This window comes from Palaemon carinicauda, chromosome 29 (genome assembly GCF_036898095.1).
Source record: "Palaemon carinicauda isolate YSFRI2023 chromosome 29, ASM3689809v2, whole genome shotgun sequence".
In the NCBI taxonomy this organism is placed as follows: Eukaryota; Metazoa; Arthropoda; class Malacostraca; order Decapoda; family Palaemonidae; genus Palaemon; species Palaemon carinicauda.
The window spans coordinates 67,720,103-67,778,591 of NC_090753.1; the positions used below are offsets into that span (position 1 = coordinate 67,720,103).

The window sequence follows — 58,489 nt, forward strand, 5'->3', positions numbered from 1 at the left end:
AGGAGATTATGAAAAGTGAAATGTCACTTTCTCTAATAAGAAAAATATTTAATCAGATGGCCCTACCAGTAGTAACTTATGCATCACAAACTTGGAGCCTTACCAAAGCCTTAGTACATAATAAAGCCAGTTATAACTCAAAGAGCTTTGGAAAGAATAATGATGGGAATTACACTAAGAGAGAGAAAAAGAGCAACATGCATACGACACTAAACTAAAGTAGAGGATATCCTTCCAAAAGGCAAGAACAAGAAATGGACATACTCATAGGTAGGACGTAAAATGAGAATGACAGATAATAGATGGACATTAAGAATAACAGAATGGGTGAACGTAAAATGAGAATGACAGATAATAGATGGACATTAAGAATAACAGAATGGGTGAATAGAAATTGAAAAAGAAGCAAGGGAAGGAAGAGATTAATGAACTAAGTAAGTTTGCGGGTGTGGACAAGCATAGAAAGACCACAAACAGATGTAAGTACGACATGCCTGAGGCCTTTGTTCTGCAGTGGATTAGTAACAGCTGATGATAAAGATGATGATATTACTCGTGTTTTAAAGCCTAGTTTTGGGTATTTTTCTGTATGTACAGTTCAGTAATACCTATTTACGTCGGTTAAGCATACGTCACTTCTGACTTCATGTCAGTCACCCTTAAATACTTAATACAAAAATTAGACTTGTTATGGCATTTTACATATTTTACGTCGTTCTCAAAGTTGAAACATGACAACAAAATTTCTATCTTTCTTCTCAATCAAAGCATGACGATAAAAATAAATTTCTTTTATTCTATTGGTGAAATTAACCCTTTTACCCCCAGGCTCTTTGGAAATTTCCAACCCTTAACTCCCAGGGGGTTATTTTTTTTTCCCAGCACATTTTGCAGTTTATTCTTTTTAAATTGCTCTAACAGCCTTAATTTTTGTCATAGAGAGGTCAGGTTGGTCTCATTCTCTTGGAAAATGCCTGAATTTTTTCAAAAAAATTATCAAAAATATGCAAAAAAAAAAATTTAAATAGCAGTTTTTTGCAAGGACGTACCGGTACGTCCATGGGGGTAAAGAGATGGGTTTTGTGAAACGTACCAGTACGTCCTTTGGGGGTAAAAGGGTTAATAAATACATCTACATTCATTAAGAAAGCATTAGTGGTATACATACCATAAACAGAAAATTTTATAATTACCCTGTAAGTATGAAGGAAAACACACAACATCTGACAACCCTTTTATATCATATCGAAGGTGTATAGTGTAGTATTGTACAAGTTCTATCATGTAACGTTATCCTTAGCAAAGCGCTATTGCCTTTCTTGCTTTGTGAAGTTGAACAATTATTTGTTTTAATTGTTGTTAAAACAATAGGATGTTATTTTGCCAATGTTAAAGAGAGAACAATGTTAAGTAAAATAATTCATTCAAAATCAAAAAAAGGATTAGAATATTATAAAAAAGGAAGAAAGTCTACCACTGGCAGAATGCACTAATTTTTTACAAGTTTGTTATGGGTAGTACATAAGCGTGGAGCTTATCCTTTTGTAACGTGGCAATCTTTGCATATTTTACCATCTCACAAAAAAGTTAAAGCTATAGATTCTAAGACGTATGTGATTACAATGAGAGATAAATTGGACATTATAGACACGAAAGGGGTAACAAGATGATAAACATTGTGTATGCTGTAAGCCTAGCTCAGAGAATGGAGTCCACCATCATTCCCTTAAAACAGGATTGTCCAATAAGCGGCTGAAAAGGCTCTTTCCTTGTGGTGGCTGATGTGGTAATGTCCCTCACTGGTGAACGTTAGACTGAAGTAGTCAAACTTGTTAGTCCCTTTGGTTGCTGCAACCTCATACCTTGTTAACTTAGGATGGGGGTTTTAGAGGAGCCAATGGCTACATAGTCATCAGCAGCCATTGCCTGCCCCTCCTTGGTCCTAGCTTGGGTGCAGATCATATGTATATAAGGTCAGTCTCTAAGGTATTGTCCTGCTCCATAGGGCAATGTCACTGGCCCTTGCCTCTGCCATTCATGAGCAGCCTTTAAACCTTTAAACTTCAACTATCAACATGAAGAGAGGCATAATCTACAATGGAATAGAATGCTTACGATCCCTTCCAATACAACCAAAGACGCATTAACTAATTGCATAAACTAATTCTTACAAGACAAATGCATTTTCAAGAAAAACCGAAGTCTTTGTTTGAAGACATAAAAATCCTACAAGTAAAAAGAACACTCTAGTTTTAGTGAGTTACAAATAGTTTATTGGTACAAGAAGTACTTTAACCCTTTTACCCACAGGCTATTTGGAAATTTCCAACCCTTAACCCCCAGGGGGTTATTTTTTCCCCAGCACATTTTGCAGTGTTTTTTTTTAAATTGGTCTAACAGCCTTAATTTTTGTCATAGAGAGGTCAGGTTGGTCTCATTCTCTTGGAAAATGCCTGAATTTTCTAAAAAAAAATTATAAAAAATATGAAAAAAAAAAAATTATGGCATTTTTTTGCAAGGACGTACCGGTCTGTCCATGGGGGTAAAGGGATGGGTTTTGTGAAACGTACCAGTACATCCTTTGGGGGTAAAAGGGTTAATTTGCACGATATTAAACTTCCAGTAGTTTCGGTTACTGATACCATTGCTACCAAGGAATTTCCCTAAACTTTGAAATCATCAATGAACATGAAAATCACCAGGAAATCATTTTCAATGTTGATGAGAAGGGATTAACTTGGGAGAATGCATGATTTTTCATTTATTTCTAAGAAAGAGAAATCTATGCCAGGGTAAAAGGTTTTCAAAAAAATGACTAACATTAAAGTTAGGGGGTAATGATACTATGATCATCATTATTACTTGCTAAGTTACAACCCTAGTTGGAAAAGTAGGATACTATAAGCCTAGGGGCTCCAAAAGGGAAAATAGTCCAGTAAGGAAAGGATAAAAGGAAAATAAAATATTTTAAGGAGTAACAACATTAAAATAAATATCTCCTATATGTGCTCGAGTGTACCCTAAAGCAAGAGAACTTTAACCCAAGACTGGAAGACCATGGTACAGAGGCTATGGCACTACCAAAGACGAGATGAATGTTTTTATTTTGGAGTATCCTTCTCCTAGCAGTACCAGCTGAAATCGGTTGAGTCCCTGATTAGGCTGAAGGAACATAAAGAGTAGAGGTCCCCTTTTTGTTTTGTTTCATTGTTGGTGTCGGCTACCCCCAAAATTGGGGGAAGTGCCTTGGTATATGGATGGATCCTTCTCCTAGAAGAGCTGCTTACCATAGATAGAGAGTCTCTTCTAACCTTACCAAGAGGAAAGAGGCCACTGAAACAACTACAGTGCAGTAACCCCTTGAGTGAAGAAGAATTGTTTGGTAATATGTTGTCAGGTGTATGAGGACAGAGGAACATATAAAGAATAGGCCAGCTTATTTAGTGTGCGTGTGTTGGCAAAGGGAAAATGAAACGTAACCAGAGAGAAGGATCCAATGCATTACTTTCTGGCCAGTCAAAAGACCCCATAACTCTCTAGCGGTAGGGGTGATTTAAAGCTAAAGCCTTTGGCCCTCATGAACAACTGAAGTCCACACTTCCTGTAATTTGGATGGTTAATCTAAAGGCATGGATCACAATAACCATTTTTGAAGAAGGATTTAATAATGGCCGTTAGATGCCAGGTCATGTTAATCCTTTTACCCCCAAAAGGACGTACTGGTACGTTTCACAAAACTCATCCCTTTACCCCCATGGACGTATCGGTACGTCCTTGCAAAAGAATGCTATAAAAAAATTTTTTTTTCATATTTTTGATAATTTTTTGAGAAAATTCATGCATTTTCCAAGAGAATGAGACCAACCTGACCTCTCTATGACAAAAATTAAGGCTGTTAGAGCAATTTAAAAAAAATATACTACAGAATGTGCTGGGGAAAAACTAACCCCTTGGGGGTTAAGGGTTGGAAATTTACAAAGAGCCTCGGGGTAAAAGGGTTAATCCTTGACAATGACCCCAGATATGACATGCATCTGAACAACACGATCCTGAATGTAAAAGTTGTTTTCTTGCGACCAAGGATTGTGGTGGCCGATGTGGTAACGTCCCTGACTGATGAACGCCAGACTGGAGTTCGAGTCCCGCACAAACTCGTTAGTTTCTTTGGTCGCTGCAACCTCACCACCCTTGTGAGCTAAGGATGGGGGGTTTGGGGGAGCCAATAGGTCTATCTGCTGAGACATTAGCAGCCATTGCCTGACACTCCTTGGTCCTAGCTTGGGTGGAAAGGGGGCTTGGGCACTGATCATATGTATATATGGTCCATCTCTCGATAGGGCAATGCCACTTTCCGTTGCCTCTGCCACTTTCCGTTGCCTCTGCCATTCATGAGCGGCCATTAAACCTTTAAACAGCACATCTCTTAAAAAAATCCACGGGCAAAGGTATCATAGCGATGCCTTACACTATGCTGTTGATGTTAATTTGGCAAATGACACAATAAATATTCAGGATTTTTTGAGGGGATAAAATATTTACCAAGCTGCGCTAAACAAAAGTATTTTTCGGGGTGAAGTTATTCAATTAGCAATAAACAATGTTTGGAAAATGCTAAACCCTAAGTTCACGCATGATCTTTAAAGGCTTTGAAGCCTTTAAGAGGCCATACAGAGGAATTTGGTAGCACTTAGTAATGAACTTAAAGATGGAGTTGGAAGAGGAAGATTTTGGAGAATTGATCCACACTTACAAGCAACCACTGAAAAACAAAGATTTGGAGTTGAGAGGAGGAACAGAAAATTAAAGAATGATTCCCTGATCCAGAACCAAGGCATTTCAAACTCCTAGAAATGCAGTTGTTTTTTTACCATTCATTCAAGTGTTTGTCAATCTTTGAGCCCCAGGATCCTTCAGCCAAACATTATGCAAAAATTACTAATGGTGTTAACCCTTTTACCCCCAGGCTCTTTGGAAATTTCCAACCCTTAACCCCCAAGGGGTTATTTTATCCCCAGCACATTTTGCAGCATATTTTCTTTTAATTGCTCTAACAGCCTTAATTTTTGTCATAGAGAGGTCAGGTTGGTCTCATTCTCTTGGAAAATGCCTGAATTTTCTAAAAAAAAATATCAAAAATATGAAAAAATAAATTTTTATAGCATTTTTTTGCATGGACGTACCGGTACATCCATGGGGGTAAAGGGATGGCTTTTGTGAGACGTACCAGTACGTCCTTTGGGGGTAAAAGGGTTAAAGACTTATTCCTGACTCAGGATAATTTTCAGCGACAAAAGAAGGATCCCCTTCAGCTTACATCGGTTCTAAGTTAGGGTTAAAATAAAAAGAAAGGCTATCAAATCATCTTAACCCTTTTACCCCCAAAAGGACGTACTGGTACGTCCTTGCAAAAAAAATGCTATAAAAAATTTTGTGTGCATATTTTTGATAAATTTTTGAGAAAATTCAGGCATTTTCCAAGAGAATGAGACCAACCTGACCTCTCTATGACAAAAATTAAGGCTATTAGAGCAATTTAAAAAAATATATATATATACTGCAAAATGTTCTGGGAAAAAAAATAACCCCCTGGGGGTTAAGGGTTGGAAATTTCCAAATAGCCTGGGGGTAAAAGGGTTAACACTGAAGAACCGCTGCCATTGACGCTATGTTTTGGGGAAAAAAATAGTAACAAAATTTACAGTTCCATCTTCGCCATCAACCATGTCATCTTAACGTCCTCCAACAACTAATTCCTCGCTTCCAAATCCACCTTCTTCTGTATACAGTAAGGAGAGAGTACAGTTTCAAGGTACAGTGACTATTATAGTGTTAATATTATCATTACTGTCTCTGTTACAAAACTATATATTTCATTTTATTCAAATTCTATACATACAGTACTGTATGATACTGCACTCCACATGGAGGCTTATATAAGTAGGAATATGATGCCTCTTAAATTTACTCCCTGAATCAGATCATACTCGTTTAACAAAATCACAAATTATTAGTAATTTGTATTTTTCCTAACATACCTCGAAACACTTTCATAAGAGTTACCTGGAACCTCCTCTCAACCGACCAGAGTTTTGTGTAATTTACCCTACTCCCATTTTCTATAATGATAGGCCTAGCGGAGATTTCCTAGATCTCATCAGAAAGACAACACCTCCTCTAGAGCTAACACTGGTGAATTCATAGCTTCCAGTTCATCTCCAGATAATTTGAAGAGGATGGAGAGGTTCCTATGTCTCAACCCAATTTACAGGAATCCAGAAAATTAATTCTTTCTTTAAGGTTGTTGCGTCATGAATTTAAACATGTCACCTGTCACAATTCAACTTGTATATCTGCCTATAGACCCATGTACAGAAGGTCGTCATATCCATCTCCTCCTACGCCTATTGACGCAAAGGGCCTCCATTAGATTTCGCCAGTCGTCTCTATCTTGAGCTTTTAATTCAATACTTCTCCATTCATCATCATTTCTACTTCGCGCTTCATAGTCCTCAGTCATGTAGGCTTGAGTCTTCCAACCCTTCTAGTGCCTTGTGGAGTCCAGCTGCCATCATCATCATCATCATCATCTCCTCCTACGCCTATTGACGCAAAGGGCCTCGATTAGATTTCGCCAGTCGTCTCTATCTTGAGCTTTTAATTCAATACTTCTCCATTCATCATCATTTCTACTTCGCGCTTCTTAGTCCTCAGTATGTAGGCTTGAGTCTTCCAACCCTTCTAGTGCCTTGTGGAGTCCAGCTGCCATCATCATCATCATCATCATCTCCTCCTACGCCTATTGACGCAAAGGGCCTCGATTAGATTTCGCCAGTCGTCTCTATCTTGAGCTTTTAATTCAATACTTCTCCATTCATCATCATTTCTACTTCGCGCTTCTTAGTCCTCAGTCATGTAGGCTTGAGTCTTCCAACCCTTCTAGTGCCTTGTGGAGTCCAGCTGCCATCATCATCATCATCATCATCTCCTCCTACGCCTATTGACGCAAAGGGCCTCGATTAGATTTCGCCAGTCGTCGCTATCTTGAGCTTTTAATTCAATACTTCTCCATTCATCATCATTTCTACTTCGCGCTTCTTAGTCCTCAGTCATGTAGGCTTGAGTCTTCCAACCCTTCTAGTGCCTTGTGGAGTCCAGCTGCCATCATCATCATCATCATCATCTCCTCCTACGCCTATTGACGCAAAGGGCCTCGATTAGATTTCGCCAGTCGTCTCTATCTTGAGCTTTTAATTCAATACTTCTCCATTCATCATAAGGAGTAAAAAAAGAATTCTTCCTCAAGTCTGGATTTGTCATGAGTGAAGCAGCTTAAAGCCACACCTATTATTAGGTTATGTTTATGGCTAGTCTGCTTGTAAGTAATATGACAAAAAGTTACAAGTGAATATCCATCAAAAATCTTACTCAAAGAGTGGAATGTGTGACTGGCAACAAATGATAAGAATTTGGGATGGATCGGGAAGTAGATTTTGATTAATGTGGGAAGAGGAGGAGGGGGGAAAAACTCAGCCTTACTTCTAATGTTTAAGAATTAAAGAACCCGGAAATCTAGGTCATATCGCTACTGATTGTGGACCCCTATTTAAGGCCAGTTCTGAGAGACCAGACCAAGACTGGACCCCTATAGGCCTTCTCCTTTATTTAAGATAGGCAAAGGCTAGGAGAAGGAAAACTCCAAAATCAAACCAAACAAGACCCCAACGGCGGAGCTTCCCAGCGCCAGCAGAAGAGGGCAATGCCTGTCGGGCAGGCAACAAGGCGGGCCTTGACATAACAAGAACCCGGCAGCCCGATGCAACCAACATCAGAGAAGCCGCCTGTCTCATATGTCTTCAGCCGCGGTGAAAACGGTGTGGGCCAAGTGTGTGTGCGTGGCTGTTGCAAAGCCACGACCACCCAAAACAATATACCTAGCTACTGGCATTCTGTCGTTTCCTCCACCCTTCTTCATCTCTTTCTCAGGAGGCTGATGGCTAACGACAGAACCCAATACTCGGAAATGAGTGGGCGCCGACGACCGACCGACCGATTTAATGACTACAGAGTTTTGCAGTTGGGAGAGGTATGAATTTTCATTTTTACCTAATAATAAACAATAGAACCTAAAGTTAAGATGCAATTCTTAATGGAGTTACGTTTGAGGAAGAATAAATCCATAATTTCTAGTCCTTAACCCTTTTACCCCCAGGCTATTTGGAAATTTCCAACCCTTAACCCCCAGGGGTTATTTTTTTCCAAGCACATTTTGCAGTATATTTTTTTAAATTGCTCTAACAGCCTTAATTTTCATCATAGAGAGGTCAGGTTGGTCTCATTCTCTTGGAAAATGCCTGAAGTTTCTCAAAAAATTATAAAAAATATGCAAAAAAAATTTAAATAGCAGTTTTTTGCAAGGACGTACCGGTACGTCCATGGGGGTAAAAGGGATGAGTTTTGTGAAACGTACCAGTACGTCCTTTGGTGGTAAAAGGATTAATACCAATCAAAAAATAATTATAAAACGTTTTAGTATTCTGAATCATTCCTATAAATGTGAACTAGAAATTTCCATTTTCTTGAGCAAACCTCTTAGGTTTTAGCATTGCCAACATATCTCCTTATTACATCAACATAAAAATAACATGCTATACTATAATACCAATAGGAAAAATTCCTATTTTTATAATAAAGCAATATACACCAAAGTATTATGAAACACACCTTCTGGAGAAGCAATATAAGAACTAGAACGTTAAACAACTCATCTAGTGAAACAAATATCATTGACCACTATTCTACTTGGTTCAAGTACCAATACATAATTTGTACCCCATTACACCAGACCAGAAGACAAAAGAAGCATACATGAAATAAGAAAAGTATAGATGATTCAGAGGTGGATGGAGAACGCTGGCCAGAAACAACGACCCACATAAAAGTGGGAAAAGATGCAGACAAAAAGAAGAAGAAGGAGAAGAAGAAGGAGGAGGAGGAGGAGAAGAAGAAGAAGAAGAAGAAGGAGAAGGAGGCGAAGAAGAAGAAGAAGAAGATGATTCAGAGCGAGTCTAAAGGAGTACTAGAGGTGCTCCTAATAGGACACAAAAATACCTCGGGGTTAAATCAAAGGCAATAGATTAATAGCATAGTATGTACTTACCATCTCATCCACATCACATCCTTACACAGCAGAGGAGTTTCCAACAAAATATCGAGAATCAAACTTACCTAAAAGAAAACAAACCAAATTAATAAACTGATCTACCCTACTGTAATGAGTTTTTATTTATCACATATAGTAAAATCATAGCCTAGCAATCAAAATAATTTTTACATGTCACCTTAAAATAATATTCTGTACAATATTAAATACATAACACGCTATATAGAAATAGATAGAAATAGCAGCTAAAAAAATACAAATGTCAGGATATCAGCAACATTTACTCTCACTATTACCTTGTTGAGAGAATGGAAAATGGCTGTCTGCTAAAGAAGGTGATGAATGCAAGAGTTGATGGGAGAAGTACAAGAGGAAGGCCAAGGTTTGGGTGGATGGATGGTGTGAAGAAAGCTCTGGGTGATAGGAGGATAGATGTGAGAGAGGCAAGAGAGCGTGCTGAAAATAGGAATGAATGGCGAGCGATTGTGACGCAGTTCCGGTAGGCCCTGCTGCTTCCTCCGGTGCCTTAGATGACCGCAGAGGTAGCAGCAGTAGGGGACTCAGCAGTATGAAGCTTCATCTGTGGTGGAAATGTGGGAGGTTGGGCTGTGGCACCCTAGCAGTACCAGCTGAACTCGGCTGAGTCCCTGGTTAGGCTGGAGGAACTTAGAGAGTAGAGGTCCCCTTTTTTGTTTTGTTTCTTGTTGATGTCGGCTAACCCCCAAAATTGGGGGAAGTGCCATGGTATATGTATGTATGATTACCTTGCGATAAATAGTGACATTCAACACTACACAACCAGGATCATAATGGATGTTCTCAGGAGCTACTGTATAGCAATATCCAGAGCTCACTCCTCTAGGGATTCACTGATATATCATAAGGGAGGACATTCTAACCCTCCTTAGACTTGTCAAGAACACCTTCACCTGAGGTTTTCCCTGCACCGTGTCTACCCTTAACTGGTACCCAAATTCAAAAGCTTCATCTCAGACACTACTCACTGGCCTACCAGGTCTTTACAGAACCTGGAGTGCTCTTAAACCAAGAACACCAGGTTTGGTCAATTGCAAGACAACGTCCTCCCGGTGGGATTCTCTGAGGAAGAACCTGCGGAAAATTTTCCAAGGAGTTACTGTATTGTAATATCCAAAGCTAACTCCTCTAGGAATTCATTGTTATATCCTAGGGGAGGACATTCTAACCCTCCTTAGACTTGTCAAGAACACTTTCACCTGAGGTTTTCCCTGCACCGTCTACCCTTAACTGATACCCAAATTCAAAAGCTTCATCTCAGACACTACTCACTGGCCTACCAGGTCTTTACAGACCCCGGAGTGCTCTTAAACCAAGAACACCAGGTTTGGTTAATTGCAAGACAACGTCCTCCCGGTGGGATTCTCTGAGGAAGAACCTGCGGAAAATTTTCCAAGGAGTTACTATATTGTAATATCCAAAGCTAACTCCTCTAGGAATTCATTGTTATATCATAGGGGAGGACATTCTAACCCTCCTTAGACTTATCAAAAACACCTTCTCCTGAGGTTTTCCCAGCACTGTCTACCCTTAAGTGATACCCAAACTCAAAAGCTTCATCTCAGACACTACTCACTGGCCTATCAGGTCTTTACAAACCCCGGAGTGCTCTTGGAACACTTATCCTTAAACCAAGAACATCAGGTTTGTTTAATTGCAAGACAACGTCCTCCCAGTGGGATTCTCTGAGGACGAACCAGCAGAAAATCTTCAAAGTCTTCGAGATGAACCTTCTTTTGCCAAGGTATTGAACTTTGTATGTGGATTATCTAATATCACTGTGTCACCAATTGAAATAGGCTTCAGTTGCTGAACTTCACAGGGATGATAAGGAATCCTCAACCAAGAATATGATCGTTTCATGGCCACATCCATCTCAAGTATTCAATGGTGCACAGCCAATGTTATTCACCAACAAAAAATACATACATACATACATATACCAAGGCACTTCCCCCAATTTTGGGGGGTAGCTGACATCAACAAATGAAACAAAAACAAAAAAGGGGACCTCTACTCTCTACGTTCCTCCAAGCCTAACAAGGGACTCAACCGAGTTCACCTGGTGCTGCAAGGGTGCCACAGCAAACCCTTCCCCGTTATCTGCCACAGATGAAGCTTCATAATGCTGAATCCCCTACTGCTGCTACCTTCGCGGTCATCTAAGGCATCGGAGGACAAAAAATAAACAAACAAAATATTTGCCATATACTTAACATTGCGATTATTTATAAAGTACTGCTGCGTACTTGTACTTTGATGTACTTTATCCAAAAATGTTACAGATTTATCCTTGGGTCATAAACAACATGACTACCAAGTTTGGTCTAAATCAGTACGGTAGTTTTTGTGTAAAGTTACTCACTAACAATGAAAGAAATAAGATAACAAATAGATATAACAGACAGGGGTGAATACATACCAGGAAAAGGCCATTAAGAACTACAGCCAACCCTTTGGGTGCTACTGATTTGTTCTTCATGAACAACATAATTGAACAGCAACTGCCCCATGTGTGTTATTATTATTACTATTAAATGCTAAGCTACAACCCTAGTTAGAAAAGCAGGATGCTATAAACCCAGGGGCCCCAATGGGGAAAATAGCCCAATGAGAAAAGGAAACAAGGAAAAATAAAATATTTCAAGAACAGTAACATTAAAATAAATATTTCTTATGCAAACTATAAAAACTTTTATCAAAACAAGAGGAAGAGAAATTAGATAGAATAGTGTGCCTGAGTGTACCCTCAAGCAAGAGAACTCTAACTCAAGACAGTGGAAGACCATGGCACAGAGGCTATGGCACTACCCAAGACTAGAGAACAATGGTTTGATTTTGGAGTGTCCTTCTCCTAGAATGTATTTCAGGATATTCATGGTTCCTCCTCCCATGGCTCAATAATTCCACCACCTCTAGTGAGATAAATTTGATATACTAATCAGGATTTTTCTCTTAACTAGCAGGAGTGGACTTTTGATGATGTGAGCACCTTTTTAGAGGAAGTAGGATGCCACTTGGAAGATAACCAATGAGTCTTGCCTTTGGGTAGGACTTCTATTCCCCACATCTGATTAACCCTCTACCACATGACTAACATCATGCTAAAGAGGAAGAAGCTTATAAACTCCGCCCTGGCCTCCTCTTAACCCTTTAACCCCAGGCTATTTGGAAATTTCCAACCCTTAACCCCCAGGGGGTTATTTTTTTCCCAGCACATTTTGCAGTAAATTTTTTTTAAATTGCTCAGCTTCAATTTTTGTCATGGAGAGGTCAGGTTGGTCTCATTCTCTTGGAATATGCCTGAATTTTCTAAAAATATTATAAAAAATATGAAAAAAAAATTTTTTATAGCATTTTTTTGCAAGGACGTACCGGTACGTCCATGGGGGTAAAGGGATGGCTTTTATGAAACGTACCAGTACGTCCTTTGGGGGTGAAAGGGTTAAATGTAAACCTGATTGTGTTCTGCATTTCTGATCACCTGTAACCTATCTTTTCCAAGTTGTTGGTCAAGTTAAGAGAGAACTTAGGGCCCGGCCAGACCAAGCGCGGCTAGCGGCGAGGTTAGCGGCAAGAGGTTCCAGCTGATAATTGAAACCTTAGGTATCTTAAGTAGATGGCCAGATAGGAGTCGCGAGGCTTCCTGTCTGGCCACCTACATAAGATACCTATGGTTTCAATTATCAGCTGGAACCTCTTGCCGCTAACCTCGCCGCTAGCCGCGCTTGGTCTGGCCGAGCCCTTAAACAAGTGCTACTAGAGGAGCACTAATATAGAAATGGCCTGTGTTTTCATCACTGCATACTTCCTTGGTATTCATGGCTATCCAGAAGCAGCTGCCATTCTGACTACAATCCTCTACGCCTTAACCCTTTTACCCCCATGGACGTACTGGTACGTCCTTGAAAAAACTGCTATTTACAATTTTCTTTTTTTTTTTTTATAATTTCTTGAGAAATTTCAGGCATTTTCCAAGAGAATGAGACCAACCTGACCTCTCTATGACGAAAATTAAGGCTTTTAGAGCATTTTGAAAAATATATACTGCAAAATGTGCTTGAATAAAAAATAACTCCTGGGAGTTAAGGGTTGGAAACTTCCAAATAGCCCTGGGGGTAAAAGGGTTAATGGCCAAGATCAGCCACCCTTACTGAATAGTGCATTAGAACTACTAGCTACCACATGAGGAGTTAGGCTACGGTATGAAACATGGCAAATTAGTCTGAAAAAATTGTGTAAACTGAAGACTTGTTAACCCTTTTATCTCCAAAGGACGTACTGGTACGTTTCACAAAACCCATCCCTTTACCCCCATGGATGTACCGGTACGTCCTTGCAAGAAAATGCTATGAAAATTTTTTTTGCATATTTTTGATAATTTTTTGAGAAAATTCAGGCCTTTTCCAAGAGAATAAGACCAACCTGACCTCTCTATGACAAAAATTATGGCTGTTAGAGCAATTTAAAAAATATATACTGCAAAATGTGCTGGGAAAAAAATAACCCCCTGGGGGTTAGGGGTTGGAAATTTCCAAATAGCCTAGGGGTAAAAGGGTTAATTTGCTTTAATCAAAGACTTGTTGTTTGTGTTCTGCACTTCCGCTAAAGAAGCCAATGTTGTAAAAGCTTTATAAGCTCACGACTATCAAAACTAAACTCGTTAGGACCGTAACGAAGTCAAAGGCTGGAGTAGCATTATCATCACCACTCCCTTTAGAATCAACTAGCGTAGTCTTCTTTGATTTTCCATTTAAACTAAAGTGAGATTTCTTTCACGCTTTTAACTTCAATCTGATCAGCAATCGTCAAACATACCTCCATAAAAGGAACAGTGAGGACTTTGCAATGTTCAAAATGAATCTCTAAATGAAAATATTGTACAAAACACAAGACACACAAAATGTGGATCATTATCACCTAAAAATAATTCCTTTGCATAACTACACAGGAAATAATCAAATCTGAGATCAAATATCTTTAACCCTTTTACCCCCGGGGTATTTGGAAATTTCCAACCCTTAACCCCCAGGGGGTTATTTTTTTCCCAGCACATTTTGCAGTATATATTTTTTAAATTGATCTAACAGCCTTAATTTTTGTCATAGAGAGGTCAGGTTGGTCTCATTCTCTTGGAAAATGCCTGAATTTTCTCAAAAAAAATTATCAAAAAATATGAAAAACAAATGTTTATAGCATTTTTTTTGCAAGGACGTACCGGTACGTCCATGGGGGTAAAGGGATGGCTTTTGTGAAACGTACCAGTACGTCCTTTGGGGGTAAAAGGGTTAAACCACTAAAATAAATACGTAAGAAAAAACCCTGACAATTTGGAATGCACATCAATGCTGTTCCAAGTTGATGATGACGAGACATGCGCAGCAAGTTATTGTCAGTAGATGCTGTTAGTCTCATTGTTTTCGAGAGGCATTTGTATATTAGAAGTAAAGAAAACGGGCATTTTTTTCATTTTTAAGGGGTAACGTTTATATAACCAAACTTCCGGAGATTAAAGCAATATGAACGTCAATGGAGGTTCATGGAAATCAAATGTCAGGATGCCCGAAAACCTCAAATCAATCAATCAATCAATCATAGAAATCAAAATGCATCAAAATAATGTTTGACTATCTTATTAATTTTTGGCATCGTCATTCAATTAGTTCATTATGCATGTTGCATAAGATTTTTCATAACTCTGACCATCCTTTACATTCAGATCTCCCTGGACAATTCTATCCTGTTCGTAATACTAGGCAGGCAGTTAATTCTAATAGCCAGGCCTTCTCCCTCATGAGGCTCAATACTACACAGTATTCTAGAAGTTTTATTCCAGCTGTTACCAAGTTGTGGAATGATCTTCCTAATCGGGTAGTTGAAACAGTAGAACTTCAAAAGTTCAAAGTTGGAGCAAATGCTTCTATGTTGACCAGGCTGACATGAGTCTTTTTATAGTTGATATATGACATATCTGTTTTTGACGTTATCAATAGTTTATATATGACATATCTATTTTGACATTGTTACTGTTTTTAGAATGATCTATTGTTAATTTGTTCTCATCATCTATTTATTTCCTTATATCCTTTCCTCACTGGGCTTTTTTCCCTATTGGAGCCCTTGGGATTATAGCATCTTGCTTTTCCAACTAGGGTTGTAGCATGGCTAGTAATAATAATAATAATAATAATATTCTCCATTATTTTAATTAGGAGATTGGATCAAGGTCTTATACATCAAATACCCATGAATCAAATGTGTGAAATCAACTTGAAGACCATATATGACTTCAATGTGGTCATGTTCATTTTGAAATGAACACAAAATTCCAGACCTACTTTAATCCTTTCTAATTTATTAACCCTTTTACCCCCAAAGGACGTACTGGTACGTTTCACAAAACTCATCCCTTTACCCCCATGGACGTACTGGTACGTCCTTGCAAAAAAATGCTATTTAAATTTTTTTTCATAATTTTGATAATTTTTGGGGGAAAATTCAGGCATTTTCCAAGAGAATGAGACCAACCTGACCTCTCTATGATGAAAATTAAGGCTGTTAGAGCCATTTTAAAAAAATATACTGCAAAATGTGCTTGAAAAAAAATAACCCCTGGGGGTTAGGGGCTGGAAAGTTCCAAATAGCCTGGGGGTAAAAGGGTTAAGGAAGGTTCCTTATTGAACAACACCTGCCTATTATCGCAGGTCGTTGATTTTAGAGATGGCGACAAATCACCTACAAGAACAGGTATGTTTGATCTAGTCAAATTGCAACTTCAGCAATTCTATAAAAATGGTTTTGACATTGGAAAAACCTGATTTTGGGTGGTGCTGTGTGGGCTCCAGCTGATCTATACAACCTTTTAAACCTATTGACTATTACAAAACACCTACTTTTGTTGTGGCGATGACTAGAATACAATGAATGTTGTAAGTTTGAGGCAAAAATATAGTGGTCAAATTTTCTAACTTCACTCGATAGATGATATGTTACGTTGCTGACTGACAAAGGAGAAACAACTATGGACTTAGGACTCTTTCATGAGGAATAAAATATGGAATGTCTTAATACAGTAGTACAATACAGTATCCTAAGTAGTTTATGAATAGAATTAATTGGCCTTAATGTCACTGTTATGTCTTTCAATTCTGCATATCACCATAGGTCTTTTGGATGTCCATCCATATCCATATACCAAAGGCACTTCCTCCAATTTTGGGGGGTACCCGACATCAACAAGAAACAAAACAAAAAAGGGGACCTCTACTCTCTACGTTCCTCCAGCCTAACCAGGGACTCAGCCGAGTTCAGCTGGTACTGCTAGGGTGCCACAGCCCAACCTCCCACATTTCCACCACAGATGAAGCTTCATACTGCTGAGTCCCCTACTGCTGCTACCTCCGCGGTCATCTAAGGCACCGGAGGAAGCAGCAGGGCCTACCGGATGTACAAAATTAAATTTCAATAGCTTTTTGCTTCCATTCAAATCCTTATCCCATGTGATATTTTTAATGAAAGAGTGGGTCACGTGCATATATTGATTTTTATACAGCCCAGAATAGGTTGAAATTATTAAAATAATATGTTTCAATTACCCTGTTGATATTGTACATATGATTTTTTTCCCATCGCTTTCCATTGAAAACCTATTAATGATATGCGTTTTTAGTGGTGGACAAATGGGCTCTATCAACCACTGCTACCCATTAATTCAATACCTTGTACAGCTATTAAAATATCAGTCTGTCTGTTCCTCACAAAACATTGTTCAACAATCAGTCTATCTGTTCCTCACAAAACATTGTTCAACAATCAGTCTATCTGTTCCTCACAAAACATTGTTCAACAACAGTCTGTTCTTCACAAAACACTGTTCAACAATCAGTCTATCTGTTCCTCACAAAACATTGTTCAACAATCAGTCTATCTGTTCCTCACAAAACATTGTTCAACAATCAGTCTATCTGTTCCTCACAGAACATTATTGAACAATCAGTCTATCTGCTCCTCACAGAACATTATTCAACAATCAGTCTATCTGTTCCTCACAAAACATTGTTCAACAATCAGTCTGTCTGTTCTTCACAAAACATTGTTCAACAATCAGTCTATCTGTTCCTCACAGAACATTATTCAACAATCCGTCTATCTGTTCCTCCCAAAACATTGTTCAACAATCAGTCTATCTGTTATTCAAAAAACATTGTTCAACAATCAGTCTACCTGTTCCTCACAAACATTGTTCAACAATCAGTCAGTTCCTCACAAAACATTGTAAATAAATCAGTCTGTCTGTTCCTCGCAACATATATAAATATCTAGTAAAAAAAATAGGAATTTTGACTCGACCATCTAATAATAATAATAGTTATTTATCCTCAATAAAATCAAGCTACGCTTTACCTGAATAATCCGTTATGTCAGGGAGGTCATGACTATCGTTGTCTTCGCTCATGTAGCCAGGGGGTGGGGACTCAGTGGGGAGGAAAGAAGTCTGGGTGTCGATCGAGGGCGCGACCGAACTCAACGAGGTGGAGTCGCTTATGCTGTCTGCCGTGAGGTCGGCCAAGGAACCCAAGTCCTCGGCTGAGCCCGGATCAGATCCTGATCCGGCTACTCCCCCGGTGCTGCTGTTGCTGCTGCTGCTGCTTCCACGGGGAACTAAGATGGCAGGTAGAGCTGAAAAAAAGAATACAAAAAGGGGCTTAAGGATGGCTTGAAGCAGTAGAGGTTAGAGAAAAGGAACATATATACCCTTTACATATACTAAAATAACTATTACGACTTATTCATTTCATCCCATAACGGGGAACTAAGATAGCAGGTAGAGTTGAAAAGAATACAAAAAGGGGCTTAAGGATGGCTTGAAGCAGTAGAGGTTAGAGAAAAGGAACATATACATATACTAAAATAGCTATTACGACTTATTCACTCCATAACATAACATTACCAAATAAATATAAAATTAGATCGGTAAATATCACATATATATGGGATATAAGAGGAATATATATACCCTTTACACATGCTAAAATAACTATTACGACTTATTCACTTCGTCTCATAACATTCCCAAATAAATATAAGATTAGCTCACTAAATATAACATATATATGAGATATAAGAGGAACATATATACCCTATGCATATACAGTACTAAAATAGCTATTACGACTTATTCATTTCGTCCCATAACATTCCCAAATAAATATAAGATTAGCTCACTAAATATAACATATATATAAGATATAAGAGGAACATATATACCGTATGCATATACAGTACTAAAATAACTATTACGACTTATTCATTTCATCACAACATCGCCAAATAAATATAAAATTAGCTCGGTAAATATCACATATATTATGTGATATGGAAGGAACATACTGTATACATATATTAAAATAACTATTACGACTTATTCATTTCATCACAACATCGCCAAATAAATATAAAATTAGTTCGGTAAATATCACATATATTATGTGATATGGAAGGAACATACATACCGTATACATATATTAAAATAACTATTACGACTTATTCACCCCATCACATAACATTACCAAATAAATAAAAATTAGCTCTGTAAATATCACTTATATTATGTGATATAGAAGGAACATACATACCGTATACATATATCAAAATAACTGTTACGACTTATTCACCCCATCACATAACATTGCCAATATAAAATGACCTCAGTAAATATCCTATATATTACGGCCCCTTACCTCAATGGGTGAGGGGTTAATGGCGCTGATGCTTCAGATTCGTCCTTCTCTTATCAAAGAACAGAAGTTTAGTTTACCCTTATAAGTTTAAATCCAGAAGGTTAAAATCACCAGCTACACAGCCAATTGCACTTACTGCAAAGCACCTACAATGTTTACAATGCTTCCAGAAGGGCTGTATATTCTTGAGTGAAGGACAACCCCATGTAAAGGAGGAACTCCAAAATTTCCCTTAGAAAAGGCTTTTCATCATATACTCCATATATTCATATTATTATTATTTGCTAAGCTACAACCCTAGTTGGAAAAGCCGGATGCTATAAGCCCAGGAGCTCCAACCGGGAAAATAGCCCAGTGAGGAAAGGGAACAAGGAAAAATAAAATATTTTAAGAGCAACAACATCAAAATAAATATCACTTTATAAACTATAAAAACTTTAACAAAACAAGAGGAAGAGAAATAAGATATAAGATAGAACAGTGCCCCCAAGTGTACCCTCAAGCAAGAGAACTCTAACCCAAGACAGTGGAAGATCATGGTACAGAGGCTATGGCACTACCCAAGATTAGAGAACAATGGTCTGATTTTGGAGTTTCGGGAGAATGGCAATTTCAAGGCCAACCTAATGTTATTGCACTTTTATTATAAATCTTTTATCATATATTATAATCTCCATAATGACATTTATACTAAAAGCTCTTTTATCATTAGTTACCACTTGCAAGTGTAAATGTGTTCGTTTGTTCATTAAGATCTGCGATGAAATGAAAACAAACCATTTTCTGTTTTAGGCGGCATTTTTTGGAAAAACACAATTTAAAACTGCTCTTATTTAATTTGTTTTCAATTTCTAAGGATAAAATAAGTAAGACAACATAAATAACATTACTGTTGCATGACCAATACTCGGTAAGATCTCTGTTGCTGCAAAAGCAAACCTATACACAGATGTGTAAATGCGTTGGTTTGTTCGTTATGATCGGCGATGGAATGTAAACAAAGTAATGGTCTCAGTTTTAGGTGGCATGTTTAACAAAAGCATGATATAAATCGCCTTTATTTAATGTATTTTAGATTTCTAAGTACACAACAAAAGGCTAGGAGGAACGTAGAGAGGAGAGGTCCCCTTTTCTGTTTCATTTGTTTGATGTCGGCTACCCCCCAAAATTGGGGGAAGTGCCTTGGTATCGTCGTCGTTGGCGCCCACCCGTGTCCGAGTATTGGGTTCTGTTGTTAGCCATCAGCCTCCTATCTATGGAGAAAGAGATGAAGAAGGGTGGAGGAAACGACAGAATGCCAGTAGCTGGGTATATTGTTTTGGGTGGTCGTGGCTTTGCAACGGCCACGCACACACACTTGGCCTACACCGTTTTCACCGCGGCTCAAGACACAGAGACAGGCGGCTTTTCCGATGTTGGTTGCATCGGGCTGCCGGGTTCTTGTTATGTTAAGGCCCGCCTTGTTGCCTGCCTGACAGGCACTGCCCTCTTCCGCCAGCGCTGGGAAGCTCCGCCGTTGGGGTCTTGTTTGGTTTGATTTTGGAGTTTTCCTTCTCCTAGCCTTTGCCTAAGGGCTATCTTAAATAAAGGAGAAGGACTATAGGGGTCCAGTCTTGGTCTGGTCTCTCAGAACTGGCCTTAGCGGTATGGTTGAGCCTACCAGGGTGGATAAACTACCCCACCGCCATTGCCCAGCCCATCATTGAGACACTCAAGCCCCTCTACTGCAGCAAAGTGCTGGACCATCAGAGGGGCCTTGGTATATGTATGTATATGTATGTACAACAAAAGCATTTCAAACAATCTAGATAGAACACAGTACAGTGGTGCAAAAGAAAGAAACGAAGATGATCCCCATGACGATGCCGTCCTGATGAATTTTCTGAGACACTTTTAAATATTTCAAATGACAGTGTTGATTTTGATGGTTTTTAATTTCAAGTTTATCAAATAAATTTTAATTTCCTTTGTTTAAACTTGTTTGCATCATTGTTTTCTTGTATACCATAGTATTTGTACCGATAACCGGCAAATTTTGAGGTTTCAGACAACTACCATCTACTGCCATCTCTTGGCAAATAATCAAAACATTCCTAGTAGTCCGAAACAAATGTTTTTGGTGACGGAGGTATTGTAATAAATAAGTAATTAATTCTTATTTTTAATAATCTAAACATTCCTAGTTGTCCAAAACAAATGTTTTTGGTGACAAAAGTATTGTAATAAAGAAATAACTGAATCTTATCTTTAATAATCTAAACATTCCTAGTTGTCCAAAACAAATGTTTTTGGTGACAAAAGTATTGAAATAAAGAAATAACTGAATCTTATCTTTAATAATCTAAACATTCCTAGTTGTCCAAAACAAATGTTTTTGGTGACAAAAGTATTGAAATAAAGAAATAACTGAATCTTATCTTTAATAATCTAAACATTCCTAGTTGTCAAAACAAATGTTTTTGGTGACAAAAGTATTGTAATAAAGAAATAACTGAATCTTATCTTTAATAATCTGAACATTCCTATTTGTCCAAAACAAATGTTTTTGGTGACAAAAGTATTGTAATAAAGAAATAACTGAATCTTATCTTTAATAATCTAAACATTCCTAGTGGTCCAAAACAAATGTTTTTGGTGATAAAAGTATTGTAATAAAGAAATAACTAAATCTTATCTTTAATAATCTGAACATTCCTAGTTGTCAAAACAAATGTTTTTGGTGACGGAGGTATTATAATAAAGATAAAATTGATTCTTATTTTTATTTCACTTAAAAACACAACTACAGTACATGATTATACTGAGCATATTATATGCTCTTTAGTCAATACTTCCTGACTACTACGTAAATAAAAAAATCAATTACGAATAGGGAAAATTCTAGGTTTTGGACAACTAGGCTAGTGGCTAGCCTACAGACAACACAACAGAGTCTGAGCACTATAAATAAACAAAGGTTAAATTACCGGTAAATATTATTTTACTTACACATAAAACAACAGTATATACTGTAATTAAAATGAGTATATTATATGATTTTAAGTCAATCCTTCCATACTACTAAACTATTAATGAACAATATGCAATTAGAATACCCTAATATCACAACTGAGGTCAAGAAAATAAATATTTCCATAATTCCAAAAGTACCCCTCGATTAATGGGCTAACCCTGACTTTTTTCTTCCAAAACTATTCTTACAATTTTGCCCTTTACATCGAAATATACAATAAGTAATTTGCATTCTCCCTAACTATGCAAACCTGAGTCAATTAAAAGGAATATGACTACAGCAAAGCTGAAACAGCCACAAAAGATTTAACAAGAGTTGGATGACCCTAGCCCACATGGCTAAAGGACTATGAAGCATGAAGTACATGATGATGAATGGAGAAGTATTGAATTAAAAGCTCAAGATAGAGACGACTAGCAAAATCTAACTGAGGTCCTTTGTGTCAATGGGCGTAGGAGGAGATAATGAAAAGTTATAGCCACTGGCAAGAGAGACTTGAGAATACTGGTGTGAAGAAAGCTCTGGGTGATAGGAGGATAGATGTGAGAGAGGCAAGAGAGAGTGCTAGAAATAGGAATGAATGGCGAGCGATTGTGACGCAGTTCCGGTAGGCCCTGCTGCTTCCTCCGGTGCCTTAGATGACCGCGGAGGTAGCAGCAGTAGGGGACTCAGCAGTATGAAGCTTCATCTGTGGTGGAAATGTGGGAGGTTGGGCTGTGGCACCCTAGCAGTACCAGCTGAACTCGGCTGAGTCCCTGGTTAGGCTGGAGGAACGTAGATAGTAGAGGTCCCCTTTTTGTTTTGTTTCTTGTTGATGTCGGCTACCCCCCAAAATTGGGGGAAGTGCCTTTGGTATATGTATGTATGTATCCCACTCTGAGGCTAGATATCAGTGGCAAAGACTGCTTAAAGCCTCTTATGGACATTTACAACCCCATGAGATGCACGGGTCTACATTTCTCTTAAAAGACTGCTCAAAGCTGAGTAGTAAGGACTAAGAGGCGTTTTTCTTGGCGAAGAGAGGGATGAGGAAATCCATGATCTCCGCTTGAGCAGCTACGATTCGAGAAGTACCCCTTCTATGACACCAATCATAAACTTTGGAAAACTGAAGAAGAGGATCATCAAATGTCCCTAGAGACCTCTTTTGCAGATCCTTGTAAAAAGTTTTTTGCTTGGAGATGCTGTAACTTCTCCAACAGATTGGAGGTACCTTTGACGGTGTGGCTGACAAAGTGTGCTCCTATAGGTAGTTATCTCAAGAGCTTGAATAAATGTGCTTATAGTCTGGAATCCTACTTGTCTTGTGGACATCAGGGAGCCCGACCAGGTCACCACGAGAACTGGCGTGACCAACAGTCGGTTGATCCCACGGTAAATCTGGTTGAACGTGGGAAAAGGTATAAAATTACAGGTGATGCTATGGGTGTTGGACAGTGTCCTCAAACATTTCCCATGGTTCTAAAAAAAAAGGTAAAAAAAACTACCAGGACATTTCTGTTTAAGCATGTGGTGAATAGATTGACCCTGGTGATCCACAGAGTACAAAGCCTTTCCTGGCACCGGTTAACCTGGCATGTCTGCTAAATCATTCCTCATGCCGGAAATGAACCTTGCTAACAACTCTACACCATTAACCACTGCACAGATGTGACCTTTGTCAACTCGAAGACACTTCAAGACAGTCCCTCCTTGCTTGTTTAATATGATACACCCTTAGTGTTGTTGTTCATCAACACTAATGAATGCCCTATCAAAGTCTCTTGAAAAGATTGCAGTGCTAGGAATATTTTTCAAACAGGTTAATAGAGGTACTTTTCTACTGGGAACCATACACCAGAAGCATTCAATCCTCCAGAGGCTGCCACATTTCTTCTTTGGTGAATCCAATAACAGAAACATTTAAGACAGTGGGGAGTTGAGTGAAACTCTCCAAGTAAGGATTTCTGCATTCAACCACCTGGAAAGATTGTTCCGTACCTCTTGCTCCCCTGAAACAGGAAGGAAAGAAGTAAGGATTTGTGCATTCAACCACCTGGAAAGATTGTTCCGTACCTCTTGCTCCCCTGAAACAAGAAGGAAAGGGAGATCACTGGCTGCTGACCAGTGATGCCTCAGATACCCCTGAAATGATCGCTGGTGGATATAACTGCGTAGAATAAGTTTCTCCGACAAGAAAGATGCCCAGAATGGATCATCACCACTGAGCTGGGAGTTCTCACTTGAACATCTCTGAACCTGCTAGTATGATTCTCTGGTAGAAAGACAGTGCAACCATATGTATCAGTATGTCTACTTACTTCAAGCTCCGGTTGGGTGTGGGACTCGACTTTCCCCAATTTATCACGAACCCCAGATCACGACAAAAGAGGGTAGTCAGTCTTGATACTAAAGCAACGGCCTCTTAGAAGAGGCCTGGATCGGTCAGTCATAGAGATACCTCAAAAGACATAACCCATTCGAGAAGGCCCAAGCTCAGACCAGAGCTAAAACTCATGTGAAAATATGGGGAACAGTAGACAGTCTAAAGCCTAGAGCTTTAAACTGGTACATTTCTCCATCGAGGATGATGTGGAGATACTTTCTGTAGGACAGATGGACAGGTATTTAAAGGAACATGTCTTTTGGGTCCACATAAAGCAAGAAGTCTTCTCTCTGATGGTATACAGCATCGTACTTATTGTCTCTATGCTGGACAGATTTTGAAAAACAAACTTGTTCAGCAGTGCGGGGTCAAAAACCGATTTCCAGTTCCCAGTTTACATCTCCACCAGGATGAGTCAATAGTAGACACCTGGAGAATGATCTCAAAACAACTTCAACCACATTCTTCTCTTGAATAGCTTTGACCTCTCTCACTAAGGCCAGATCTTTCGAGGATTTCAGAGCATAACTCATGAACGCAATTGGAGTGCAAGAAAAGGACAGAACTACGATGGGCAAGTGGTATCTGACATGAAGGACTTCTACAAGCCATTGTTCTGCTCCATAAAGCTATTAACCCTTTTTCCCCCGGGGTATTTGGAAATTTCCAACCCTTAACCCCCAAGGGGTTATTTTTTTCCCAGCACATTTTGCAGTATATATTTTTTAAATTGCTCTAACAGCCTTAATTTTTGTCATAGAGAGGTCAGGTTGGTCTCATTCTCTTGGAAAATGCCTGAATTTTCTCAAAAAATTATCAAAAAATATGAAAAACTAATTTTTATAGCATTTTTTGCAAGGACGTACCGGTACGTCCATGGGGGTAAAGGGATGGCTTCTGTGAAACGTACCAGTATGTCCTTTGGGGGTAAAAGGGTTAAGTTGCCCAATGGTATGACAGGCATTCCTCATTTGTGGCAGCTTTCTTTCCTTCTTAACTCTATCATCTTTCATGAACTGACCAGTTAGGCCCAAAAGGGTGAAGCACTGTCCACACATTCTCAAGACGAAGAAGCAGGTGGTGGTCCTAAACAGACTTTGAGGACAGATGAGCTTCTTCAAAACCAATATGTTAAGTGCGACAGACTGAAGGTTTAGCTGCAGCCACCTTTGAGGGGCCTGAGCCCTAAAGGTAACTGCACAGTGGATGAGGGAGTCATGGTAAGCCTTCCTCTACCATCACTGCAACATCCCTATCCCTCTGAGAAGAGACGGAAATAGCCTCCAGAACTAGACCGTTCCTTAGTGACAATGTAACCTGTTGCCCAACTTATCAGGAGAATAAAGAAACATCAGTATCCCATCCCTTTTGGACTTAATTGGTCCATTGATTCGCTGACTGAGGTGCCATGAAGGTCCCTGCATTCACAAACATCTCAAGTAGAGGTGAAATAGGTAACTGCGCTGGTCAATACACGAATCTGGAAGCTGCCATGGAAGGTTTCTATGGCAGTAAAGCTAAGAAGACTGTGTGCTCTCAGTCTTGAGTCATTCCATAAGCGAAACCACCGTCAACCCAGAAACTGCGGGATTCGACAGGAAAAGACGTCAGGCTCACATCATCTGGAAAAGAGAATCTCCTCTGTGGAGAGAGTACGGGAGGTAGGATCTTGCTGGACCAACTTAACCGCAGTGAATTTTCAGGCAAGGATATCTCAGAATTCAATCTATCCCATGTAAAATAAGCTTCGACCATGCAACTCAAGTGAGGTCTTTAATCCTAAGGGGTGCCAAAACGTTGATCAAGGACTGTTGAACTCACTTCTAAAAGGACCCAATGTAGCCTTTCCCAGGACAGTGCAATCACTAATGTGTACAAGAGCAATGACAAACAACACCCAGTCTCAGGATTCTCGGTGGATGGGGCTGGATCAGAGTTAAGTGCCATCGTTGGCATTGAAAACAGGTCTCATTATACCCCTAAAATGAGTTTTTTTTTTTTTTTTATTCAAAGTATGCAAAATCAGAGCCAAGAACAGGACCCAAGGTGTACCCTGAAGAGTTTGAAGGGGGACCCAAGCAAAGATTGTCCTCACCTTGGCCATCATGCCCTCCAAAAGCTAACGAACTACTGTACAGCAAATGGAGCCAACGTAGTGTGAAAGTCAGCACAGTATCAAAGGGGGGGGGGTGGCGCATGTGCTTCACGTGCACACCAGTAACCTACTGATGAAGAAACGTGTGTGCATGGGGCATCATGGTACTATTCCTGTTCCTTGTCACACAAGGGCATCGGAACTTGTGCATGGGGCATCATGGTACTATTCCTGTTCCTTGTCACACAAGGGCATCGGAACTTGTGCATGGGGCATCATGGTACTATTCCTGTTCCTTGTCACACAAGGGCATCGGAACTTGTGCATGGGGCATCATGGTACTATTCCTGTTCCTTGTCACACAAGGGCATCGGAACTTGTGCATGGGGCATCATGGTACTATTCCTGTTCCTTGTCACACAAGGGCATCGGAACTTTCCAGCACGTAGACTGGTCACGCAAGGAAAGATCAAGTGACTGGCAATCTTAATTAGCAATGCACAAGCACGTAGGAGAGTTATCAGTAGCCAGGGGGTCACAAGAATGAACAGGCAGTGACTAATCTCATAGTGAATGATCTAGCAGGATACAGACCAGAGTGTACCTTAACCACCCACTGGAAGGAAGGGGTGAAGAGCGCTGCCCTTTATCCTGAAACATGGTACATGGTACACATGCTCTGTTCGATACGAGCAGGAGTGTAAGACCCAGTGTTGCTTGTCAAGACACCTCCTGAATCAGGGTTGGTTCTCGGCACCATACTGTTTCTCTGATGATTAAGGGGGGAGAGATCCATGGGAATTTTAAGTGTCTCCTGTTGATCGGCTTTCTGAGCTTCTACAATGATCTGAATAATCTAAGAGAGACGAGACAGAAGAGGAGGAAGGACTAGAAGAGGAGGAGGAGCACACATGCTTCTTTTTGCCCGTCTCCTTCGGAGTTGAGGTCTTAGTAACCCAAGACGATACTGCCACAGAGAAAAAGACACGATGCTCTGCAATAGCAGCAGCAACAACACCAGCAGTTGCCACACCCTTCACAACCTCCATGGAAGATGCAGGAGTCAGGAAGCCACCACAGAGAAAGCTTTTAAAAGTCCTATTGGCAACAAAAAAAAAACTTTCTCTCGCCAACTGAGCAGAAGCTATACCCAAGGAATACCAAATTCTTTAGGTTCAGGAGGTTGTCACTGTCATACAACCATACAGCGAAGGGTGCGAACAGTCATGCCCCCAGCAAAATGCAAATGCATAAAAATGATGAGATTAATGACAGGTTTGCATATAAACCTGTCACACATTTGTGGCTTATCCAGAAAACAACTGCATACTCTTGTATTTTCCATCAAATTTATCCATGTTTACCCGAACACATCATGTCTGCACACATCCATCTAGCTAAAAAAAGAAAGTAAGAATATTAAATCACACACAATCTGAAATGCAGCAAGAGTACATATGGACTGCTTGTGGCTGAAGTTAAAATCGAGTTTCTAGTCAATTGGCAGATGGGCAGGTGCTTTCCCCCACCTTCCAGTCATTATATCTACCTCTCAATGGCTGTTCCAGGTTTGCTGAAGTCATACTGTACTTCTGCTAAAGGACATCGCAGCAGCAGTAGGGGATTCAGCATTATGAAGCTTCATCTGTGGTGGATAATGTGGGAGGGTGGGCTGTGACACCCTAGCAGTACCAGCTGAACTCGGTTGAGTCCCTTGTTAGGCTGGGAGGAACGTAGAGAGTAGAGGTCCCCTTTTTGTTTTTGTTTCATTTGTTGATGTCGGCTACCCCCCAAAATTGGGGGAAGTGCCTTGGTATATGTATGTACTGTATGTATTAAAGGACAAAGCTTTGTATTCTTGTAGGAACTACTATAACAATTGCAGTCAAAATTCAACACAAAATATAAAAAGATGTTAAAAACTGTTTACATTCTTGTAAGAACTACTGTATCAATTGTCATCAAAATTTAAGAAAGAAAAAGTTAAAAAAAATATGACAAATTTGGAAACAATTTGAATTTTCCGTAGTAAAATCCTTTAGTTATTTATATGGATGTCCTTCCAGCTTCACCAAAAGAACATCTGCATAAATAACGTAAGGTTTGTTAGTGAAGAAACAAAACAAAAGTGTTACTAACTTGGTGCTTCAATCTTGGTGTAGTGATAAGGATTCACGCACACGTCTTCCTTTTTTAGATTGAATGCGTACTGACAGTGATCGAGAGCTCTGAGTTCGTGATGGCTCTGCAGCTCGGGCCAACGCCACAAGCGGCAATAAATAACATGCGGCAATCCCTTGCGATGGGAGACTTGCAACCGGCCATCCAGTGACCTGCAAAAAAGTCAAAGGAAACATGATGCATCGGCTATAATGTCAGAAATACATAGTGTATTATATATTATATCTTAAATGTAAAACAAACAAATATTACCTACCACAAATCAATTAACCCTTTTAACCCCAGGCTCTTTGGAAATTTCCAACCCTTAACCCCCAGGGGGTTATTTTTTTCCCAGCACATTTTGCAGTATATTTTTTCAAATTGCTCTAATAGGCCTAATTTTTGTCATAGAGAGGTCAGGTTGGTCTCATTCTCTTGGAAAATGCCTGAATTTTCTCAAAAAATTATCAAAAATATGAAAAAAAAAAAATTTATAGCATTTTTTTGCAAGGACGTACCGGTACGTCCATGGGGGTAAAGGGATGAGTTTTGTGAAACGTACCAGTACGTCCTTTGGGGGTAAAAGGGTTAAATGTAAAACAAAAAAATATTACCTACCACAAATCAATAAAATGAATATCTAATTCAATTTATAACCTGTATACATATTTTTTCAGAATTTGAATATTCTTATAAAGAAAAAATAAAATCTGGTTAAATACAAGGTACTGTACCTCCATACATCAGATAGATTAAGGATGAAGCTGAAAATTACCTTGAGTGCAGTTTTCTCAAATTGCCCTCTCTAATAAAAGCTTGATGTACTCTCTATCAACACAAAAGTACACACTATGCCCATCTCCTCCTGTACATCGAAGACACCACTTACTTCCACCCCATTTGGAAGGACATCTTTGTGTTATTAAACAAGAGGTAACAAAATAAAAATCTTTAAGAGTAATTTGTACTTTTCCTAAATATACAACCTGAGTCTTTTAACCCTTTTACCCCCAGGCTTTTTGGAAATTTCCAACCCTTAACCCCCAAGGGGTTACTTTTTTCCCAGCACATTTTGGTGTATATTTCTTTTGAATTGCTCTAACAGCCTTAATTTTTGTCATAGAGGTGTCAGGTTGGTCTCATTCTCTTGGAAAATGTCTGAATTTTCTCAAAAAATTATCAAATATAAAAAAAAAAAATTTTATAGCATTTTTTTGCAAGGACGTACCGGTACGTCCATGGGGGTAAAGGGATGGCTTTTGTGAAACGTACCAGTACGTCCTTTGGGGTAAAAAGGTTAATCAAAATACACTGCTATACTGTATGACTTCAACGAACCTGGAAGAGCCATTATAAATACAACAGGGTGGTTGTAACTATCGGCAGATGGTGGGGAAGCACTGTCATTTAAGAATAGTTACAAATGGCTTCAAACTATTGGAACCTAGATATATGTCTACTGTAGGCTCCAGAGCCCTTAAATATGCGGCCCCGAGACTATATAATAAGCTCCAACGAAACATTCGAATGATTGAAGACATTAAGGCTTTCAAGAGGAATCTGAAGACTTTCTTATTTCATGAGTCTTTTGAGTCAACAACTCCCTTTTGACCTTATGCCTGGGACCTGAAGAGTACTTGAGCTAACTTAACCCTTTTACCCCCAGGCTATTTGGAACTTTCTAACCCTTAACCCCCAGGGGTTTTCCTTTTTACAAGCACATTTTTTACAATATATATTTTTCAAATTACTCTAACAGCCTTAATTTTCGTCATAGAGAGGTCAGGTTGGTCTCATTCTTTTGGAAAATGCCTGAAGTTTCTCATAAAGTTATCAAAAATATGCAAAAAAAAATGTAAATAGCAATTTTTTACAAGGACATACCAGTACGTCCATGGGGGTAAAGGGATGAGTTTTGTGAAACGTACCAGTACGTCCATTGGGGGTAAAAGGGTTAAAGGACTGGAACATGGAGACTAAAAAGTCATTATGTTAGACCACAACAGAGTGTACAGTCATGGGAAAATTATTTCAATCTTGTTTGAATAGAACGCTTGCTCAGTTATGAAGCTCCCCTGCATCTGCTCTCTGATCCACCTAATAGCAGCCACTAGGAAAAGTTGTTGTACAGTATCCAACTGTGAAGTGCAAATGACTTCTCAGACAGAAAAAACCTCTACAGGTGTGGCTGACAGAGAAGTGTGTTTCAGGAGGTATTTCTCTTTGGAGCTTAACATGACTAGAGGGGCAAAATGTGGGCGGGGCTTCCCCAGACCTGCCGATAGTTATAACTGCCTCGTTAAATTCTTAATGACTGTTCCTGTGAAGTCACACTTCTATTATAGACAATGGTTCCTGAAAGAACAAATCAGGTAACAATATGTAGGCCTTTCAGGACTATATTTTCTCCTGTTCATATAGAAGAAAAAGGTTCATAAATCCCTGGTAGACCAGTTTCCATCCCACTTGGAAAACAGACAATAATTTACACTTTCTGTTTTTCCACACTTGGCACCATGGGTAAGTGATACATGCATTGTTACCCGAGACATCCTGAAGGTGTACACCTATCCGCTATTTCTGGGGCGGCCTGTGACGGCCGGTGAGAAAGGTCCTTCCTTGTACCTTTCCTAATATAAATCTTCCAAATATACTAGAGAAAGATAAAAGCATGGAATGCAGAGGTTACAACCCTCGTGCGAACACCTTGTAGGTGTCGTGTATTAAACAAAGGCGTGCAAAAAACCACTATTCACAGGTTGTCTTCCATTTAGATAATCCCTTCATCAATGGGGAGGGCCGTGACAGGCGCTAGAGAACAACTAAATCCGCTACTTTTGTTAGAGAGGCTTATTCTGTATAAACTCTAGTTGAGGATTACCATGACTTATGCAGAATTTCCCCTGCCCCAATAACACTACAGTAGTAGCATTAACTACACTACTTTCACTCCTTGCAGATGTATCGAGGACCATTCCAAATTAGGACATGCTGCCTTGAAAGGCATATTTCTGATGGTTCCATAGGTAGCTCATCCAATTTAGTTTTACCCCAAGAGGATCTCAAGAAAAGCAGAACATTTTCATTCAAAGCAACTAAGATCATCACTAACCCAGGGAAATCATCCAATGCAAAATCATACCAGTTTAAGAGTTTGAGTGAAGTGTTTTCTAGCCGAGATAATCAACAACAAACTGATCCTCTAAGAACCACTATTCTGGAAGCAGTGAACTTTCTGCTATTTCTTAAGTATTTTACAAACTTGTCTGTCTGCCATTAACTGATGTACAGTAGGTCTGCTCTGGCTCATATTTTTCAAAGCATAGATATAGATCTTGGATTGTCCCGTACTGTAACCCAAGAGGTACATGTTGAAAATTTGAGAGGGAGTTCCTCCACATTGAGACAAGTCTGATACTAAAATACTACAGCAGTCCACCTTTGTGCCACTGCAAGCTTTCATGAAGAACTTAATTCTAAGGCCTATATTAGTTCCCCTTCCGAGCCTCAGTTATGTGGTCCAGAATCTCTCTTGTTGCGTTTCAGACTGAGAATTAGCTAAAGTACGCAAACCTCGCATATATTCACGGCTTTGCTGCACAAAAGGCTTCCTCCTAAAAACAAGCGACACAGAAACTTTGTTTTTCCTGCCTCCAAAATCAAACCATTGTTCTCTAGTCTTGGATAGTGCCATAGCCTCTGTACCACGGTCTTCCACTGTCTTGGGGTAGAGTTAGGGTGCATTCGGACAAACTGTTCTATATTATTTCTTTTCCTCTTGTTTTTATTTACAAATTTTTATAGTTTACATATGAAAGATTCATTCAAATTTTTTTTATTGTTCTTTAAATATTTCATTTTAATTGTTAATTACTTTCCTTGTAGTTTCCTTATTTCCTTTCCACACTGGGATATTTTCCTTGTTGGAGCCCTCGAGCTTATGGCATCCTGCTTTTCCAACTGTGATTGTAGCTTAGCAAGTAATAATAACCATTGAGGAAGAGCATGTATTGAGCTAAGTCACGGCCATGAAAACTTAAAATGATCAAATCTTTTAAGAAGGCGAGTTCACAACTATCCCTTTCAACCTGGCAAATCTTATAACAGTCAGAAAAACTTCCAATTCCTACTGGCACTCGTATGAACTTAAAGGTCCTGAAACTGCTGAAATTTGGCCTGTTATGATCTTACTCTTTGTTGCTGTCTCACAGGATTTTTTCATACAGGAGAGGGGGTTCCCAGCCCCCTCGTCCCGTCCCTTTTAGTCGCCTCTTACGACACGCAGGGATAACGTTGGCGCTATTCTAATTGTTTTATGGCCCCGCGGCCACAGGGGGTTGGAGGAACGTAGAGAGTAGAGGTCCCCTTTTTTGTTTTGTTTCTTGTTGATGTCGGCTACCCCCCAAAATTGGGGGAAGTGCCTTTGGTATATGTATGTATGATCTTACTAACTTTGAAAATAAATATAAAATTTGGGGCTCCTTAAAGTGACCTACTATCTATTATTATATTCACTTCAGTGATTCAACCTTTAAATTCTTAAATACTGTACATATTTTACTGGTCACATTGTTACTACAGGCCACAACCTTTAATTCATGAAAGGGACGATTTCCCTTAACCCTTTTACCCCCAAAAGGACGTACTGGTACGTTTCACCAAACTCATCCCTTTACCCCCATGGACGTACCGGTACGTCCTTGCAAAAAACTACTATTTACATTTGATAATTTTTTTGAGAAACTTCAGGCATTTTCCAAGAGAATGAGACCAACCTGACCTCTCTATGACGAAAATTAAGGCTGTTAGAGCAATTTAAAAAAATATACTGCAAAATGTGCTTGAAAAAAAAATTAACCCCGGGGAGTTAGGGGTTGGAAAGTTCCAAATAGCCTGGGGGTAAAAGGGTTAACTTTCATTGCATTGTACAAACAAACCTTGAGACTGACTACACTGGTTATTCGAAATATGACAACTTCCACCAACTAATAAATTCTTTTCGATATCAAAATATACACAAATACAAACCTTAAACTAAAGGTGATGCTCCAGGGCACCTAGGTGATCAAATATCGCTAATGACATAACTAGAAGGGGGAATGATTAGTCAGCGGACCATGTAAAGAACCGAGTCTTTCTATACCATGCAAAGAGTTAGATTACAAGAAGACACTATCATTATCACTGATAATCCATCTTGAATGCAATCTTTTCCTACACTATCTGATTGCCTTTACGAACCATTTTTTTTTTTTAATCACACGGTACTTTCATGATTTTAGTGATATGTAACATGCAGAGCTATTATAAATCAACCACATGAAAAGAATAAAATGTACAGAAACACTTTTAAGATATGAGATAAATAGAACGGTACGTTTACTTTTAGAAATCAACCACATGAAAAGAATAAAATGTACAGAAGCACTTTTAAGATATGAGATAAATAGAACGGTACGTTTACTTTTATAAATCAACCACATGAAAAGAATAAAATGTACAGAAACACTTTTAAGATATGAGATAAATAGAACGGTACGTTTACTTTTATAAATCAACCACATGAAAAGAATAGAATGTACAGAAACACTTTTAAGATATGCGATAAATAGAACGGTACGTTTACTTTTTTTTAAAAAGAGACTCAGACATTCCAGTTGGAAATAAAATATGGGAAGGGAGTTGCTATATACGATAAACCTAAACCAAAGCTTTGTAAAATATCTACTAACGAGTATTTGAAACTTTCCTTATATCCAATAAAAATAAAAACATTTCCTTTTCAACTATCAAGACCAGAGGATGAATTACAAGACACAAAAATTGAAACAAACTCTACCTACAATAAGCAGCAGGAATTATAATAACCCTTTAACCCCCAGGCTATTTGGAAATTTCCAACCCTTAACCCCAAGGGGGTTATTTTTTTCCCAGCACATTTTGCAGTATATATTTTTTTTAAATTGCTTTAACAGCCTTAATTTTTTTCATAGAGAGGTCAGGTTGGTCTCATTCTCTTGGAAAATGCCTGAATTTTCTCAAAAAATCATCAAAAATATGAAAAAAAAAAAATTTTATAGCATTTTTTTGCAAGGACGTACCGGTACGTCCATGGGGGTAAAGGGATGGCTTTTGTGAAACGTACCAGTACATCCTTTGGGGGGTAAAAGGGTTAATTGTCATTCAATGCAATACTGTATTACATTCTAGTCTATCAAAGGCAATAGCTCTAATAGCACAAAATCCCTCACACCAGGATTATTTGGGATATGCGGTACACAGCATAGAAACCAACCACTGTTTCTCAGTCATGAAGATATTGCGCGATACAAAACTGCCTTTCGGAAAGAGCAGCTTCTACCACCTAGCTAGACACCCACACTCATCACTGAAGGTCTTCAAAATTTGTCTTAGCTGAACACTACTATCATTTACTAGTTTTATTATTATCATTATTAGCTAAGCTGCAACCCTAGTTGGAAAAGCAGGATGCTATCAGCCCAAGGACTACAACAGGGAAAAATAACCCAGTGAGGAAAGGAAATAAACAAATTACAAGAGAAGTAATTAACAATTAAAGGTTTAACGGCCACTCATGAATGGCAGAGTCAAGGGGCAGTGACACTGCCTTATCGAGCAGGACAATGCCCTAGAGGCTGACCATGTTATATATGATCAGCGGCCAAGCTAGGACTAGGGAGGGGCAGGCAATGGCTGCTGATGACTCGGCATATAGACCTGTAGGCTCCCCCAAACTCCCCATACTTAGCTCGCAAGGATTGTGAGGCTGAAGCGAGCAATGATGTTAACAAGTTTGAGCGGGACTGGAACCCCAGTCTGGCGTTTACCAGTCAGGGACGTTACCACATCAGCCACCACAACTTAACCTTTTTACCCCCAAAGGACGTATTGGTACGTTTCACAAAAGCCATCCCTTTACCCCCATGGACGTACCGGTACGTCCTTGCAAAAAATTGCTATAAATTTTTTTTTTCTTCATATTTTTTTGAAATAATTCAGGTATTTTCCACGAGAATGAGACCAACCTGACCTCTCTATGACAAAAATTAAGGCTGTTAGAGCAATTTAAAAAAATATATATTGCAAAATGTGCTGGGAAAAAAATAACCCCCTGGGGGTTAAGGGTTGGAAATTTCCAAATAGCCTGGGGGTTAAAGGGTTAATTAAAATATCTTAAGAATAGTAATAACATTATAATAGATCTTTCATATATGAACTATATAAACTTAAAAAAAAAGAAAAAAAAAGTTGAAGAGAAATAAGATAGAATACTGTGCCTGAGTGTACCTTCAAGCAAGAGAACTCTACCCCAAGACAGGGGAAGACCATGGTACAGAGGCTATGGCACTACCCAAGACTAGAGAACAATGGTTTGATTCTGGAGTGTCCTTCTCCTAGAGATCTTCGCAGCGTCATTTCAAACCAATTACATTTGACCCTGTAATGCATTTCACTTCCCAATTGTTCTCTTTTGTCTTTGAACGCATAGCTGTCGAACTTTTCCTGTAAACTCAGAATCTACAGAAAAAGCTTTGCGGATTGGTTGCCCTACCCTACATAAATAATTCCACGAATCGGCAAAAATTGTTTTCAGAATCCCAGTTCAGACATTTCATTTCTATGTGAGCAATTATAATTACAGGTCTGAAGACAACTTTGAATGTACCAATTATTATTATTATTATTACTATCCAAGCTACAACCCTAATTGGAAAAGCAAGATGCTATAAGCCCAGGTGCTCCAACAGGGAAAAATAGCCCAGTGAGGAAAGGAAATAAGTACATAAATAACTGAAGAGAACAAATTAACAATAAATCATTCAAAAAAAGTAATGTCAAAAGAGATATGTCATACATAAACTATAAAAAGACTCATGTCTGCCTGGTCAACAAAAAAGCATTTGCTCCAACTTTGAACTTTTGAAGTTCTACGGATTCAACTACCCGATTAGGAAGATCATTCCACAACTTGGTAACAGCTGGAATAAAACTTGGTCATAATTATACCATCTCTCATTCAGGAAAACTAGACTACATCATTCATTCCTGCTTTCTGCACCTTGATCTCTTTCATTCCTTCGTTCAGATTGCTCGGCATTTATAGCCGAGCAGGGGAGCTCTTGGCACAAGGCACCGCCTTGATCTCTATTTTGTATTTTCTCTCTGAGATTCAGCCATTTTTTAAAAACTGTCTTCACCCATGTTGGTTCCCCAACCATCTTCGTGACCAGTCACTTTAAATGTGAGTGCCAGAGACATAGAACATCTAATTAACCCTTTTACACACAAAGGACGTACTGGTACGTTTCAAAAAAGCCATCCCTTTACCCCCATGGATGCACCGGTACGTCCTAGCAAAAAAATGCTATAAAATTTTTTTTTTTTCATATTTTTGATAATTTTTTGAGAAAATTCAGCCATTTTCCAAGAGAAAGAGACCAACCTGACCTCTCTATGACATAAATTAAGGCTGTTAGAGCAATTTAAATAAAATATACTGCAAAATGTGCTGGGAAAAAAATAACCCCTTGGGGGTTAAGGGTTGGAAATTTCCAAATAGCCTGTGGGTAAAAGGGTTAATGAGTCAGGGAGATATTTGATAATCTCTCCATGAAATTCAGCTGAATAATACATTCTGGATTGTCATCACACTCTAACAAGTGCAGGTACACTCAAGAGTTTCTCTCTTGGCTAGTGTCACAAAATTTATCCATTGCCACTCTTATAAACATAGTTTCTAAAGGTCACCACTAACATATCGAGATATTTCATGCGTGTGCATGTGCACTGCAGCTAAGTTTTAGAGCAGAATCTGCATTATGTAAAGCCCCAACATACATTGGCTAATACCATGACACTCATGAAAAAATTGTATCTTTTCTGATCAGCGATAGGAAAAGTATACCAACTCAATTCTGAAGACAGTCGTGCAATAATACTAAACAGTGATTAATGTAGTTACATTAAGCTTGGTGTGAAGCAGTTTACTGTAAAACAGGTACCAAAAACTAAACAGAAATTAATAACTATATTCAGAAAATAGCTCTAAATAAAAGACAGCATTTGTACAATTCATACAGTCCATGTAAACATATTGGAAACTGAAAAAAAGTTAAATGTTATCTTCTGAAATATATTAGAAATCTGAACTGTCAGTGTGGATGTTTGTTAAATAAAACTGAAAAAGTCAGTACAGCTTGTACACGTATACTTAGGGGAGTCATCGAGAAAAGGTCAAAGCATGAATCCATTACGAGAGAGAGAGAGAGAGAGAGAGAGAGAGAGAGAGAGAGAGAGAGAGAGAGAGAGAGAGAGAGAATAAATATTCTTTAACCCTTTTACCCCCAAAGGACGTACTGGTATGTTTCACAAAAGCCATCCCTTTACCCCCATGGACGTACCGGTACGTCCTTGCGAAAAAATGCAATAAAAATTATTTTTCAATATTAAACTTACCCGATAATCATGTAGCTGTCAACTCCGTTGCCCGACAGAATTCTATGGAGGGATACGCCAGCTATCACAATACTAGAAGGGGGTGTATTTACCAGCGCCACCTGTGGCCAGGTACTCAAGTACTTCTTGTTGACACCTCCTCAATTATTCCTCTGTCGTGCTTCCGGCAAGACGTTCTGGGATACGCTTATGTTCTTGGAGTATTTTCACGACTTTGGTGAAGTATTTCTCTTTGATTTCGGCTGTCGCTTTACTGGAAACTTCTATATTAGCTTAGTTAGCTTTTGGAATTAATTTGATTAATTATGGTGACGAGAGAGTATGAACTCTCGTTCACCTTTCAATGGCCGACCCTTCCCTTAGACGGAAGTGTTGGTGTCTAAGAGAGTATAGACTCTCTTTCTTAATTTTGCTTAACAAAAGTTATAGATTTATTTTATATCTCTCCGCCTCTTATAGGCCTCTTCGATTAACTTCCTTTTATTATAAACTCATTAAAATTAATTTTTATATTTGTTTATATTCGACCTTCCTAATAGTAGGCGGTCTTTTACCGAAGTTAATAAACTTTGAGCCCGTCATTTCGGTTTTACCTGTTAACATATTATGCTATTTCCGCCACAGAGTTTGAAAGATTTTCTTTGACAGTCTCGTACTGTTTTCAAAGTTGAACTAACGTTTTGTTTTGTCTCTGCAGTTGTTGACGTTCAGAACGTTCAACTTGCACTCTATCGTTACGATAGAGAAAGAATGTTCACGGTTTCACGTTGCAGTAAGAGTAACCGTGTCTAGCGTTTTGTTCATTCTTTCTTAACTTAATGGTTTTGATCCAAATAAAGGAACTTTTCAGTTTTTTCCTTTAACAATAATATGTTTTAACGATATATATGATTGGGCTCTTCTCTCAGGTTCTAAGTCAAGAGAGAGAGAGAGAGAGAGATAGAGACGGAGGGAGAAAGAGGATAAACGTTTCATTCAAGCCTGCCAGGCGTACGAGTAACGTCGTTATCGTTTTTGCTCTTCTCCCTAGTCTCTTTAGGGGAAGAAACTAAACGTTTCTAGAGTGATCTAGTGTTTAGTCTCTTTCCAACCACTGAATTATCTTTCATTAGATTTTTCTGTTACATTGTAATTCTGTTTTCGCAATTACTAACTTTGAGAAAGGATAGAATTGCCTATTTCAGGTACAAACCACTTAAAGTTTCGAGTTCAGTGAAATAAGTGCAAACAGAAATCAAAGTGATAAGTGATTAGTGCGTGAGGGTACTTTTGTGCGCGCCAGTCGTCCTCCCAGTCCGGGACCTCTTGCAAGCTCCCAAGCCCAGGGGAGAAGCAATGTCGAAGGGCATAAGGGTTCAGCAGGCCTTGATCGGCGCACAGAAGTATTCTCGGTGGTTGTGGGCGTGTCTTACCGAGACCGTCACTCCCACCCGCAGACGATTGAGCCCTTATTTTGCTCGTCTGCAGAAGAGATTAGGGGAGAAAATAAAGGCAGAGTAACGCTGGTCTCAGGTCTCAAGACCTCTTAAACGTTAAGTCCAGACCTATGCCAGACGTACGAAGTTAAAGTTCACAACCCGAATGCAGTCATTGGGTTAGCTCTGACTCTCCTCAGTCATCAGTTGATTACACTCCACCTAAGAGGAGTAAGGTTCTGCCACAACAGATCTCTGCTGTTAAGGCTTTACCTCAGCAGAACTTAGTGTCTGCCGACCCCAAGTTAACTCTACTGCAGTCCATACAGTCACAACTTTCGGTCTTGATGCGTGAGTGTCGGGCTGAGAGTGTTGCGCCTCCGCCTCCGCCTACACTCCCTCCACCTACACTCGCTCCGCCTGATCGCAGTACCACCTGCCAGCAGTTCCACCTGCCAGGCGTACGATGTTGAGCCACGTGCTGAGTTTGCTGTTCCCTGTGGTGTTCAGCCTCCGCCTTCCTTAAGGCAACCTTTACATTGGGATCAGGAGGATTATACCTCTCTTCCTCCGCCTCCACTTGCTGCTCCACCAGTGATGCAACTCTCGGTTGAGGTACAACAACCTCTCCCGTCCATGAGTCAGTCTCCTCAGCTCTTGCTGCAGCGAGCTCAACCCTCCACAAGGCAAGCACCACAACACCTTAGCCTTGCGCCTCAGGAGCCTCAGCTTGCGAGACATTTACCTTGTTCTGCGCAGCCTCTTCCTCATCGCGCTCCGCTCACACCACAGGAACTGGAACTTGCTACTCCGCTTCCGCCAACCGCTCAGCAAGCGCAACCCTTGGGTTCAACCACTCATGCTAGGAGTCAGCCTCCTCCACCCATGCGCCTTCCTTCTGCTTGTCTTTTATTCAGCCTTTGCAGACTGAGCCTCAGGTGTTCCCTCATCGGAGTCTTGAAGAGGAAACCACAACTATTGTTGTTCCAGCTCGTTCTGACTCTGCTGTTCAGCATACCTTACCTCCATTTTCATACCATGGTTTAAACCCCATGCAAGCATGCATAAAGCACTCTAGCACTGGTCATGGAATTTCTGAGAATGTTAAACGCCATGCACACGCTCTGCTTTCCTTACAGCAGGCTCTGCTTACAGCAGGCTCTGCTTACTACATGCTCAGCATTCAGCATGCTCTGCATTCAGCATGCTCTGCATACAACATGCTCTGCATACAGCATGCTCTGCATTCAGCATGCTCTGCATACAACATGCTCTACATACAGCATGCTCTGCATACAGCATACTCTGCATACATCATGCTCTGCATACCTTACCGCATGCTTCTCAACACATCTTGGGTTGTGGCCAACTCACTAGACTGTCAAGCAGTTTCATAACGTTGCCTTCTAGTCTGCTGCTTTTGCACCAGTGAACCCTCACTCAGAGAACTTAGCTTTTCTAGGATAAGGTCCCTGTAGATGAGAAAGTTCTTTTCTCCCTCCTTCTGATATTCCCTTGAGGACTCTGTCATTTGGAGGGAGCCTTTAGCTGCATAACCTCTTATGGACTTTTATTTAAGCATAACATGCTTACAGGGAAGGTAATGGTTCCACTTCAGCCGCTAATCCCGTCTGTTACCACACCTGCTCCCATAGACCTTGAGCTGTGTTGCATGACATGCAGTCTAAGCTTAGTCCTTGTTAGAGGATTTTTTGTTTACGGAGTCAATGTGTCACGGGGAAGACGTTCAACAACCAACAGAAGGGACTTGTTGTGACGCAGTGCGGCAACCTCAGCAACCCGTTAAGGAGTTGTCTGTACGACCCAGACAGTCTAGACAGATTCGGGTTGTCACTGTACTTCCTCGCTTGCCCATGATTGACAGTTTACAGACTGTGCAGCAGTATCATGATCTTGTGTCCGGCTCCGTCAGACGACTGGCTTTTAAGAGCTCCCACAAGTCGTCGCTGTCTGGAGATTTTCAAATGGACTATGGATCTGACCAAGGAACTGGGCCTCCTGGTCAATTTTGAGGAGTCTCAGCTCGTTCCATCCCAGACCATTGTCTCCTTGGGTATGGATCTTCAGAGTCGAGCTTTTCGGACTTGTCCGTCGGCCCCAAGGATCTTCCAAGCCCTAGAATGCATCCAGAGCATGCTGAGAAGGAACCGATGCTTAGTCAGGCAGTGGATGAGTCTAACAGGGACACTTTCATCGCTGGCCCTGTTCATCGAGTTAGGGAGACTCCACCTCCGCCCCCTTCAGTATCATCTAGCTGCTCACTGGATAAAGGACATGACGCTAGAGACGGGCTCAGTTCCTGTTTCCGAAGAGATGAGGTCTACTCTAACGTGGTGGAAGAACAGCATTCTTCTCAAGGAAGGTCTACCATTGGCTGTTCAGACCCCCGACCACCGTCTCTTCTCGGACGCATCGGACACGGGCTGGGGTGCGACACTGGACGGACAGGAATGCTCGGGAACATGGAATCAGGAGCAAAGGACACTTCACATCTATTGCAAGGAGTTGTTGGCAGTTCATCTGGCCTTGATAAACTTCAAGTCCCTCCAGCTTAACAAGGTGGTGGAGGTGAACTCCGACTACACCACAGCCTTGGCTTACATCTCCAAGCAGGGAGGGACTCATTCGAGGAAGTTGTTCGAGATCGCAAGGGACCTCCTCATTTGGTCAAAAGATCGAAAGCTCACGCTGGTAACGAGGCTCATTCAGGGCGATATGAATGTCATGGCAGATCGCCTCAGCCGGAAGGGTCAGGTCTTCCCCACAGAGTGGACCCTTCACAAGAATGTTTGCAGCAGACTTTGGGCCCTGTGGGGTCAGCCAACCATAGATCTATTCGCTACCTCGATGACCAAGAGGCTCCTCTTGTATTGTTCTCCGATTCCAGACCCAGCAGCAGTTCGCGTGGATGCCTTTCTGCTGGATTGGTCCCATCTCAACCTGTATGCATTCCCGCCGTTCAAGATTGTCAACAGGGTACTTCAGAAGTTCGCCTCTCACAAAGGGACACGGCTGACGTTGGTTGCTCCCCTCTGGCCCGCGAGAGAATGGTTCACCGAGGTACTGCAATGGCTGGTCGACGTTCCCAGGACTCTTCCTCCTAGAGTGGACCTTCTGCGTCAACCTCACGTAAAGAAGGTACACCCAAACCTCCACGCTCTTCGTCTGACTGCCTTCAGACTATCGAAAGACTCTCAAGAGCTAGAGGCTTTTCGAAGGAGGCAGCCAGAGCGATTGCCAGAGCAAGGACGACATCCACTCTCAGAGTCTATCAGTCTTAATGGGAAGTCTTCCGAAGCTGGTGCAAGGCCAATGCAGTTTCCTCAACCAGTACCACTGTAACCCAGATTGCTGACTTCCTGTTACATCTAAGGAACGTAAGATCCCTATCAGCTCCTACGATCAAGGGTTACAGAAGTATGTTGGCAGCGGTTTTCCGCCACAGAGGCTTGGATCTTTCCTCCAACAAAGATCTACAGGACCTCCTTAGGTCTTTTGAGACCTCAAAGGAACGTCGGTTGTCCACTCCAGGCTGGAATCTAGACGTGGTCCTAAGGTTCCTAATGTCATCAGGATTTGAACCGCTCCAATCAGCCTCTTTTAAGGACCTCACATTAAAAACTCTTTTCCTCGTGTGCTTAGCAACAGGTAAAAGAGTAAGTGAGATCCACGCCTTCAGCAGGAACATAGGTTTCACATCTGAAACGGCTACATGTTCCTTGCAGCTCGGTTTTTTGGCTAAAAACGAGCTTCCTTCCCGTCCTTGGCCTAAGTCGTTCGAGATCCCAAGCCTGTCCAACATGGTGAGGAACGAACTGGAGAGAGTACTTTGCCCAGTTAGAGCTCTTAAGTACTATCTAAGAAGGTCAAAACCATTACGAGGACAATCAGAAGCCTTATGGTGTGCTATCAAGAAGCCTTCTCTACCAATGTCTAAGAACTCAGTTTCTTACTACATCAGGCTTCTGATTAGAGAAGCAAATTCTCATCTGAAGGAAGAAGACCTTGCTTTGCTGAAGGTAAGGACACATGAAGTGAGAACTGTGGCTACTTCAGTGGCCTTCAAACAGAACCGTTCTCTGCAGAGTGTTATGGATGCAACCTATTGGAGAAGCAAGTCAGTGTTCGCATCATTCTATCTCAAAGATGTCCAGTCTCTTTACGAGTACTGCTACACCCTGGGTCCATTCGTAGCAACGAATGCAGTAGTAGGCGAGGGCTCAGCCACTACATTCCCATAATCCCATAACTTTTTAACCTTTCTCTTGAATACTTTTTATGGGTTGTACGGTCGGCCAAGAAGCCTTCCACATCCTTGTTGATTTGGCGGGTGGTCAATTCTTTCTTGAGAAGCGCCAAGGTTAAAGGTTGTGATGAGGTCCTTTAGTATGGGTTGCAGCCCTGTATACTTTAGCACCTTTGAGTTGATTCAGCCTCCCAAGAGGAACGCTGCGCTCAGTAAGGAAGACGATCTTATTAAAGGCAGAGTAACGGTTCAAGTCGACTTCCTTACCAGGTACTTATTATTTCATTGTTATTGTGGATAACTGATTATATGAAATACGGGATACTTAGCTATCCTTTAGTCTTGTACACTGGTTTTTCACCCACCCCCCTGGGTGTGAATCAGCTACATGATTATCGGGTAAGTTTAATATTGAAAAATGTTATTTTTATTAATAAAATAAATTTTTGAATATACTTACCCGATAATCATGATTTAATCGACCCTCCCTTCCTCCCCATAGAGAACCAGTGGACCGAGGAATAATTGAGGAGGTGTCAACAAGAAGTACTTGAGTACCTGGCCACAGGTGGCGCTGGTAAATACACCCCCTTCTAGTATTGTGATAGCTGGCGTATCCCTCCATAGAATTCTGTCGGGCAACGGAGTTGACAGCTACATGATTATCGGGTAAGTATATTCAAAAATTTATTTTATTAATAAAAATAACATTTTTTTCATATTTTTGATCGTTTTTTGAGAAAATTCAGGCATTTTCCAAGAGAATGAGACCAACCTGACCTCTCTATGACAAAAATTAAGGCTGTTAGAGCATTTAAAAAAATATATACTGCAAAATGTGCTGGGAAAAAAATAACCCCCTGGGGGTTAAGGGTTGGAAATTTCCAAATAGCCTGGGGGTTAAAGGGTTAACATTTTTTGGCAAGATCTCTCCAACATTAAAGCAAACCTTTTACTTTATAACAAAGTAACTACTTCACATCCATCGCAAGTCCAAAATTACCACAAAGATTTATACCTATACTGTATATGATGGTTTTCATTGAACCAAAAACTGAATTTTCATAATAAAATTTATTATATCAATAGTCTCCAAAGTTCATCTACAGTACTTTCTTCTTGAAGCTCACCTACATCGAAATCTACTGTATTCCTAAAAAATTAAAGCTGCTATTTCCGTTAATCCAATTGCTTCCTCCGCCCTTTTCAAAGAATTGGGAATGGTTTTAGGAATAAAATGGCAGCAGCATATAACAAAGGCAGCCATTCGTTAGGTGGCAGGACTGCCCAATGTGAATGATATAGTTGAGATTATCAGGGAGATAGTTGGGGCATATTTTAACCCTTTTACCCCCGGGGTATTTGGAAATTTCCAACCCTTAACCCCCAGGGGGTTATTTTTTTCCCAGCACATTTTGCAGTATATTGTCTTTAAATTGCTCTAACAACCTTAATTTTTGTCATAGAAAGGTCAGGTTTGTCTCATTCTCTTGGAAAATGCCTGAATTTTCTCAAAAAATTATCAAAAAATATGAAAAACTAATCTTTATAGCAATTTTTTGCAAGGACGTACCGGTACGTCCATGGGGGTAAAGGGATGGCTTTTGTGAAACGTACCAGTACGCCCTTTGGGGGTAAAAGGGTTAAGAAGGGACCATGAGTTAGCCCAGGATGTACCTGAATGGAAACTACTGAGTAAGAGAGGACGTGGTATATCAAGAGAGACGTGGTTGATGATAGCGGAGGGAGGTCGGAACTCTTATATAATTTGGATTAAGCTCAAGAGGGAATACACAACAGCAAATATAGTACAGAATTCCTCATCCTCTGAAATGCATTCGCAAACTTCCTCTGGCAGATGAGAGATAAGAATTTGATGGATCACTGACTCTTACGCAACAAAAAGTTGCATGAGGCGAGGTCTAGTGGCTGTAGACTGAAAATAGACACTTGATGAATATATGATCTGTAGACAACAACAGGTGCATGAACCTGTCACATCCGAAACAGACGTATCAAGTGTACAATCACAGGAATGTATGTGAGTACATGCATAAAAGCCTGAGGGGTTCTCATAAACTGTAGCTTAAAGGCCAGCTGGAGCACAAAGTTTAGAAGTGTGAAGGTTTGAACAAAGTCAACGAATGGCGAGAGCTCTATTCACAAATATGTTACGAGTGAAAGAGATTCGTAACATTTAGAGGATAGAAGGTTGAATGTGACGAGAATACCAGAGCCAAGACAGAGGCTGGAGGAAGTCTTGATGACTTTAAAGGCAGACAGTGGTCCTTCTTAAATGAGAAGCGAGTCCTAAAGGATCTAGCTTACCTGACAAGACCACCTCCTCCAAATAATAATAACTCTGCTCTCAGCTAACATGAAAAGCATAGATATTCCGTTAACATGTAAAATTTACAGCACTCACAGGTTAGGTTAAGATATAAAGACTAGAACAAAAACACAGTTCTGTGCTGTAAGCTAAAGCAAGTGTTTCACATCAATTACAGTAGCTACAGCTGTGCAATTCCCAAACAGGTTAAAAACTTCAATGTTTATGTGGCATTTAAGATCTATAATACAGGACAACATAAAGAGATTCCTGTATACTGTACATTCCTCAGAGATTTACTATTTTCATTCATCATTGTATTCAATGGTCTTCCATTTCATTCATTACAAAGAGTACCAAAATCTGGGCTGCAATTTACCAAAAGACCAACTTTTTACCTTACATCTACACTTTATCATGAGGCACTACAAACTTCAACTCTTAATTAACCCTTTTACCCCCGGGGTATTTGGAAATTTCCAACCCTTAACCCCCTGGGGGTTATTTTTTTCCCAGCACATTTTGCAGTGTAGTTTTTTTAAATTGCTCTAACAGCCTTAATTTTTGTCATAGAGAGGTCAGGTTGGTCTCATTCTCTTGGAAAATGCCTGAATTTTCTCAAAAAATTATCAAAAATATGAAAAAAAAAATTCTATAGCATTTTTTTGCAAGGATGTACCGGTATGTCCATGGGGGTAAAGGGATGGGTTTTGTGAAACGTACCAATACGTCCTTTGGGGGTAAAAGGGTTAACAGAGACATAATCAATCAGAGAGTTTGACCATAAGGAAGGGGCGTTGTCCCTCTAAACTCTGGCAAGGAAAAACATTTACATAAAGAAATAACAAGTTACTGTACAATCCACAAAAAAGTGACAGTACAGTACATGCTTGAGAGAAACCCTTTTTACTTTCCTTTCCCATTTGAGTTCCATACTAGCCTACACCGAACTTGGGCTGCCTACAGTGTATAAACATACAACAGCAGGAAGAGAGACAAGTGGCAGTTAGGTGAAGATATGTACAATGCTGGATGAAAACTACCTACTACATCCAAATAGCCTAACCTAACCAAGTCGAATCCACATAATATGCGGGTCAAACATAACAAGCCTACTTTGAATTAATGAATTATATAAATTAACAGGTAATCTTCAAATCCTGAAAGGATTATAAGGAGTCAAGTGAATCTTATGATGAAATGAAATGGCCTATTGGATACATCCTTGCCTGGCGATCGCCAGACGGGATATCGAATCCCACCCAAACTTGATAGTTTCTTGTAGTTTCTGCAATCTCAATTTCCCTGGCACTCCTTGGTCCTGGCTTGGGTGAAGAGGGGACTTGGGCACTGATCATATGTATATACAGTATGGTCTGTCTCTAGAGCATTGTCCTACTAGCTAAGGCAATGTCACTGTCTCTTGCCTCTGCCATTCACGAGTGACATTTAAACAAAAAAGTCAATGTAAGATATGTTTAGTTTCTAGACATCTTTACATGATTTTAACGAAGTCAACCTTCCTTTAATTATTATTACTACTAGCTAAGCTACAACCCTTGTTGGAAATGCAAGATGCTATAAGCCCACGGGCTCCAACAAGGAAAAAATAGCCCAGTGAGGAAAGGAAATAAGGAAATAAATAAGCGATATAAGTAATGAACAATCAAAACAAAATATTTCAATCATGAATGGTTGGTTAAACACACCATGTTGCTCTTTTTCTGACTCTTAGAGGCCTTTCCATCATTATTCTTTGCATAGCTCTTTGAGCGGTAACTAGTTTATGTTCAAAGGCTTTAGTAAGGAACTTCCTGGGGGGATAGGGGCCTTCTGGGTCTATCCAGGGCTCTGTGGAACAGCATCCCAAGTCTGAAAATGTTGGTGCAAATGTCCATCCTGACCTAAGGTGCTGAAAATCAGGATAAAATAAGCGAGGAATCCTAACCTAACCTAGACTGTCTCAATATTATTATCATTATTACTAGCTAGGCTACAACCCTAGTAGGAAAAGCAAGATGCTACAAGCCCAAAGGCACGGACAGGGAAAATAGCCCAGTGAGGAAATGAAATAAGGAAATAAATAATCTGAGTAATAATGAACAATTAAAATAAAATATTCCAAAAACAGTAACATCATCAAGACAGGCTCCCACAATGAACTTGACATAGCGTACAATAAATCATAGGGAACAATATTTTCCTGTTCTTCACTATAACCATGAGTCATAGTCAGTTATAGTATATAGGTCCTAGTGTTTGTCTATACATATTACTGTTTAAAACAAGGAAATTGTAATGGATTAACCAAATATTTCTCACATAAATTAATGTCAAATGTTAAAACCATATTAGATCTATTAGTCATGATCTGAAATAGAATTCAATTACTTCATAAATAACACAATATTAGATCTCTTAGTTATAATTTCATATATAATTCATTTACTTCATAAATAATTGTCCTTTTCTGATTGAGAACCTGTAGTCTTCGGTACACCTCTAAATACAGTTTATTATAGAGCGGACTTAGTCAACTTGACAAGTTACAACGAAGAATCTTTACTCTCGGTCAATCTTCTCGCTAACTTATAAAACCATATTATTGACACTGTAAATATTATTTCAAATTCAAGGAAACGAATGCCATCCAGCAGACAAAACTTATACAGCCTCATATATTTCGCAGTCACAAAAGCATTATCATGAAAGGATTCGTTATCGGCTCCTACAAGTTCAAGACTCTTCCGGAGCCTTTGTAGTTCGGCAGGACAGACCGGGTGTAAAACTTCCATCCTCGACTGAAAAGCATTTTACATACATACATACATACATACATATACACAATGCACTTCCCCCAATTTTGGGGGGTAGCCGACATCAACAAATGAAACAAAAACAAAAAGGGGACCACTACTCTCTACGTTCCCCCCCAGCCTGTGGCCGCGGGGGCATAAAAACAATTAGAATAGCACCAAATTATCCCTGCGAGTCGTAAGAGGCGAATAAAAGGGACGGGACGAGGGGGCTGGGAACCCCCTCTCCTGTATCTACAATCCTGTGAGACATCGACAAAGAAAAACATTTCATGAAGGAAATAAACAAAAGAACACCACCTAACCTAACCTAGGAGATATATACATATGTTCCGAGGGGCTATGCCCGACTCCGCGACCCATCCTAGGCTGGCATATCCTTAGCTTACCTTCTAACTAAATTTTAACCCTGTGTTTTCCACCTAACTGGTTTCAGTTCTGGCCAGATAACACTAAATATTAATTAAATCATAAAACTAGCTTAATATTACCGTATTTCAGACCAGGATAAACAACATTTTCCCTTTTAAGAAAACCATTTTGACAAGTAATAAGAACGCCTGTCCCAGCGAACTACATTTACCTGTACCTTGATAATAAGCAGACAGGATAAGCTGCGACCAAATCAAATCTCGCATATTTAAAGGTTTAAAGGCCGCTCATGAATGGCAGTGGCAAGGGATAGTGACATTGCCCTGTCAAGCAGGACAATGCCCTAGAGACTGACCATATTACATATTATCAACACCCAAGCCCCCTCTTCACCAAAATTAAGACCAAGAAGGGCCATAGAATGACTGCTGATGACTCGGCAGATAGACTGATAGGCTCCCTCAAACCCGGCCCCCAACCTTAGCTCACAAGGATAGTGAGGTTGCAGCGACCAAAGGAACTAACGAGTTTGAGCGAGACTCGAACCCCAGTCTGGCAATCACCAGGCAAGGATGTTACCAACAGGCCACCAAACCTATCTTAATGGGTTCGGAGGTCTATTATAAGTCTACATTGCATCGCAAGTCTTATAAACTTTGAAATCTGATATAATTTTAGTTTAGCCTCTGTTATACTTAATACAATGGTTATAGTAGCTAACCTCTATCATTTTACGTATTTGTTAAATTAGAAATAAATATAAAGCTTGGGGTGTATGTACGACAGCGGCCACCTGTATGTATTATGATGTTTAACTTAGAATTCGGCAGTGTAAGGGGGGCGTCAGCCCCCGTTAGGTAAGTAGGTAAGGACCTGGCTTGTAGGTTAGGTTAGGGGGGAAAGTTTAGGTTAGTTGATGTCCATCTTTAATCAATGCGTGAGGAACCGGCCGGTGATATACAAAGGCTCCTAAAGCTTAATTATGTGAGGAACTGGCCGCTGATATACAAAGGCTCCTAAAGCTTCATTAACAAATGATAATTTCATGCTTGTCTGACACATCCTATCGTAGGTTAGGTCACAGTAGTCTAGCCTATCCTAACCAAAGGTATAAACACAGAACAATTTCCTTTACCTAACGAATTTGAATTCTTTAAATAAAACATAAATTCTTTATACATTTCAACCACTTTCCTTCATTATTATTATTATTACTAGCCAAGCTACAACCCTAGTTAGAAAAGCAAGATGTTATAAGCCCAAGGGCTCATATAGGGAAAAATAGCCCAGTGAGGAGAGGAAATAAGGAAATAAACAAATGATGAGAGCAAATTAACAATAAATAACTAATTTAACCACTTTCCTTAATTATCATTATTATTACTAGCCAAGCTACAACCCTAGTTAGAAAAGCAAGATGTTATAAGCCCAAGGGCTCATATAGGGAAAAATAGCCCAGTGAGGAAAGGAAATAAGGAAATAAACAAACGATGAGAGCAAATTAACAATAAATAACTAATTTAACCGATTGAGATTTTGAAAATAAAAAAATATTTCATTTAGAATTCCGACGACTTTCTTTACTCTAACCAACTTAAATTAAGTTTAAATTCCAACCAATTTCATTTATTTAACCAAATTAAATTTGTTAATACATAATTCATTTAACCATTCTAAATTTTGTAATTGCAATACAAAATTGAATTCAGACCATTTCCTTGTTTAATTAATTTAGAATTTGTAAATAAAAGTTGATAAATTTCCTTAATTTAGTATTGTAAATAAAAACAAAGGTTGACAAATTTCCTAAATTTAACCAATTTGGAATTTGTAAATAAAAACAAAAGTTGACAAATTTCCTAAATTTAACCAATTTAGATTTTGTAAATAAATAAGTTGATAAATTTCCTTAATTTAACCAATTTAGAATTTGTAAATAAAAACAAAATTGGACAAATTTCCTAAATTTAACCAATTTTGAATTTGTAAATAAAAACAAAAATTGATTACTTTCAATATTTAAAACCATTTAGAAATTTTAGATATCAAAATTGATCCAATTTTCTTTATTTAACCAATTTAGATTTTGTAAATAAATAAATGACTAACTTCCTTTAACTAAACAATTCAAATTTTTTTATTGTAAACAATAAAGGCATAATTTCCTTTATTCAAAATCAATTATATTTTATAAATAACATTTAGATTTTATTAATAAAATTATAAATAGACTACTTTCCCTTATTTAACAAATTTATATTTAGTAAATATAATAAAAATTACTTTTCTTTATATAAAATCAATTTAAAAATTGTAAATAAAATTTTGAATGTAAAAAAAACTTAAATTGACCAATTTCTTTTATTTAACCAATTTAGAATTGGCAAATAATATTCAATTTTATAAATAATTTTATGAATTGACAATTTTCCTTTATTTCACAATTCTAGAACTTGTATATAAAATATAGTTTTATAAATAAAAAAAATAAATCAATTTCCTTTACTCAAACCAATTTAGATTTTATTAATACAATACAATTTTATAAATAAAAAAATCGACCAATTTCATTTATTCTAACCAATTTAGAATCGTAAATAAAATTTAATTGTATTAATAAAACAAAAATCTACCACTTTCCTATATCTACCCAATTTAGATTTTGTAAATATAATATAAAAAAACACTTTAAATGCCATTCGACATCGACACAAAAAAATAAACAGAAATCCCTTTAAATACCATTCGACATGACAAAAAATAAGAGAGATCACTTTAAATACCATTCGACATGACAAAAATATAAAGAGAAACCACTTTAAATACCATTCGACATGACAAAAAAAAAAAAAAGAAACCACTTTAAATACCATTCGACATGACAAAAAAATAAAGAGAAACCACTTTAAATACCATTCGACATGACAAAAAAATAAAGAGAAATCACTTTAAATACCATTCGACATGACAAAAAATAAGAGAGATCACTTTAAATACCATTCGACATGACAAAAATATAAAGAGAAACCACTTTAAATACCATTCGACATGACAAAAAAATAAAAAGAAACCACTTTAAATACCATTCGACATGACAAAAAAATAAAGAGAAACCACTTTAAATACCATTCGACATGACAAAAAAATAAAGAGAAATCACTTTAAATACCATTCGACATGACAAAAAAATAAAGAGAAACCACTTAAAATACCATTCGACATGACAAAAAAAAAATCAACAGAAACCACTTTAAATACCATTCGACATGACAAAAAAAAAAGAGAAACCACTTTAAATACCATTCGACATCGACACAAAAAAATACCATTCGACATGACAAAAAAAAAAAAGAGAAACCACTTTAAATACCATTCGACATCGACACAAAAAAATACCATTCGACATGACAAAAAAAAAAAAGAGAAACCACTTTAAATACCATTCGACATCGACACAAAGTAAAAAACCAGTCGAAAAGCGACATTATGAGACAGTGCCACCCCCCGAGAGTGCCACAGACACACACAAACAAACACACACGGGGGGGAAGCGAGAGAGAGAGTCGAATGCCAGTTTTTTGAAGCGAACAGACAGACACACACACACACATTAATTATTTAATTAATTAATTGACCTGGGAATGGTAATACAGCGAGTGCCACAGACACACACAAACACACACACACACGGGGGGAAGCGAGAGAGAGTCGAATGCCAGTTTTTTGAAGCGAACAGACAAACACACACACACAATAATTAATTAATTAATTAATTAATTGACCTGGGAATGGTAATACAGCGAGTGCCACAGACACACACAAACACACACACACACGGGGGGAAGCGAGAGAGAGTCGAATGCCAGTTTTTTGAAGCGAACAGACAAACACACACACACAATAATTAATTAATTAATTAATTAATTGACCTGGGAATGGTAATACAGCGAGTGCCACAGACACACACAAACACACACACACACGGGGGGAAGCGAGAGAGAGTCGAATGCCAGTTTTTTGAAGCGAACAGACAAACACACACACACAATAATTAATTAATTAATTGACCTGGGAATGGTAATACAGCGAGTGCCACAGACACACACAAACACACACACACACGGGGGGAAGCGAGAGAGAGTCGAATGCCAGTTTTTTGAAGCGAACAGACAAACACACACACACAATAATTAATTAATTAATTAATTAATTGACCTGGGAATGGTAATACAGCGAGTGCCACAGACACACACAAACACACACACACACACGGGGGGAAGCGAGAGAGAGTCGAATGCCAGTTTTTTGAAGCGAACAGACAAACACACACACACAATAATTAATTAATTGACCTGGGAATGGTAATACAGCGAGTGCCACAGACACACACAAACACACACACACACGGGGGGAAGCGAGAGAGAGTCGAATGCCAGTTTTTTGAAGCGAACAGACAAACACACACACACAATAATTAATTAATTGACCTGGGAATGGTAATACAGCGAGTGCCACAGACACACACAAACACACACACACACGGGGGGAAGCGAGAGAGAGTTGAATGCCAGTTTTTTGAAGCGAACAGACAAACACACACACACAATAATTAATTAATTAATTAATTAATTGACCTGGGAATGGTAATACAGCGAGTGCCACAGACACACACAAACACACACACACACGGGGGGAAGCGAGAGAGAGTTGAATGCCAGTTTTTTGAAGCGAACAGACAAACACACACACACAATAATTAATTAATTAATTAATTAATTGACCTGGGAATGGTAATACAGCGAGTGCCACAGACACACACAAACACACACACACACGGGGGGAAGCGAGAGAGAGAGAGAGAGAGTAGAGTGCCCATTTTTTGAAGCGAACAGACAGACACACACACACAACATTAATAAATTAATTAATTAATTAATTGACCTGGGAATGGTAATACAGCGAGTGCCACAGACACACAAACACACACACACGGGGGGGAAGCAAGAGAGAGTCGAATGCCAGTTTTTTCAAGCGAACAGACAAACACACACATTAATTATTTAATTAATTAATGAATGAATGAATGAATGAATTAATTGACCTGGGAAGTGCCACAGACACACACAAACAAACACACACGGGGGGAAGCGAGAGAGAGAGTCGAATGCCCCTCGAATGCCAGTTTTTTGAAGCAGACACACACACACATTAATTACTTATTTAATTAATTAATTAATGAAATAATCGACCTGGGAATGGTAATACAGCGCGTGTTGGCGTCTTCGGTGGTGACTGCCGTCTCCAGCTCATCCAAACCGCCCGATTTCTTGAGTTTCTTCACCAGACTCTTGACGGCCTTCTCACTCCATTTGTCTTCGCCCTCGCCCTTCTTAAAACTCAGGAGTCTCTTCACGACGGGCGGAGTGAAAGGCAACATGGACATTATTCTAAAAACGCCGTCTTTTTCTCTTTTTTCCCCGTCCCCGCTTAGCGTCTGTTTTCCGTCCCGCTTAGCGTCTGTTTTTTCTGTCTTATTCCGCGGCGGAGGATCAGACGGGAAATACGGAGTAGCCAGAGGAAATACGGTGTCACTAAACTGCTTTAGAGTGCCACACGAGGCTCATGCACAAGAAACAGGTGTAGGAGGAGGAGGAGGAGGACCTGGAGGAGCCACTACAGCCACTACTACTCTCGCGGACACCTCTCATTTGTGGCACGACGATTCGTGTGTGTGTGTGGGGGAGATCAGCGTTGCCAACTGGGTTGGGACGTGAGTGAGCTAGATTTGAGGGGCCAGATGCGCTAGAAAATGCGCTAGGAAGAATTTTCTCTCTTTATTATTATTATTATTATTATTATTATTATTATTATTATTATCCAAGCTACAACCCTAGTTGGAAAAGCAAGGTGCTATAAGCCCAAGGGCTCCAATAGGAAGTAAGTGAGCTAGATTTGAGGGCCCGGGTGCGCTAGAAAACGCGCTAGGAAGACTTTTCTCCCTTTATTATTATTATTATTATTATTATTATTATTATTATTATTATTATTATTATTATTATTATTATTACTAGCCAAGCTACAACCCTAGTTGGAAAAGCAAGGTGCTATAAGCCCAAGGGCTCCAATAGGAAAAAATAGCCCAGTGAGGAAAGGAAATAACGAAAAAAACAAATGATGAGAAAGAATTAACAATAAATCATTCTAATTTCTATTATTATTATTATTATTATTATCCAAGCTACAACCCTAGTTGGAAAAGCAAGGTGCTATAAGCCCAAGGGCTCCAATAGGAAAAAATAGCCCATTGAGGAAAGGAAATAAGGAAATAAATAAATGATGGCACGTGAGTGAGCTAGATTTGAGGGCCCAGATGCGATAGAAAACGCGCTAGGAAGAATTTTTCTCCCTTTTTATTATTATTATTGTTGTTATTATTATTATCATCCAAGCTACAACCCTAGTAGGAAAATCAAGATGCTATAAGCCCAAGGGCTCCAATAGGAAGTAAGTGAGCTAGATTTGAGGGGCCAGATGCGCTAGAAAATGCGCTAGGAAGAATTTTCTCCCTTTATTATTATTATTATTATTATTATTATTATTATCCAAGCTACAACCCTAGTTGGAAAAGCAAGGTGCTATAAGCCCAAGGGCTCAGATAGGAAAAAATAGCCCATTGAGGAAAGGAAATAAGGAAATAAATAAATGATGGCACGTAAGTGAGCTAGATTTGAGGGCCCAGATGCGATAGAAAACGCGCTAGGAAGAATTTTTCTCCCTTTATTATTATTATTATTATTATTATTATCCAAGCTACAACCCTAGTTGGAAAAGCAAGGTGCTATAAGCCCAAGGGCTCCAATAGGAAGTAAGTGAGCTAGATTGAGGGCCCAGATGCGCTAGAAAATGCGCTAGGAAGAATTTTCTCCCTTTATTATTATTATTACTATTATTATTATTATTATTATTATTATTATTATTATTATTATTATTATTATTATTATTATTATTATTATTATCACTAGCCAAGCTACAACCCTAGTTGAAAAAGCAAGGTGCTATAAGCCCAAGGGCTCCAATAGGAAGTAAGTGAGCTAGATTTGAGGGCCCAGATGCGCTAGAAAATGCGCTAGGAAGAATTTTCTCTCTTTATTATTATTATTATTATTATTATTATTATTATTATTATTATTATTATTATCATCATCATTGTTATTATTACTAGCCAAGCTACAACCCTAGTAGGAAAAGCAAGGTGCTATAAGCCCAAAGGCCCAGATGCGCTAGGAAGAATTTTCTCCCTTTATTATTATTATTATTATTATTATTATTATTATTATTACTAGCCAAGCTACAACCCTAGTTGGAAAAGCAAGGTGCTATAAGCCCAAGGGCTCCAATAGGAAAAAATAGCCCAGTGAGGAAAGGAAATAAGAAAATAAATAAATGATGAGAACGCATTAACAATAAATCATTCTAATTTCTATTATTATTATTATTATTATTATTATTATTATTATTATTATTATTATTATCCAAGCTACAACCCTAGTTGGAAAAGCAAGGTGCTATAAGCACAAGGGCTCCAATAGGAAAAAATAGCCCAGTGAGGAAAGGATTAAGGAAATAAATAAATGATGAGAACGAATTAACAATAAATCATTCTAATTTCTATTATTATTATTATTATTATTATTATTATTATTATTATTATTATTATTATTATTATTATTATTATTAGCCAAGCTACAACCCTAGTTGGAAAAGCAAGGTGCTATAAGCCCAAGAGCTCCAACAGGGAAAAATATCCCAGTGAGGAAAAGAAATAAGGAAATAAATAAATGAGAACAAATTAACGATAAATCATTCTAAGAACAGGAACAACTTCAAAACAGATATTTCATATATAAACTATAAAAAGACTTATGTCAATCTTTCAACATAAAAACATTTGCTGCAACTTTGAACTTTTGAAATTCTACTGATTCAACTACCTGATTAGGAAGATCATTCCACAACTTGGTAACAGCTGGAATAAAACTTCTAGAATACTGTGTAGTATTGGGACTCATGATGGAGAAGGCCTGGCTATTAGAATTAACTGCCTGCCTAGTATTACGAAGAGGATAGAATTGTCCAGGGAGATCTGAATGCAAAGGATGGTCAGAGTTATGAAAAAATCTTATGCAACATGCATAATGAACTAATTGAACGACGGTGCCAGAGATTAATATATAGATCAGGAATAGGAAATAAAAAAATATGGATTTTGATGATACGTTTCGCATAGAAGATACGGGTTTGTTATACAAATGATATGACTAATAAAGGCTTAAGTGCAATAAAGTACACATATTGCCTTATTGAATTGCTACACAAGTTCAAACTTTATAAACTACAGACTTGATGAATACAATTTATCAAAATTTGTATTGAAAAATAAACAAGGGTGATAAATTACAATGTCCAGTAACAACTATGGTTTCAGAAATTTCATAAGGAGAGAGAGAGATTTATATATATATATATATATATATATATATATATATATATATATATATATATATATATATACATATATATATATATATATATATATATATATATATATATATATATATATATATATATATATATATATATATATATATATATATATATATATATATATACAAAATGCATCGAAACAATTAAATTTGCGCCAAAAAAGGCGCTATGCGCAAACTATATAATATATGCGCTGCTTGTCCTGCCACTGCACTAGATCTAGCGCATTCCGCGCTAAATTGGCAGCACTGGTGTAGAGCTGCTGGTAAGGGGACCGCATGACTGCCATCCCAGACGGTACCTGTGCGCAACTGAGACAAGTTCTCCCTAGTAACTCTCCTTTCCAACGATTAATACATCAGTATTACCAACATATTTTAATTATATTATACATATAATTCTATTTAAACCCATTACACATATGATAAATATTCAATTAATCCACCTTTTACTAATTTTCTACGTTTTGTTTTGATGTATTCCTCCGCTCCCCCCCCTTAGCTCGACCAGAGTCCAAAATACAGTATGTCATATTTTGGACATTCTTTTTCATTATTTTTCAACTCAAAATCATTGGAAATATTAACGCGAATTGCATCAAATAAATCAATTTCTTATTAATCTTTATGATTGCGGAAATTTCGAGCGATGTCATTGTAGCAACGAAGTAGAAAAAATGTCTCATTATCAAACATGC

General features: G+C 38.9%; 1 protein-coding gene across 1 annotated transcript; it reads right to left on the minus strand.

Annotated features, from left to right (window-relative positions):
- Nucleotides 1-10,179: 10,179 nt before the first annotated feature.
- On the minus strand, nt 10,180-54,978 carry LOC137622635 (mothers against decapentaplegic homolog 3-like). The gene is made up of 6 exons (XM_068353239.1): nt 54,498-54,978; nt 28,549-28,742; nt 17,600-17,875; nt 16,090-16,106; nt 10,477-10,574; nt 10,180-10,270 (listed from the first exon to the last, which is right to left on the minus strand). Exons 1-6 carry the CDS (start codon nt 54,689-54,691, stop codon nt 10,180-10,182), a joined length of 870 nt encoding a protein of 289 aa, XP_068209340.1. The 5' UTR covers nt 54,692-54,978.
- Nucleotides 54,979-58,489: the final 3,511 nt, after the last annotated feature.

Coding starts and splice junctions, on each gene's coding strand:
- LOC137622635 (XM_068353239.1), bottom strand. CDS start 54,691: ATGTCCATGTTGCCTTTCACTCCGCCCGTCGTGAAGAGACTCCTGAGT. Junction 17,876..28,548: donor CACCAAGATTGAAGCACCAA/GTTAGTAACACT, acceptor TCTTTTTTTCAG/CTCTACCTGCCATCTTAGTT. Junction 10,271..10,476: donor CCGGGGTCTGTAAAGACCTG/GTAGGCCAGTGA, acceptor AATTTTCCGCAG/GTTCTTCCTCAGAGAATCCC.